At 38.8% G+C, this 72089-nt stretch overlaps 2 protein-coding genes across 2 annotated transcripts in view; both read left to right on the plus strand.

The window, feature by feature from the left end:
• The first annotated feature begins 25938 nt into the window (after nucleotides 1–25938).
• LOC113534605 (probable G-protein coupled receptor 149) lies at nucleotides 25939–50708 on the plus strand. The gene is made up of 4 exons (XM_026927509.3): nucleotides 25939–27192; nucleotides 29181–29364; nucleotides 29470–29951; nucleotides 43210–50708. Exons 1-4 carry the CDS (start codon nucleotides 26287–26289, stop codon nucleotides 43801–43803), a joined length of 2166 nt encoding a protein of 721 aa, XP_026783310.1. The 5' UTR covers nucleotides 25939–26286; the 3' UTR covers nucleotides 43804–50708.
• A 9703-nt stretch (nucleotides 50709–60411) lies between these two features.
• dhx36 (DEAH (Asp-Glu-Ala-His) box polypeptide 36) overlaps nucleotides 60412–72089 on the plus strand; it is a 45066-nt gene continuing 33388 nt past the window's right edge. The window contains exons 1-10 of the mRNA XM_034305131.2: nucleotides 60412–60909; nucleotides 61656–61795; nucleotides 62888–63125; nucleotides 63226–63264; nucleotides 64232–64402; nucleotides 64554–64633; nucleotides 67673–67747; nucleotides 68296–68462; nucleotides 70077–70158; nucleotides 71094–71237. Coding sequence (XP_034161022.2) covers nucleotides 60685–60909; nucleotides 61656–61795; nucleotides 62888–63125; nucleotides 63226–63264; nucleotides 64232–64402; nucleotides 64554–64633; nucleotides 67673–67747; nucleotides 68296–68462; nucleotides 70077–70158; nucleotides 71094–71237 — 1361 coding nt within the window. The 5' untranslated portion in view covers nucleotides 60412–60684. The remainder of the gene's footprint in view (nucleotides 60910–61655; nucleotides 61796–62887; nucleotides 63126–63225; nucleotides 63265–64231; nucleotides 64403–64553; nucleotides 64634–67672; nucleotides 67748–68295; nucleotides 68463–70076; nucleotides 70159–71093; nucleotides 71238–72089) is intronic.

Here is a 72089-nt window from a genome sequence, read left to right on the forward strand (position 1 = left end):
TAAAGCAATACTGTACTGCTACGAGTTTCTGTCTTAGAGTGTAGCCTGGCTGATATTGCACTGGGTGTGTTTCCTTATGCAGGGGAAATTTGATTTAATGTCTATTGTGTTGGAAAATCATAGCAATTTGTACTTTGTCTTTGTTTTTCCATTATATGAGAGACAGACAGACAGACAGAGAGAATGCTTGTTTGCCTAAAAGGTGTTTGCTATCAATATTCCCGTTTAAGGCCTATTTTTTCTGGACACACATTGAGTCTAAAATTGGCTTTCTGATACGAAATTACCATAAACAGTGCAATTTAGTCTAAGACTAGGCTTAAGCTATGCCCTGGAAACCAGGCCCCAGTGTTTAAGCTGTTGTGTGTAGGCTATTAGAGACAATTACTTACTGCTTTGTTCAGTCTTCGCCTGTGCGAATGGCTTGTTTGCCAGTGGATCTGTTGTGAGCTACATGAGAGAGCAGCATGCCTTGTTACAGTCTGTTTCAAGAATTCAGCTTGAGCATGCACAAGTCATAAGTAATATGAATCAATATAAACAGCTCTTTATACAGTTTGTTTTTGTGAGTTGTTTTGATCATAATCCAGATGGCGTAGATGTGGTGAAACCACTAATTAAATGTGATATGAGCTTGTATCTAATAAATCTGAGCTAAATAGCTAAACAAGCTTGGATGCACAGCCCTGTTGAAATGTCTTGGTGGCCAAGAAGAAGGGCTCATGAACTTACAGCATCTGGTTGGAACAAGGGTCATAGATACTGTGTATTCACAGCTACTTTATCAACCACCTGTAGGGTGCAGCGTGTTATGGAAAACATCATGTGGCCAAGGTCTGCTTTTAGACAAAACAGAACATGGAATTAATAGAGACTCATAAATTATATATAAAGTCCTATATGTGCATATGGGTATGTGTGTATGTTTTCGTCTGGCTGCACTGCCTTGAGTGTACAGTCCCATGAGTTACCTATAACCCCCTGGTCACATTCGCTCTCAGTTCGTTTAGCGACATGGGGGGCTGAGAAAGATTTATTGCCAATTTTCTTCAAAGTCACATAAAACACACCTTTATTCACACATATGTCACTCTGCCTAGGCTCCACACTCAAATTATATGGTATAAACACCCCCTTACAGGCACACAACACTTTATAAATCCCATAAATACCACAGGAAGGTGGAGTTTGCTTTTGTCTGGGTGCCTGGGTCTCCCATATATAGTGCCCTGTAAGTAATGCAGTGTGTGATTTTAACCAGTCAAGCACTATGATACTGTCTGATATTTATGAACCATGGGTTCCTGGTTCTGGGGTCAGTGGTTGAAAGAACATACAGTAGAAAGAACACACACGGGACTGTACTGTATAAAACACTTGCACAGACAATAAATAAATGCTTGTGTGTACTCCACCAAACCACATATGACTCAGTCAGAATCAAGAATTAACCAGATTTTCAGAATTCCCCAGATCCCTCACCTTTCTTTTGAAAGGACAACAAGGAAGAAAGAATCAATACAAGCTATCTTTATACCACAACGCTGCTGTATCTCAAATAACCTGTAATATGGGTGTGTTACATAATCTAAGGATAATAATAAGCTGATTTAAAACATGTAATCATTGATACAGTGACCTTTTCACTAAGGAGACATTTATTCAACATATATGGAAGGAGGCTCCAGTCTCAGCGCTTTAGAACAGTCAGAAGTAAAGCTGTAACCAACCAGGAAAGTCTTCAGGATAGAGGACATTGTGCTTTATGGATTCTTAGTAATAATCTGCATTTTTATGTCTGACTAGCTTCAAGAGAGAGAGAAAATAGTGAGCTGGTGAGGGAATGGCCGTTTATAGCTGCTATAACTTGTTTTGCGGGAGTTCAACATCAGTAACTGCAACAATAAATGGATAAAAAAATGTCATGTCTGTGGTAATAGTCAGTAAGTTCTCCATTTCAAAAGAGGTCTGCAAGACAGACTGTCATATAAGAGATAAACACGTCAAGACATGCTGTTATTGGAAAACCATCATTAATTTTTCTATGACAGCACACTGAATGCTAATATACAGTACACAATTATCCAACTATCAACTCCTTCAAACTCACACACTTTACAGTGGAGTGCAAAAGTTTGCATCCCGTTGGACAAAATGAAGAAGATACATTTAATTTGTACCGATGTGTGTTGCTTTTCACACAGTTTAGAACAAGTACTTTCTGGAGGCGATATAACTATTTTCCAACTTTTTTGCTGATTCTTTGCCTTTCTAAGAGGAATATTTGTCTATCCTTCTTGCCATCTCACACACTGCCTTCTTCAGATCAGGTCTGGGGTTTAAGAGATTTGTTTACAATCCATATTATCTGCTGTAATGACATGAATGAGATGTTGCTTGATGTTTTAATGTCAGTGTGTTTTGGCCATTGTGCTCTGTTTGTTCTTGTAGAAGAGAAGTAGTGCTTGTTGTTTTGATAAAAGACTTATTTTGAGACATGTTTATGGTGGGTTTTTTATAGTGTGTACATTTTGCTCATGAAATGAACTGATGTGCTAAGCTGGGTGTTTGTACAGAGAGAGATATGAAACGCTTTGACAAAATGAATTTGGTAATGAGTAATGCTTGTTAGCAATGAGTAATGCTTGTTAGCAACTGCATTAAAAAAAACCTGTAGGTAATAGTAAATAATGGAGGAGGAAAAGTGACTCATTTGTGAATGGATGGTGAATCAGTGTATGTGCTTATGAGGACAGTGAAATGCCATGTTGTCCAATGCTAATGTGAATGATTTCTCACCTGTTTCATTAGGCTCAAGCCTTCTATAGAGATCATCTGAAAATAAAATAAGCCTCCCTGTACTGTATGTTGATTTGGGATCTGTGATGTGATAGTCCTGCACACATGGACCTTCTCTGACTCAGAATCTTCACACTGGCCCTTTTTAAGCTTTACACTTTGGTTCAGTATACAAATTCTTACTTACCTAAGTGCTATAAAATTCATCCAGAATTTTAAGTATTTGACCTTAATGTAATCAATTTTGAAACAAGGTATGTAAACACATGTAAATTGGGCTGCAAATTGTGGGTGGTAGAAAATTAGTGAAAAATTGTATATGGGTGGAGAGCCGTTTTTAGACATGGGGCATCAGCATTTGACTCTGCACCTAGGAAATCACTAAAGTACTGAAATTTACTGTATATTTACAGCTCCTCAAGGCTTAAAACTTAAGGTTACCCTCAAATTTATATTATGGAAATTCTGAGGCATTGAGAAAGCTTTTACAGCTTTTACATTTATAGCTTTGAAGAGTGGCCAAACACACACATAACCGTATTATTCTGTAAAATCAAATACTGGCTGTTTTTATCATACTTTAATATACTTAACCCAACTACTAATTCAGACATTTGGAGCCAATTAAGACCACATGCTGTATGCTTTTTCAATATATTCTCTAAGATCTAGAGTACAAGATCTTTCACTGTTTAAAATCTGAAGTTGTTCCTAAATAACATATTGTACCTTGAGATTTCACTGTGAAATATTTCACAATATTAAGATATATTGGAACATACAGTACACATTTCTGTGCAACTACACAGACATGTCTTGCACATCTGCTAGCTGACCTTCTGTCCAAGTTACATTACAGTTATATCTACAGCTAAAAGTTTCTCCACAAGCTCCTCTAGTTCACCATGAGGCTTCAAGTCTGTTCTGTTCTCTCAGAGTGTACATATAACATGGATGTTGACTGGTCAAGGTGACCTAAGTTACGTTCCTGTGTTCAACCATCCTGGATGATGACTGGCTTGCAGTTTATCAGTGAGTGTAGAGATATTACTTTTTAATTTGTTCAAAAATTACAACAAAAACTTAGTAAATTAAAAAAAATACACCACATGAGAGGTAAGGTATCCTCCAGTGATCATGTTTTCGACCACATGCCAGATAGAACCTTATAATACTGAGGTCACAAAATGTATGCAGTTTTGAAGAGTGTTTATTAAATGATTTTGTGTCAAAGCAATAAAAAGCTACATATTTACAGGTTGATCCATATAGAGAGCTGTTGTGCTAATTGTGTGGCAAAGTCAATTTGGTACAAAATAATGCAGTTGGGGAAGAAACTACAAAAGGCCATGTCTGAGTCAATATGGTTGTGCTTGAACAGGAAAAGAGCTGAAATGTGCAGGACAGGCGTGCTCCAGGACGAGGGTTGGGAACTGCAGCCCCAGTTCACCGTGTCTTACCCAGGAACGGCTTGTCAATGAGCTGCCAGGTTGTGTTTTGTCTGAAAACTAACATCTAACATACCTGATCCGTTCGAATCAGCTAATTAACAGCATTCCTGAGTTGACCTGGGTGTGTTAGATCAGTAAAAATATTAAAACATACTATAAATCCTTCAGGACCATGATTAGGACCCAGATCTGTAATACATCCATCTTAACCTCATGCAGGGCTTGCGAATTGTCGATCAATTGTATCTGGTGTAAAAACAAGACTAGAATTGGGAAACAGTGGTTTAGGATTTTGATGTTGAAATAGCTATTGCAAGAATGTACTACATTAACAATCCCCGAGGTCCAGACTGCGGCGCTGGGCATTTTTTCGGCTCTCATCTCTCATCACACTGATAGTGTTAAATGACCAGAGACTGATGAAAGCTATCCGTGCGCATTCCTGTGGCTGCACCGCTGATCTGGCAACCAGTCACATAGCTGTCTCTCTCCCAGGACAGAGCGATGAGTGAGCTGATCCACTTTAGATAGAGAACTGAATGGGCATGAATACAGACACACAAACGGTGACATCTGGGAGAGAGCTTTGTAGAGCTCTGTTACATCTCAGACTCCATTGTCAGACCTCCGGGGACTAATGAGGGCTTAATTAGATAATGAGTTTAATCAGGTGTGTTACAGCAGAGGAAACGCTAAATTGTTGCAGGTCTCCAGCCCTCCAGGAGTAGGAATAAAAACCACTCGCCAACAACAGCTGTGCGCTACAAGACATTTTACAAAACAGGCAAAACAAAACAGTACTGAAGCGTTATGATCGCATTTTAATTCAACCTCGATTTTGCTAAATGATGATGATATTCATTTCTGATCCATACTTGGACCAGAGCTCAGATACATTTACAATTACACATACTTAAGAGCAGTTTGGAACAATGTGCACCTAGAAGAATTTTCCACTGGCAGAACTTTTCATTCTTTTCAAATATGTTACTGAAGAAAGGAATCTACTGTTCACTTAATTACACATTAGTACAGCACAACGCTGCTGATAGAAGGAATCTGATGATTTCAGACTGGTGTAAAAACTCTAAGAAGAGAAGTCCAGATTTAATACGAGACTAGAATTAGAAAACACTGGTTTAAGGTTTAGGATTCGTTTATGAAAACTCTTTCACATTCACCTAGACAGTGTTTGAGTCATTCAAATGTTATAGTAATGCTTTACAGTATGGTACAGTATGCTTTAGTTCAATTAAATGAAAATTACTATCAGTTAAAGATGTAAGGAATAAAACACGTTACCGCACGGAAGTTGATTATTTTCCAATAACACCACAAGTATACCAAAGCTTATACTATTGCAAATTTAGTTTTTTGACTATTTATAGTTACATTTACTCTTGTGGAAATTGCTGTGATCTCTTACGTTACAGCAGCCACAAACATTTATTCCTTCGCCAGCTTTTTTTTTCTCTCTCTCTTGAAGTTAATAATGCAAAAAAAAAGCAGCTTGCCATGTTACAGACAAACAGGAAAGACTTTGCTGTAGGGCTCTAGGACTGGAGTCTGATCTTGTATTCATGTCTGGTTTACAGACATTTTCTCTATTGACTTGGACTTGTCTCTGAATTACTGGCATTTGTATTTGGACTTGTCTCTGACTTGGGCATTGGTCTCACTAAATATGTCTTGGTCTCAACTGAGAGTTTGTAAAAATAATGTTTGACAATTTGATGTATTTTGGTATCGCTCTTGACTCAGTGTTGCTTTTATTTGGACTCGATCTTGACATGGCCTCTACAGCACCACTATCCCTCTTAAATTTACAGATTACCTCTGACTTTTCAAAGCACTGGCACTGGATGCTCTTTCCGTAAATATTGAATAAACATCTCTTCACAGAAAACTTCACCGGCTTTAATCTGTTTTTGCGTAACATCCACAATACAAGTCCCTGTGTAAACTGTTACTATAGAAACGATAATATAGTCGAATGAGTGCATAAATATAAACCTGTGATTTGAATTACAGCTGGAACTACTCTTGTTATAGAAAATGAATCAGCAGCTTCTGACCAATCAGGATCGAGACTTCAACAGCACTGCAGTTAATTATCTACCACTCACACAATACCAGCTGTTCATTGTTGTGTGTGTCAAACTGGAGACCAAAACTGGTGCCACATGATATTCACTCATTCATCATCAGTAAGCGCTTTATCTTGGTCAGGGTTAGGGTGGATCTGGAGCCTATCCCAGGAGCACTGTGTGTGAGGTGGAAATACACGCTGGGTGGGACTCTAACATGATATGTGTTAATCATTTTAGAATGAGATGTGAGGAGTGTGAACTTTTGCACGTGTGAGTGTTTATTAAAGCCAGTAATTAACGCACAGACTTCAGTGCAGGGTGAGGAACATGATTATCAGGGAGGCAAAACAAGAGCAAATACGGATGACAGCTATGAAGCCTGAAGCCTGAAGCCTGGAGTTGCATTATTACCTCCGCTCAGTGCCAGAGCTGGCACTGTCATTTCAATCAGTGTTTTTCATGCAGACGTTGTCCGTGAAGCAGGAAACCACAGGCCACATAATCCACAGGGAGCGATGTTATGTAGAAGAGAGAAAGAGAATGAGAGTCTGGCTGCCTGACCACAGAATATTACATCCTGCCTGCTTGGGCTTGTACGTGCATATGAGAATGAGAAAGACAAAGACTTGGTTTGAGTGACTGTTAAGAGGGAGCGAGAGAGAAAGAGAGAGAGAGAGAGAGAGAGAGAGAGAGCTTTTGGTGTTTGCAACCCAGCTAAGTTGATGCCTTATTCAGCTAGAAGTAAATGTAGCTCCAAGACTAGGATGTAAGATGAAGCTTTTAATATTGAATCTAAAGAATCAATCTACTGTAGTTTACATCATTTTTAGATACTATTAGAGAGTGCTGCCCTCTAGTGTCCAAGCCTCTCCACACCTACAGGTGGGTGACAAATTACCCAGGAAAACCAACATAAAGTGTATTAGTAAGGTGTTACATGTCTCTAGGAGTGTTATGGAGAGATGCAGCACCATTTACCCAATACACTTCCAGAGACTAGTAGAATTTTTTTTGCAAAGGTGCACTGAAGCTCTTTGGGTGGCTCATTATGGCCCAACACCACACTTTATGTTTATGTTTATGTTGATTTTTCCTTTAATTTGTCACCCATCTGGAGGTGTTAGCCCACCATGAGCTACCCAAAGATTCTACAACTCTATTGGAACTGTACTAGAACAATGAACACTGTTCTACGAAAAGATTTTCCCTTAGTTGGTGTTTTAATGATGGTGCGCTCTAACACGTCGTTCCAAAATCTCCTATAAGTCTTCAACTGGGTTGAGATCTGATGACTGCAAATGCTATAGCATATGCCCTTACGTGGGTGTGGGTGTGGTCATCCTGGAGGAGACCACACCTATCAGGATAGAAATGGTACATCTAGGTATATAACCAAATACGAATACATTATTCAGAATGCATTAATTAATCAGTTAATGCTTCTAAACAGATACAGATAGAGACACAGATACAAATAAGAGCTGTGCTATTCTTTTTAAGGAAGCTTGCCAGAAAGGTTCACAGGGCATCTGGTTGAGACTCGAGCTGTGCATCGAATTCGTACAAATTTCTCAGTAAATCGGGAACAGCAGTGGTAACCGAAGTGGTGGTGCAAACATTAGAAGGCAGAAATATTAGAATCTGGAGAAATACCAGGAATCTGAAGAATGTGGAAGGTTAATTCCAATCTAGTCCCACTGGCGACAGGAGAACTGTCTGTTGAAAGCCCTGTGTTGAAACAGTGGCTCCAACAAATTTTAGAAATAACAGCCCTGATTTCTGAAAGAATAACACCCACAGCACAAAAGAGACAATCTCTTAATAAAGTGTCCACAGCACCGCACAAAAGAAAATATTCAAAATATTCACATATTGCTACTTAAAATACACAAACATGTATATTAAAATGTATATATATTTTTTTTAAAAAAGAGAGATTGATCCCTCCCACATATTTTGGTGTATTTTAATATACACTATCACTATTATACTACTATAACTATTAACATTTAAAATGTAACTTAGCACAAGTGAAAGTTTTTATAAAACATAGTGTTAATTCATTGCATCTCCTGCAACAGCTTTTTAGACATTATCTACTTACACAAACCTACTACATTCAGTGCAGCATTTATTTTTCCGTGTCCCATGTCGAATTTTTCTTTTACTTACTACCAAATACATATCTGTCTTTCATTCTTTAGTGTCAGTAGCATTTAAAGATCATTAGAGTCCCACACTGGGCCTAATTTCGAGTAATGAAGAAAGCATAAAATTCCCCAGGTTGCAGGTGTTGACTAGTTATCCACCGCTCATTAAACAACACACACATACACACACTTACAGAGAGAGAGAGAAAGAGAGAGAGAGAGAGAGAGAGAGAGATTAATATTTTATCACTGCTATTACTGCATTGTCAATTCAATTCTACATTGAAAAGTCAGAATTATATAAAAACAACAATAACAGCAAAATTAGCAATTATATCAATAATATAAAAACTAAATTTTTATAACTCTCAGTAATTACCACACGGCAGGTGTTAAAGGTGATTTCACCTGCCTATAATCAACAGTAACAATAATAATAGCAGCAGTTCAATTAAAAATAATATACAATAATAATAAGTAAATAACAGTAAAAATAGCAAGACTAAATAGCAAAAGTTTACACCTTCATTGTTATAATATCTCCTTAATGATATAAAAGAATTAGGACAAATACAATGGAATAGAGTGATAAAAGATAAATATCCAGACCACAGTTTTCATGAGTTATTATTATTATTTTTTTTACCCAAGGACCGGCCTCATTGCGCTAAGTAGCACTGAAAATGAAAATGTATGAAAAGAGAGCAATACTATGATGTAAAATATTTTATTAGAGGTAAGTTAAGTAATTATTTTGGTGGAAAATTTTGATCATTGTGTGTAAAACAGTGGCAATAATTCTGATATTTACTAGATGTTTTGTTAAGCCATAGTGAGATACAGTGAAACAGTGTAATAGTGAGATGGCATCCAACTGAAAGAGGGAAAAGTTTTTTTTTTTATAAGGAAAGAGGACTTTTATTTAAAAAAAAAAAAAATCATATTTGTACCACAGCATCAAGCGTCTTCATCAATGCGTGTAATAACAGGATTTGACCACCAGATGTCGCCACATGATTCATTTTGGCGAGTTTGTGCTGAGAGGAGGTGGAGACCTCCCCCTGTATAAAAAGGCAATATTTCAGAGCACACAGCAGGTGTTAAAGGTGCTTTTAATTACTGTAATCATTGTGCAGGAGTGCACTGAGCTCATGGAAGTACAACAGAAAATACTGAATAAGTGAATCCATACCTTATTATTATTATTATTATTATTATTAATTACTATTATTATAAAAACTGCTTCAGTGGGCTGCATATTAATGAAAACAGTTATGTATCCACCTCTTTTGCTGTCTTCCACTTAAGGTGGAAAGGGAAAATGAGGAGCTACTTACTTTAAATGACCCAATTCTAAATAAATGTGAAGAAATTGATGAATAAGAGTAAGCTGAATAAACACAGTGTTTGCTTTCATCCACACTTCGATTGCTTCACCAGTAGTAACACAATATGCTACAGTTCCTTCACATGGAGACATTTTCTAGTACTTACAGCTCCAAAATCTTCAGACTTTCCTGAACTGCAGTATGCTTCTCTTTTGCATGTATCTGAGTGACATTTGAGTATGTTTCCCTAAAAAGTGAAAATTTAGGAAGTTGCATTGCACCAAAAAATTCCACTGATACACGTCAACACACTGGTTGTCTCAAAGCTATTTCTATGTATTTCAGTATATATACTTACACATGATATACACACATGCCAGTTGCGGTGCAGTTCATTACTTATCGTTCTCTGTCTAACTGTTATTCCTGCTGCTTTCAGGTCATCCTGCAACTCTGTTCAGTTGACTGCTGACTTCTCACTTACCTTCTTTATCAGTAGTCTGAGAGTGAGGTGTGAAACCTTGTTACAGAATATGTTTTTTTTTTCTTTTATATCCTTTTTTTTTACTTATTTTTGTTCATATTTATAAGTGCAAAGTCAAAAGACATTATGTGCGTACATTGGAAGTATAACCAAAAAAAGTCTCCAAATACCTATTTTCCCTTTCAGTGTTTACTTATATAACCGTACCTCTTTATGTAACTATAGCTAGTTATATAAGACGAACTGGTAGATGAGTTACTTGACCACTGAAATCAGTCTACACTGAATCATAGTCAACATCATAATCACAATCAACACTAAGTTGTGTGAACCTGAACCATAGTTATGAATTTCTTGGTTTCCTAACAGCCTTTATGCATGTAATAGCCTTTGTATAAGCCTGTAACCAAAAAAAAAAAAGCCTATACTGGGCTCTGGACTATTTCTTACAGCAGAGACTGTAGTAATGTCCTTAATAAAAATAGTGGAAGTTGTGGAGCGTTAAAGATTCTGGGCAAGTGGTAAAAATTGATTATGTGATGGTGGAGAGCGAGAAAGAAAGACAGACAGAAAGAAAATGTGTTCTGCTCTGTCCTCCCTGTTAAATCTGATCTGTTTGCATTCAGTGACCTTCAGCAGCTCTATAGAAACCAGTCTTTGTGTTACCAAAGAAAGAGGCATGATTGAAGGTTGCTTGTGATTGCTTTTCACATGTCCTAACCACTTGAAACAACCTTTCAATAGCAGGCACTTAAAACAGCTCCATCTGTTATAAAACTTTATATTCGACACATTCTTCAAACCCTAAATGACCTCCAGTGTGCTTCAGTCAGTGTGTGTGAATGTGAGTGAGCGTGTATGCATGCTAGGGAGGTGAAAATTTGTGTTGTTTCTTACATGGACAACAGTTTACATCGCTTTGCTGTAAGCACCTGGGAACTGGAGGCTTGTAGGAAGATGCCTGCATACTGAGCACACAGTGGGTGTTAAAGCTGATTTTACATGCCTGTAATCATCTTCCTGGAGGTCTTTGGGCATTTGCCTGCTCATGGAAGTACAATACAGAATACAAAATATGTAAATCTATACTTTATCATAAAAAAGCAGCATCAGTGGCTTGTGTAGTTATAAAAACAGTCATGTATCCACTTTTTTTTTTTTTGCTGTCTTCCACTTAAAGTGAGCTTGAAAATGAGGAACTAATTCCAAATAATGTGGAGAAATTGATGAGTGAACATTCTTTCATAATCACTTTATCAATGGCCTTTTTAATAAAAGTCATATAATATAGTATTAATGCACTAATAATTCAGTATAAATGTATTAAATGATGTACTGCATATATCAACACATACTGACTTACCAGTTTATTATTTAGTAGATATATCTATAAAGTTTATTGGTCTATCCATTAACTGTACACAGTACATACAGTATAAGGGTCAAGGATGTAAATTTTTTTGTGTGTGATGGCTGTTTATTTTACATAAAGTTATTACAGAGTTATATATAATATAGGATATTATTCTGATTGTCTCTACTGTCTATAAAATAAGGAAAAGAAACCTGTTATAGGAAAATAATGATGAGAGGTAGAGTTATTCTTACCACCCCAAAGTTGATTATTTTCTAATAATGACACATCACTGGGTGTTTTATCCATAGCAATTTGCCAATGATTACAATTTTTCATGAATTAAAGAACAGTGTCATATAGTGACAAGTCGCTTCCTGTTCTCACTTATGTTACAGCAGCCATAAACAGTCACTCCATCACCAGCATCTCTTTTTTCCCTCTCTTTAAGTTAATAAGACAAGAAAAACATTTTACCCAGAAATTGCAAAGTGTAAACTCCTCTGTCCTGAACACGGAAAACAAAGTGCTGATACAAAGCACTGACACTGGAGACTCCTTCCATAAATGTTAAATAAACTTCTACTTATAAAAAACTTAAGTTTTAAGTCATTTATTATTATTTTTAGTCTTAGATTAACGTATTAGAATGAGAGCATTAATATAAAACTGTGATTTGCAGCTGCACTACTGACAGAGCTGCTATTATAGAAAATTAATCAACATCTTCAGAGCAATCAGATTAGAGAATTCAACAGATATGCAGAATAACAGTCTGCATTACAATACAAATCAGCCAATTAAGACGAAACCATAAGTCATAAAAATACAAATTCATCTCTGTGTCATATAATGTACATAGAAGAACTGAAAGTGTTACACTGCAGAATGAAGGGTGTGTTTTCACCTTTAAGCTATGTATATTGTATCTGACACATGCACTGTCAGTTTATTAGGTACATCAGTCTAGTAACTACTGTTCACTATAAAATCACTAAAAAGTGTGATGTGAAACAATATATCAGTTGCATAAATATGTGTCCAGGGCAAATAACATCATAAAGCATTGTCTTCTCTGTATCCTTCTCTGTATTCCTTTTCTTCTCTGTATCACTTCCATGACTTACAATCCCCACTTTCTGGCAAACACACACACGCGCACACACACACACACACACACACACACACACACACACACACACACACACACACGCTGTGACGTAAACTCAGGTCATACCCAGTGACGCACAGTGCACGCAGTAATCACTCTAGACCGGATGGAGCCTGACACCGTGGGCGTGTGTACCCCTGCAGTGGCCAGTCTGCAGATGGCTCAGTAAAGGTTACGCTCTCAACACGCAGGTCTTTTTTCCCCTGTTCTTCCTTCTGCTTCTCCTGACTTTTCCGCTTCACCTTACATGGGTTTAAACTTTAGCTTGTTTTCTTCATCCTGTATGTTTCAATAATTCATTCAGACATTCTGCATGAGGGAATATTTAAGGAGAAGTATATTACCACTTCATGCTACTCTGTTCTAAGCAGGGATGGCCAGTATAAATAGACTAGCATGGCTAAGCCCCTCCTCGCATTCAGCCTAAGATTTTATCAGATTATATGGTGTTATCAAATTTCATAAAGTGCATTATTTTGGATTTTTGTGGAATCGAGCACAACACCACCACCAGGGGCTGTAAAAAAAAAAGCACATAGAATGGTATAAAGAAGCAGGAAAGGAGCCTGGGGCTGATTTCTTTCCAGCCCAGACTGTACATTCAAGCAGCCTATCAGTGACAGTGTGTGTCAGAGTGGCAAATTTTTGCGTGATAACCTGTACTCATGTACTCCAATGTTAAATGCTAAATGTGTGATACATCTGTTTTACTTGTATGGTGTGTATACGTGTACATGTCATGGCAGGCCAGTGAATATTTCACAGGGAAGACGCACTAGACTCCAGTATGCAGTCTTCCTGTTTGTCTCTCCTTCTCTATGTAGAATGCAATGAATCGGTATGCAGGACACGTCTCCCTCAGGAGCGCTGACTTAAGTCTAAAAGTGCACCCTGCTGTGCAGTGCATGTCTTCCCAGGGCTGACCTAGTATGCCTTGAACCTTTCAGTCCACACTTGTAACAAGTAGGGCTCGGGAAAACAGTGTGGCTCTAAATACAAGAATTTTATTAGAGGTTACTGGAGAATTGTTGCAAACATCCATAGGCAAGGTCAGGAAACAGGCAGGCACTGGCAAATCTATAACCCAAAAATCCAGATAAACAGGCAGAGGCGGGAAGCTTAAGACAGAAACAACAAATAAAAGCATTGGAAATGAGGAACTAGTGCAACTAGCCAATCACTGGCCTATAATGGGACCTTAACCATTACCCTTAACCCTCAAATGGATACTGCAACTGCTCAATTATTAAGAAACTGTAAACCGTAACCTCATCTGTCCTGTACCTCTGACTGTTACAAAGCGCTGACACTGGAGACTCCTTCCATAAATGTTAAATATACATCTCCACACAGAAAACTTCACCATATCTTAATTACATATATTTTAAATGTGTTTATACACAGCATACCCTTACACCATTCCTGTGTAAACAGAAATGATAACATATTAGAACAAGCACATTAATATTAACCTGTGATTTGCAGCTGCCCTATTATCAGAGCTGCTGTTATAGAAAATTAATCAACACCTTCTGCCCAATCAGAGTTCTGTGGTATAAACTACAAATAAGCAACTCTATGATGATATATTCCTTAGTAAATGAAAAGTGGCAAAATTCCATATAGCATAAAATATATGCATAGTATATTGTCAGTATTTCAGTTTATGTATATTTAATGCCATTTTTTTCCTCAGTAAATGTACTTGTGGGTCATTATGGATCTGTTTGTTTTGTGTTATTTCACACTCTGTGTGTTTCCTCTGACCTTCAGCCATGAATGATTAGGGAGTGTCTTCATGAATATTCTACTGCTGTTTACTGTTTCATAATTTCCACATCACACGGTCACCTAAGAGCAGTGTGCTCTTTATGTAGTATGTTTAATCAAGCAAATAGCAGAAGCTGTTTTCTAGTGTACAAAAATGATACAACAAGCAGACAATAGAGGTTTAGTAAGATTATGTGAAAATGAATGAGCCCTATGAAAATAACTGAATTGTGTCAAAATCACAAGTGAAAATAAACGAATCATACGTTAAAAAAATAATGTAAAAAACATACTGAAATAATACTGAAAATAAATGAATCGTGTATTTGAAAATCATGTGAAAAAGAAAAATATGCACTACTAAGAGCGAGGAAGGGAGGGCTTGTCAACATTAGCAATCACGAGAATAAGGCTTTATGCTTATAATAAACAGTGACAGCAGATGTCAAGATGTGTAGTTGGAGAGATCATGTGAAGTGGAAGACTTCTGTCTACCAGAATAACACTGTATGTGATAATAATAACAATAATGAGCCGGATGAGCAAACATTCGGCTCAGAGCCTTATCAATCTGAGCCTCAGGCTGAGGGAACACATACAGATTCTGGTGATTAAGATGGAGATGAAGAGAGGCTCGTAATCAGTGAATGGTACAAACTATGTTTCATCCCCCATTACTTTGCCTATAAATGTTACAGTGATACATACCTAAAGATAACAGCACAGAGAGCAGTCCTTTACCTGCAGTGCTTTGCATAAGTATTCACACCCCTTGAACGTTCTCATATTTTGTAGTGTTACAACCTGGAACTGAAATGGACTTAATTGTGACTATACTTCATATAAAATGTGTGAATTTACTGAATGGAGTTCACCTGTGAGCAATTTAAGTGTGATCTTGATATAACTACACCTGTTCATGAAAGGCTCTAGAGTTTGTTAGAGAACATATCCATCATGAAGAACAAGGAGATTTCTTTGTTAGATCTTTTAACATCCTACAGGGAGCCATTACATCCATTCTTTAAAAAAGGAAAGAATAAAGCAAAATTGTCAGTTACTTGGTAAGGAGGGTATTAGTCAGAGAAGCAAGCAGGAGCCAAGGGTAACTCTCAACATGACACTGCCACCACCATGCTTCACGGTGGGAATAGTGTTTTCAGGATAAGCAGTTTTGGTTTTTTTCCAAATTTGGTCAAAAGTTTAATTTTTATTATTATTTAATTATATTATCATGTATGCTGAGTCTCCAACATGTCTTTGACAAACTCCAAATGGAGCTCCAAACTCTTTTATCTCCAAACTCTTTTATCCAGGCTATGGTAGTCCTGTCAACAACTTCTCCCATCTGAGGTCTGGATCGCTCCAACTCCTTCAGAGTAACCCATGGCCTCTTAGCCGTTTCTCTGACTAATGCTTAATTTACTCAGTCATTGACCTTTCTTGGACAGCTTCCTCTAGACAGTCATAATTTTACCATATTCTTTCCATTTTCTTCTTCCAGAAATAGGTGTATTAATATTCAGATCATGTGACACTTTAATTGCACACAGGTCCCCACCATTCAACTATTTATTGACTTCTAATGGCAACTGTTTGCATCAGAGCTAATTTAGAGGTTTCTCACCAACATGGGTGAATACTTATGCAATCATAATTATTTGTTTATTTCTTTGTTTTGTTTCTTTAAATAATTTTGGGGTATTTTGTGTAAATTCATAACATCCCAATTAAGTACATTTCAGTTCTAGGGTGTTAAGTACATTTCAGTTACAGGTTGTAACACTACAAAATGGGGGAAAATTCTAAGATAGTGAATCCCTATGCAAGGCAAAATATTTGTGTCCCCAACAACTCATTATTCATTAGTATGCATAATGCCTTTCACACTGCTCTCTCCCTATAGGTGTGCTTAACCTGCTGGCTGCAACTGAGTCTGAATGCCGAGAGCCGCTCTCTCCACCAGCCCAGTAACTATCTCATCATCCACCATCGACAATCTGATTAAGAGTCCGTCCATGTAGGCAGCCTGCCAGGGGAGCCTGTGTCTGCTTCTGTCTCTGTGTGTGTGTGTATGAGAAAGAGAGAGAGAGGCATAATATTGAGATGTACAGTATAGAATCTGTGTGTGTGTGTGTGTGTGTTAGGGTTATAATACAATGCCAGTGTCAGTATCAGTATTTGCTGAGTGCTCCAAATATCCATATCTATATCTCTATTCGGAATTAACCTTGAAGTGGGTGTGGCCTGAAACTTTTCTTTTCTGTATCTCTTTTTTTTGTTTGTTTGTTTTGCATGGTGTGTGAATTCTGTATCTGATTGTTCCTCAACCTCAGCTACATCACTTTAGTTCATAGGGATGTGTGCAGGACTGTATATTTTTTGTTGTTTTTTTTTAAATCCCATTTGCGCAGCTATTGTTTTTGTTTGTACCTACTTTCTAATGATTTTAGTTGGTTCTATTTCCCAAAATATAAACTAGTAGGCTGATTTAAACCACCACGACTCTGACCAGGCAGTTACTAAGGATGAATGAACAAACACTGTAAATGCATATTAATGAACATAGTCTCGACTTTTTCATTGCCTCCATTCCAGTCTCAGTGCACACCTGTAGTCTCAACCAGATGCCCTGATCTCAAACAAATCGTGCACTTCCTGTATTTGTATCCATTTAGAACACACCATCTTCATTTTAAATAATGTATTCATATTCGGTTACGTCCCTTGTGTGTGTGTGTGTGTGTGAGAGAGAGAGAGAGAGAGAGAGCATTGCCATATTGATGAGTGAATATGAATGTCTGAGATTTTCAATGGGCTCTATTTCCCAAGCCTCATTTTTCAATGCCTTATCTATGTCATGAATGAGAGTGTGAAGGAAAAGAGGTGTGTGTGTGTGTGTGTGTGAGAGAGAGAGAGAGAGAGAGATGAAATGTTATGTGGAGAGACACCTCCACATAACAGCTGTGAGCACTGCTGCTGAATATATAATTGTACAGAGACAGAGAGAATGTGTGTTACTGAAGTGAGGAGTAAAAGACTGTGTATAATGGAAGTAAAGATTGTGTTTTGCCAGTTTATTAGTTATTGATAAAGAAATAGTACTTCTATAACGATATTATCTTGCTTTTAGCTAGCTGGTGTCACAGCAAGGAGCTGTGTGGTGTATGTGAGCAGGTTAGCAAATATAAATAACTAGCTACTTAATAGCATCCTAAGCCAAGGTAATAAATAAAGCTAGCTGAGTAGTGTTACACCTCTGTTCCTCTACCAATGAATTGTCATTAGAGTTTGTAAACATAAATAGTCAGCTAGCTCAGTAGCTGTCTATCATTTTATAAAATTATGTATTCAGTAAATTAAGCCATTAAATATGCTGCCATGACATGAGGAGTCCATCATTGCTGTAGCTAACACTACCTACACCTGGACAGCTAGCTAGCTAAACATTGTAACTTGGATAGCTAGCTAGCTAAACACTGTAACCTGGATAGTTAGCTAACTAAACACTGTAACCTGGATAGTTAGCTAGCTAAACATTGTAACTTGGATAGCTAGCTAGCTAAACACTGTAACCTGAATAGCTAGCTAGCTAAACACTGTAACCTGGATAGTTAGCTAGCTAAACATTGTAACTTGGATAGCTATCTAGCTAAACACTGTAACCTGGATAGCTAGCTAACTAAACACTGTAACCTGGATAGCCAGCTAAATAAACATTGTAACCTGGATAGCTAGCTAGATAAACATTGTAACCTGGATAGCCAGCTAGATAAACATTGTAACCTGGATAGCTAGCTAACTAAACACTGTAACCTGGATAGCTAGCTAGATAAACACTGTAACCTGGATAGCCAGCTAGATAAACATTGTAACCTGGATAGCTCTAGGGGTTCTACTTAGAACGTTTTTTGTGAAAGGGAAAACACTAATTAATTTTTAGTATGCTACACTGAAAGTTTCCTTCAGGAATACACTGTAGAACCCTTTAGAGCACCAGATTGAACCTTTTTTTTCCCTAAATGTGTAGCACAAATTAAACAGATTGTGCTTTTTTACATTCATTTATTCATCTTCAGTTACTGCTTTTTCCTGGTCAGGGTTGCAGTGGATCTGGAGTCTATTCCGGGAATACTGAGTGCAAGGCGAATGGGACTCCAGGGCACCACATACACACACACACACACACACACACACATATTCACAAACTCACTCACAAGCAGGGGTAATGTAGAGTAGCCAATCAACCTACTGCCATGTTTTGGGAGGTGGAAGGAAACCAGAGAACCCAGAGGGAACCTACATGGTGAAAGGAAGAACATGAAAAACTCCAAACAGATAGTAACGTGAGCCCAGGATCAAACAGGTGAGCTGGAGCTACCTTGTTTTCTGTGTGTGTGTGTGTGTGTGTGTGTGTGTGTTTGTTGACTTTTTTTTTTTTTTACCAATTAATAATGACCAGTGCAGCTAGCCCTGCCCCAAAGTACCATTAGTTCCTATGGGTACCAATTTTGAGCCAGTAGCAAAACATTCGGCTGGAATCTTTGGTACTCAACTGCTGGCTGAAGGAACCGGTACTTTGCGCAGCGGAAAATGGCTTCAGTATAAGAAAAAAATACATATAAACACTGAGCTTATTAGATTTGCTGATTTAGTAAATAATAAACTCATAACTCACGGAAAAAGTGTATGTGTGTGTGTATGGAAAAGGTGTATGAACGTATGATTAAAGTGCTCACAGCAATTTTCAATCCTGTCATCTGATTCTTGCTTGATACACTGACACACCCACACACACACACACACACACACTGTAAATTATCTTGGCACAGGCCTGGCTGTTTCATTTCAAGCCACTTAACACAGATAGCTGCTCAGAAAAAAATAAAATAAATAAAAAAATAACATGACATGATTATAAATCTCACAAGACCTCCTACACACATACACACAAACTACAGCATATTTCTTATTTATACCACTACGCTGTCGAATTCTCAATTCTGATTGGTCAGAAGGTCATTCATTTTCTATTACAGCAGCTCTGAGAGTAGTGCAGCTGCAAATCGCAGGTTTATATTAATCCACCTCTTCAATAATTTACTCATTAATATATTTACTTATTGTTGTAATTTATGTACTATGTCAACATCTTACACTGGGACTTGTAAATGTTTTTGTTTTTTTTAAATATGTGTTGTTATTTAACAAAGAAAAACAAATAATTGTTGATATGGTGATGTTTTCTGAAAGCAGAAGTTTATTAAACATTTATGGAAGGAGTCTCCAGTAGGTTTTTCCACCAGAGGAAAGTCTTCAGGTCAGAGGAGTTTGTGTTTTTCTGGTGAAAACATTCTGGTAACATGACAAGTTTTTTTCTTATTAACTTGAAGAGGAAATGAAAAGGATGGTTAGAGAGTGACTGTTTATTCCTGCTATAACATAAGTGATAGGAACTTGTTTCATGGATGTTCCACAATATTAAATGTAACTATAAATTAATAAAACTCATGATGTGTTGCTCTTGAAAAATGAAATTGTAATCCTTGACAAATTGCTGTGGTATTAGAGGAGGAATAAAACACTTTGTGGTGTGCTATTATTGAAAAGCAATCAACTTCAGGGTGGTAACAGTAACTCTGCTTCATCACGCTACCGAGTTGTTGATTATTTTCAAATCACAGCATGACACTGATTGTCTTATTCCTTGTATAATCAGTAGTGGCTTAATTTGCACAGCTTTAGAGGCCTGTGTTACTCAATATTTGTCCACTTCAGTTTCTCATGCACTTTCTCTTTTCTTTGGTTTTCTCGAACTTTCATATATATCATATCTATTATGAAGATAGACAAGGTCAGTTGATGCATTCACTGTGTGTTTGTGTGTGTGTGTGTGTGTGTCTGTGTCTGAAAATGATTTTATTTTCCCCTGACAGTGCCAAGTCCTTGCTGATGAGATGAAAAAGGTTATGAATGGAGCAGAATCTGAGACACAAATATGTCACTTCTCTCCGTTTTTAATGACAGCACCAAGTATACATGTGATTGCATATATATATATTTATATATATACACACACACACACACATATATACAGTCAGGTCCATAAATATTGGGACAGTGACACAGTTTTGGTAATTTTGCCTCTGTACACCACCACAGTGGATTTGAAATGAAGCAGTCAAGATGTGACTGAAGCGTAGACTTTCAGCTTTAATTCAAGAGGTTTAACAAAAATATTGCATTAACCGTTTAGGAATTACAGCCATTTTTTACAGAGTTCCTCCATTTTCACAGGCTCAAAAGTAATGGGACAAACTAATATAATCATAAATATTAGGATTATTTTTATTACTTGGAGGTAAATCCTTTGCAGTCAATGACTACCTGAAGTCTGGACCCCATGGACATCACCAAATGCTGAGTTTCCTCCCTTGAGATGATTTGCCAGGTCTTTACTGCAGCCATCTTCAGTTGCTGCTTGTTTGTGGGTCTTTCTGACTTCAGATTTGTCTTCAGTAAGTGAAAAGCAGCTCAGTTGGGTTGAGGTCAGGTGACTGACTCGGCCATTTAAGAACATTTAATTTCCAAGCTCTTGGGCTGCTTTCACAGTATGTTTTGGGTTGTTATCCATCTGTACTGTGAAGCGCTGTCCTATCAGTTTTGCAGCATTTGACTGAATCTGAGCAGAAAGTATAGCTCTGTACACTTCAGAATTCATCCTGCTACTTCTATCAACAGTCACATTATCAATAAACCCCAGTGACCCAGTTCCATTGGCAGCCAAACATGCCCATGCCATAACACTGCCTCCACATGTTTGACGGATGATGTGGTATGCTTTGGATCATGAGCCCTTCCTTTCCTTCTCCATACTTTTCTCTTCCCATCATTCTGGTACAAGTTAATCTTGCATCAGAACTGGTCAGCCTTTTTTTAGAGTTTTTTTTTAGCAAAGTCCAATCTGGCCTTTGTGTTCTTGAATGTTACCGGTGGTTTGCATCTTGAGGTAAACCGTCTGTATTTACATTCATGAAGGTGGCTCTTGATTGTAGACTTAGACATTGATAGGCCTACCTCCTCCAGAGTGTTCCTGACTTGTCTAGATGTTGTGAAGGGGTTGTTGTTCAATAAGAAAAGAATTCTGCAATCATCCACTTTAGTTGTTTTCTGTGGTCTCCCAGGCCTGGTGTTGCTGAGCTCGCCAGTGCATTCCTTCTTTTTAAGAATGTACCAAATTGTTGATTTGCCCCTCCTAAAGTTTCTGCTATCTCTCTGATAGGTCTGTTTTGGTTTTTCAGCCTAATGATGGCCTCCTTCACTTGCATCAACACCTCTTTGGACGGCATATTGAGAGTTCCCATGAACAGCTACCAAATGCAAATTCAACACTTCAGAATCAGCTCCAGACCTTTTATCTCCTTAATTTATCATGATATAAGGAGGAAACAGGCCACAGCTGGCCATGAAACTGCTTATCAGTCAATTGTCCCATTATTTTTGAGCCTGTGAAAATGGAGGAACTCTGTAAAAAATGGCTGTAATTCCTAAACGGTTAATGCAATATTTTTGTTAAACCCCTTGAATTAAAGCTGAAAGTCTACGCTTCAGTCACATCTTCACTGCTTCATTTCAAATCCACTGTGGTGGTGTACAGAGGCAAAATTACCAAAACTGTGTCACTGTCCCAATATTTATGGACCTGACTGTATATATACATATATATATATATATATATATATATGTATGTGTGTGTGTGTGTGTGTGTATGTGTATATATATATATATATATATATATATATATATATATATATATATATATATATACATAGATAGATAGATAGATAGATAAAATAACATTGAAGCCACTCAAAAAATGTGTTTGATTTTTACTAGGGGCCTTTGTCGACAATTTCTTTGCAGCATTTTGCTCTTAAATGAGTAACAGGGTTGAGGGTTTTCTTTAGCAGAGAAATACACAAAATGTGGTTAACTAACATATCATCTATGCTAATGGCATGAGTACCATTAAGGACATTCTAATTCTAATTAATAATGTATTTTCGGTCTATTATTTAGGTAACAGGATTGAAATGGTGAAAATAAAGAAAATAGAATGGGAGAACATTACTTTCTTCTTCCCATCATCTTCAGTGAAATATTTTCCAGAAAGCTACCGTAAGGTACCTTGCTGTATACACAATAAAACAATCTGATAGATGCTAGTGTTAGCTTGTTACATAGCTACATATTTTGGATATCTAGCTTGCTGGTGTTGATTTCTTTCTAGCTCAGACTGTAGATCAGTCTGTGAAACGCTTAGGTTTGATCTCCATTTGGGCTGATTCACTGATACAGTCATGATTGGCCTGCTGCTAGATGATAAATACTTAAGAGCTTTAATTACTTTGGCAAAAACAATCAGGTATAGCAACACCCTGTTATCTGTGCTGGTGTTGTAACAATATGTCAGACTGGGCTATTTCCCTTTTTTTACAAGGGAATTTGTCTGTTTGTTTAAGTGCCATTGAATGGTGAACTGCTTCTCCTCCTGATATTGTCTTTGATAGAATACACTGCTAATATGGTGCATTTTTTTTTCTGTTGAGATTCATAAAAATGATCAGATAGCCCATCATTTCTGTATCCACCCTGTCCACTGAAAAGAAATGTATGAATGAGAGACAGGCGTCCACTTTAAATTCTGTTTCAGAAATGGGTGTTAGATAATAGAGCATGTAAGCGCTTTCTCTCCGGTGACCTTGCACCAAAGAGACCCATCAGTCAAAACATAAGCCTTGAGGGTGTCAGAAAGAAGAAAGGACAAGGCCCTTATCGTGCAAACACAAACACCTACATGTACACACACACACACACACACAGATTTGCAGGACAGCTTTCCTGGGAGGCTTGTCAAGTTGTGGCTCAGTGTATGTGTGTGTATATATATATATATATATATATATATATATATATATATATATATATATATATATACATACACTGGTTTTTTGCTATTTTTGCTAATAGATTTGCTTTAGATTTTTAGATATTGAGTCTAATTTTGTTAACCAGCAAGCAGCATTTTCAGTATCAAGATTATAATCATGTGGATGGCATGTCTAAATCACACACTAGCATCAAACTGTGACACACTGTTTATTATCTCAAACAGGCTGGTTTATGTGGTTTCTGACACTTTATACCACAGTTGAATTATGGTGAAGTTTTCTGTACAGAGGCTTTTATGGTAATTAACATTAATGGAAGGAGTCTCCAGTCTCAGCACTTTGTAACAGTCCAAGGCTGGCGAGGGAAAGACTCGTTATATCTGCTATAACGTAAGTGAGAAAAGGAACTTGCTTTGTGGATGTTCTTAAACATTAAATGTAAATGGATAATAAATGGAACAAAAGCATGACATGTTGTTCTTTGATAAACATTGTGCTGGCAAAGTGCAGGGTGTAGTGGTGGCTCAGTGGTTAAGGCACTGGGTTACTGATCAGAATATATAATATATATGTAAAGACTAAAAAAAAGGATAAAATAAAGGCTTTTTTCTCTAAAAAAAAAAAGTGCTGTGGTATGAGAGGAATAAAACACTTCAGGATGTGCTGATATTGGAAATTATGCAAAACAGGAAACACTGTGATCCATAGACACAGAATTGTGATTTATCGGTCAAGTATAAAAGAAACTTGAGCCCTTATTGTGATAAGGACATGGACACTAACACTGTAAATGTAAGACACATCTGAACAGCAATATCGTCTCCTCTCTCTCTGATTAAATTAGTCATTTACTCCATCAAGTGTCTTTGTGCTGGGACTAGACAGGAAGGCCAGCTGATGAGATTGGCTTTATCGGATAAAAGGTTCCTGCTGCAGAGTTTGCTTTACAGACAGACAGACAGACAGACAGACAGCTTTAGAGACTTTACTGAAAATGAAAAACTCATTTAAAATTACACTGATTGTATCAAGGTATGTCTCGGGTCAGATTATGTGATTAGTGTATCTTAATAAGGTTTATATTATTTTTATTTTTTTATAGTATGTTGTGAGTGTTTACAACACTGGAATTCACAAAACAGATTTCAGGAATCATTAGGAAATTAGGAATCAGTATAGTTATGTTTGTCCTAATATATTTTCTGAAATTCCTTAATCATTACTCATTAAAATGTATGAACTGGAGCTGTGCTTTTGCATATTTATAAATTTTCAGATTGATAATGCACAGACTGATAATGCACTCTTACTAAACTTAGCCATTAATAGATGAGATAAATCTCTCTCTCTCTGTGTCTCTCTGACAAATACAGGTACATTAGTGTTTTCAAAGAATATTATTAAATAATAAAATATAAAATGTGAAAACATTAAAGATTGCAAAGTTCCGACTGTAAGAGGAAAATGCATTAAAACATGAATAACAGTCGACGTGCTTCAATGGCTTCGGCTCGGATTTTACATCATTTCCAGTCTTATGCATTTTGTGTATTTTTTGCAGTGGACATGTGACAATGCACAGATCATGCAAATGAATACAAAACACAGCTTAGCCCACCATCATGATGTTTTTTCAGCTCAGCTGAGTTAATGCGTTGGCTGGATTACAGCTAATGGCTGATACTCAAAACTCTGATATCAATATCAATTTTTTTTTTAAAAATAAAAGCAAAAATTGCATTAGTGACTCTCTCTTTAACAGAATCATGTTAGTCTTTTAGTTGCTCATTGTCTGGTGTCCCAGTGAGCTCTTAACTATTTTCTGTTCTATTTGACCTTTTAAAACATAAATTAATTTAAACTTAACCCTTCATTTTGCCATAAAACAGGAATGTGCATTTTAGAAAGATGCTGAGACATGCATATCATCATAAAATAATACCACTGAACCAAAATAATGTAATGTTTTTGCACATTGCGTATGGGCTACACATAAACAAATATAGCCTATGGTTCCTTGTCACTGGTGTGGTACCTTCTTCAAGCGTACACCTTTAGTATGTATCTTTTACCTGGATAGGTGCATGGAGTATAATGTAGTATACCTTTAAAGCTTTACTCTAAAAAGTACAGTCCATTTATGTACCTTTAATCATTAAAAAAAACAATTAATTACACAAAATTGAAACTAATTAGTGAGAAATGAGTGATGCACACTATCTAGTTAACTATTTGTCCAGTAGGGAGACATTTGGGACTCAGCCATGTTTTGTAGAAGCATAAGTAGGGCTGAACACTGAGGCAGCACATTAATTACAGTGACAGGGCGCCCACGTCATGCGTGCACACACACACACACACACACGTTCATTCAGAGGAGGAGGGCTCGCTCCTCCCTTTACGAGCCCGTTGCTCCTCGCTCAGCTCGAGCTCATTCATGTTGTGAGGAGTGTGCTGCGCGAGCGCGGCCTCGGTGCTCACCTGCTGCACAGAAGGCTATGATGAGCATCAGCCGGTCACACTGGTGCCCAGAAAGCCCTACATTACCGTTCATCTGTGCCTCCCTGCAGTGCAGCCAAGCCACGTTCCGACACTTATCGGTAGAATTAAAGCGCACGTGTGTCTTCGCGTGCCGAGGATTCACGGCAGGTTTAATGCGCGCTAGGTCTATACGAACTTTTAGCGCGCTCGTTCTGATGGCTTCCCGCACGAGCGCATGAGATCAGACGGGGCAGAGGATGTCACCCACTGTAAACACGACCAACCTGACGGCGGACAGCCGGGACGCCGCGGACCCGACCGACGCCAACTGGCACGTCCTCTTCGGCGCGTGTCTCGCGCTCGCCGCCGTGATCTGCGCGGGTGGCTTTTTCTCGCTCGTGTCTCTGCTCAGGACGAGGAGCAGGTCCGCCATGTGCCTCATTGTGGCCTCGCTGTCGGTGGATGACCTGATCTGCGTGGTGCCGCTTTGCCTCGCCATGGTCCTGCAGTGGAGGAGAAACGACGAGACGGCGGAGGCACGCGACGGAACCATGTGCACTTTATCCGGTCTCCTGTACGTTTTCCAAGGTCTCTCGAGCAACATAAAGGCGTGCCTCGTCGTGGCGTACGCGCTCTACGCGACCAAGCGCATCGGAGCGCGCGAGGAGAGCAATGGAGAAGAAGGAAACGGAAGACGTGGTCGCGTGCTGTGCGCGCTCGCGCTGGTGTGGGTGCTGAGCCTGGTGGTGAGTGCGCTCCCGCTGTGCGGCTGGGGCCGCTTTGCGCGCGCCTCCCTCGGCTGCCTGCCGCACAGCGATGACCTCTACGCGCCGTTCCTCTTCGCGCTCTACGCGCTGTGCGCCGGCGGACTGGCGGTGTGTGCCGCGCCTCTCGCGCACCGGCTCCTGTGCTCCGCCGAGGCGCTCCAGCCCAGCGCCTTCACCTCTCTGTCTCGGGAGAGTTTGGACAGGAGTTTTAGTGGGTTCGGGTCCCATGTGACAGGCCTGAGGAGTAAAAGCGAGACGTGTTCGTGCTCTTCGCCCGCCAGTGAGCTGCGTTTCGGGAAGGACGTCGCGCGCCGCTGCCCCGCCAGACTCTTCGCGCAGAAACGCTTCTCTCTGATTTTGGCAATGGCTCGAGTGCTGCTGTGGATGCCGATGATGGTGAGATAAATAGGAGACAGCTGGTGGATTTAAGCCATTAAAAATCTCTCAGTATTGAGTTAACTCCTCAGACACCTCCTTCATTCCACACAGTAACCAATAATTCAACAGAGTAAGAGTTAATACAGTGGATATAGTGTAAGATTTAAGCTACATAATTGAACTTCCATTATTTTTAGAGAAAGGATTTAAAGGTAATCTTCATGCACCTTTCTAGGTAAAAGACACATACTAAATGTACAAAAGGTGTATGTATGACCCATAATCCAGGACCACTAACCAAAGTAACCACTAACCAAAACCAACCAATTTATAAACTGTCTCCATCTAACAGCACTTAATAGCTGGAGAAGCTCAGCATGTGTTTCTGGAACTGGTAGCTGATCAGCAAGCTGGATATTTCATCAGAGAAGGAAGCTTCACTTCTTACCTGCTTGCCTGTCAATTCAGAAAGCTTCTGATCATCAGCTCAGAAACATATTTTAATGCTGGATGAAAAAAAACCCACACTTGTTTCTGTACCTCGTTGCATGACTGATGTAAACATATGCATATGCAGCGATATGGTGCATATGATGCTGATAGCATCATGTGTTGCACCTGTGGTGCATAATGTAGCTATCATGTTGCACAACAAACTGGGAAAGCTAAGGACCTTAAATCAATTTATCTTTTATGGTAGGCTTTCATTTGTCAAGGACCATTACCAGTGGTTATCTAACTATCTATTTAGCTAAAGTGCAGGCTATTCCATGATACAGTAAGGGACACTAAGAACCTTCTACTATCCAAAGAACCCTTGAAGAATCCTGTACACTTACAAAAGGCTCCTGCATCGGAAGCACCAGTGTGTCCTTGCTCTGGAAGTTTTCTCTTTCATTGCTTGAGTCTTTTGAGCGAATATAAAGAATTGACGCATCCTTAAAGATGGTTGTCTGAAGGCTGTAGAAAGGACGAGGTAGGAAGAAACTTATTATTGGATATCACCTATTATTCAGGGTAAATAGTGCCCCCACAGTTATGAGAGCCTGGAGTAAAGCTTTAAAGGCTCTACTCTGAAATGATTGTGTTCCCTGTAACTGTTCTACCCAGGGTCTATGATATTGCACCCTATCTAGTAAACTCTTTGTTCAATACAAAGCTATTTATGATTCAGCGCTGACTGATAGAAGCATAAGATTCTTTTTTTTTGTGAGTTAGGGTCTTTATACTCGTATTCTTATCTTCTAAAAGCTTTTACTGAAATCGGACATTTACAAAGATAATGTCCTGCATTAGTGACCAAATGAACATAGAATAAGACATGTTCATCATCATGATATTACAAGTGCTCTCATAATGGCTCTGTTATTAACGTTTGCGTTGCTGTGAACAGGAGGGCTATAATTGTGTCTATAGGGTATAGAACATTAGAGTAGAGCTACAGCGTATAGACATTAAGGAGGTGCGGAAAGTACAATGTGGGAGCAATAACATTTATATGCATAATGTAAGGCCTAAAACACTTGGGCATGCTGTAATAGGAAAATAATAAATGACAGGGTGGCGTGAGAGGCCACTGTTATTGTTCCCACATCGAAGTTGATTTCGTTTTGATAACAACCATGTCCTGAATTGTTGTATTCCTCTTGTACCACAACAATTTGTCAATAATTACAAGTTTTTTGTATTGAAGGATATGTCGTACTTTTTATCCATTTATAGTTGCATTTAGTGTTGTGGAACATCTGCAAAACAAGTTACATTATTACTTATGTTATAGCAACAGTCGTTCCTTCACCTGCCTCTCTCTTTTCTCTCTCTTGAAGTTAGTTAGAAATTAACCACCTTCTGACCAATCAGAATTGAGTATTCAATAGCACTGAATTTGGCTCTGCTGTTCACACAAACCAAATTCTCAAATCCAAATTTCAATACCCGTGGTTTGTTTTTCAACTCAAAGCAGTTGTAAGCTTCCTTTTGTAGTGATATTAATGCTGCCTTTGCAGACGCAGATCCTCGTCAGCCACGTTGTTCGGGTGCACAGTTCGTCTGTGGAGACGCTGTGCTTCTTCCTGACCTTGCTCTCAGCCACTGTCACCCCAGTGTTCTGTCTCTCAGAGCGCTGGATTCATCTTCCCTGCGGCTGTTTCATCAACTGTGGTCAGGATGTCGGCTCTGTCTCCTCTGCTAGTGAGTATTTACTAACATGCATCTGGACACTGTTTATTCATTATCTGGAATGACTATGTGTATAAAGAGTCTTTACGAGATGTGTGCCACTTTGTGTCTTTTCAGTGCATAAAAGGAGGTTTGAATTCAACCTCTCCTTCCAGCAAGGTTACGGCATTTACAAGATACCTCACGCACCCTCGCCCTCTGTGGAGAAGCCCTGCTACAGCAGTCTGTACGATCACGATTTCTCCAAAAGCCGAGTTGCGATTCTAAGCAGTGGGCAGATCACGAGTCTGGCCTCACGTGACTTCAGGAAGACGGTGGTGGAAGAGGAGGAGGACTGCTCCCTCCACGGCAAGCTCCTCTCGGACAGTGTGTCACGCCAGGTGAGAACAGAAGCCCCAGAGCAGCTGCACTCAGTGGAGCAAGACGCTTTCGGAAAGGTGTCTCCTGCTGTGTCAGGCTGTGATGGGGAGGACCTGAACCTCGACACTTCCTCAGTTTTCGACGGTCCAGAGAGGAGGCTCTCACATGAAGAGTGTCGCAAGATTGAGCTGACCGACTGGGAGTGGTGCAGGAGCAAATCGGAGAGGACGCCGAGACAGGTAATGTCACACCTATACACTGCTGGAAGAAAAAAAGTTTCCATCTAGCACTATTAAGCGTTACTGGAATGAACAGGACTCTTCTGAAGAAGTGTGGGGATCCATGTGTGTGAGGTTTAATAACAAATCCAATTCAAAAATCTGTGTCAAAACAGGCAAAGGTCAAACACAGCAATACACAATCAATCTAGACAAAGGGTAAAGTCAAGAGTCAAGAACACAGAAATAACAATCAGAGGCTCGGAATTTACACAACAGAGATGTTGGCAAGGCTTTGTGATGATTACGAGTTTTACTTGCTTTATATGATCTGTAAACAGGAAGTAATGGTGAGGGCGTGGTTAGTATTCAGGAGAGGGGGATCGCTGAGGGTGTGGAGGTACAAATGTCATGGGTGGATGTGACAGTTCTTCAGTTTGTCACTCTTGGGGAACCTCGAAGGTAGGAATTTCAGAGAGAGTTCTGAAACGCTATTCTATCAAGGACAGGTATTTAACTGGCTTGCCTTCACAGTAATGTTTCTTGCATCTACACCTTTAGGCTGGGGATATACGTGACGTGGCGACTATGCAAGTGCAGGTCACAGCCAAAAAATGCCTCTCCGGGACCAAAAAACATTTGACCACTACCTGTGATTTTGCACAGTAAGGTGAACAATGAAGATGACAGGAGCTGAGCTGGCTTTGATGGTGTGTATCTTGAGAAAATGGCAGAAATAGTGGCAGCAGTGCCAATGTTGATGGTATATCAGGCCATTAAACCCACCACAGCAATGGAGAATATATTATTTTTGCCCCCGGCTAAGAGAATTTGATGATGAAAGCACTACTGCATTGCCTTTCATACTGTTCCTACTGTTTATGTTGCTATTGACCTACATACACCTTTTTTGGATGTGCACAATTATTGTGCAAAATGAATGCAAGTTAAGCCATCTTGCATGCACATATGTGTATTTAAGCCAATATCTGGCCTTATAAAAAAGATTCCATCTAAAATATTCTATCTTTGGTTTCTACGTCAGTAGAGCCTTCAGTAAATGGTTTCCCTTTCGTAAAAGCCGAGGTTCTGCCAAGTAAAGCCCCTTCAGAAAGCTACAGCCCTTAACCAGCCAAAGAAACTTTTAGTAACCCTTTTTCTTAGAATGTAAGTGCACTGATTTTCTTTCCAATGTTCCACTGTTTAGCTTAAGTCTATTAAAATCTATTGCTCACTTAGTGTACCTCTTCTGCTTTCATTACAGTTAGTGAGGATGGATGTAGTTCACTATGTAGTTTTAATTTTTTTATTAATATAATGTGCTGGAGCTCCAAGTAGCTATGGTTACTCACTGATATCCAGTAGTTTCTATTCAAAGGACCAGTCATAGCAAGTTCCAGTATGCATACAAACAGACCAGAAGGACTACACATGGTTCCAAACTGGGTTAAAGGCATTAAGAAATAGTGGCATTAAATATTTAAAGGTTTAAAATTCTAATCTTTATACCTAAGCACACTTAAATAGATTTGATTGTTTCTTCCAAAGTGTGTATCATTTGCAAAACCATGTCATTGATAAATTGCAGGCCAGGTAATGATTGATTGAAGCTTAAATTGATATGAATATTTAGAGTATTCCAATATAATTCCAACTCAAGTAGATTTTTATTGATGTCCAATCCATATTCACACATAGAGTATGATGAAATATCAGAAGCATGTTGCAGCAAAGAAGAGCATGAGAAATGTGCAAATTGAGTTTTAGTAGAAGTGGAGCAGAATTCATTAAACAGGACAGCACAGGTAAGTCCCATAGATATGCATTATAAGAGAATAAGACTGAGGGCTATTGTATATAGTAAGCACACAGATCTGAAAAAGATGTCTCTGGCAGAAAGAAAGGGACATCTAAATTTTGGCCAGTGTGAAAGTATTTAACCTGTCTTTTCTAACACATAGTATAACCTAAATATTAGTAGTAATTAAAAACTTATATTAGCTTAGTATAAACCAACAAATATAGTCTAGGTGGATCAGGAATGACCAAAAGTAGGTCAGTGACATCTTCTTATGTCTTCTTCAAGCCATACTGGCCCAGTAATGGATGTCTATCGATGTCTCTCATCAGTCAGGGCTTACTGGGTATTGAATTTTCACTTTCACAAAAAATGTCTTCCTTCTTTTTTAAAACAAGGTATTTAGGTTTTCTCATTTATCTTACTAATGCATTTTTGTTTTAAAATTTAAACGAGAAAAAAATCCATCTGAGTCCATAATATGCTGAGCTGAAGTTTCTTATACTCTCATAAATGTGGTTTGGCTATAATGTAACTTCTGTGTAAGATTATTCTCATAACCTTTAAAGCATGTATATTTTACATGGATACTTACACAAGAAATGCCTTGCCAGACCTGGGTTGCCTGTAAAATTTACAGTAACTTACTGGCAATCTGGGTTGCCACTAAAGTACTATAAAATTTGTAGTAAGCAACTGTAAACTATATTTACAGTTATTAAAAATTAAAATCAAGTACTGTAATATCTTGCATAGTATAAAATAATGCATAATCCAGTACATTTGCTCAGTTGGCTGATGCAGGATACAACAGAGCTGAACGTTAAGGTTCTTGCTCAAGGACCCAACCATGGCAGCTTGGCGGTGGTGGATTTGAACACATGCCCTTCTGATCTATAACTCAAAGCCACTGAGCCATCACAACTAGCTCAAGTAGCTTGCATTGCTTCAGAAGGTCGTGTGTTCAAATCCCAGCACTGCCAACCTGGCAACCCGGGTTACACAGTGTGCTTAACCACACAGTATACTGTACACTCACTGCACATATAACCTAGTTAAAGTAAACAGTATTTTGTGCAACGCTGAGCTCTCGGTCATGTACAGATACAGTGCATATAAATCCGTGCGGAGATATAAATACCCTTCCATCCAGCTGCATGAAACCCCCGTGGCTAATGTCATTAGCAGCAGCATGATGCCTGCTGTTAATCAGTGGCTGCAGAAAATGACATGAGATCATAGCCTCACCCACACATGCACACACACGCACACACACACACCTGTTATTTTGCATATGCTGGGAAATAATCCCATAGATAAACATATACTGTATGTGAAATTTAAACTGCACTTATTTCTGGTAAAGACACCAAAAAAACAAATATATGTTGCAAACTGACTCACATATTTCAGTACCACACCTTCTAACTGTGGTGGTTGTGACATTTGAAAAATGTGGAAACAATAAATCTCCCAGCATGAAGAAGGGACGATGTGATTGTATCTTGAACTTTAATATATAATTTCTCAATCCATTAGTCATGCATTAATAAATAAATGCAAAAAAGGTAAAGCTTAAGGTAAAGCCTGATTAGTCTTGCTGGTCTGAATGTTGCAAACATGTAACGCTAGACCTTGATGGCTATAATTTTTTTTTTAATATATATACATAAAAATCTCACTGCAGATGTCACTACCAGTACAACAATGACTATACTATTAATCTAGTAATTGCTACCATTACTACTATTACAGCTACCACTATTTCCATTACTATTCTTCCTACTAGTATTACAACTAATTATAATAATAATAATATTTTTATTATTAATATTTTTTAGAATGCTACTACTACAAATAATACTATTACTTCTACTATTATGTCTGTTACTACGACTACTAGTAAAAGTACACCAGTAGTACTCCTATTAGTATGACTACTAATACTGATATTCTTACTGCAATTATTATTACTTCCACTATTACTACTACTAATATTACTACTACTGTATGTTGTTACTACAACAACTGCTACTACTACTACTCTTCCTACTAGTACTACTATTAACATAACTACTATTACAGTTACTAGTACTACTAACAATAATAATAATAATAATAATAATAATATTAATGCTACTACTACAAATACTACCATTTCTTCTAATTCTACTAGCATTACTACTTCTACTATTACTACTATTAGTTTGAGTACTACTGCTACTACTATTACTACTCTAATAACTGATAAACCCCGCTCTAGAAACTCAGCATAATTTCTAGAGTATGTGATTATGTCTTGTGTGAGAAGTGGTTTTTTTTTTTTTTTTTTTTTTTTTTTGCATATTTTCATGTGTTGACAGGCTCACAATGTTCAATAACATGTACTGTTTTCTTCTAGTAATAGCACTGAATTAATAAATAATCATAATTTGTCAAGTGATCATTGGAATGATGGTGATGTGCTGTTTATGCTGTTTATGCAGTTATTCAGACAAATGCAGATGTTAATCATGCTGTGATGAAATGTAGTGCAGTTATTGCCAGCCAAAAACTAGGATTATTTGGAAATTATGCACATTATGAAACAAATGCTGTTGTGGCTGCAATGTCGTGGCTACAGTGTTGTTGGAATGACTAATTTGGTTTTATTTAAATAGGATAAGGAAGATAATTTATTTTCTGAGCAATGAATGGTAGCTCTGTATGTTGGAATGCAAAAGAAAAGGTCAGTTTTATTTTGCATAATGTCAGAAAACCCTGCATTGACTCATGTCAGTACTGAGTCAGCAGTACATAACACAGAGTAACGAAATTTTATTACTGTAAGAATAATTGGTGCTTGTGGTTCTTTGCTTTGAATCTGTATAGTGCTCATAGTGCATTAATGTACAGTTTGGTCCCAACATCTAACCTGACAGAAGGTTTACAATCTGTATGTTTGGCTTCAAAGGAACATAAAAGGGAAAATGTCTGGAAAAGTACACAATATATTATCATATTAACCTATAACACCTCTTCACAGCGCTACGTTCACACATTTACCCACCCACACACTCCTACATATGGACACAAATGCAAACACAATTATCCATTAATGACTCGCTTTATGTACACACATGCGCGCACACACACATACACAACCTTTCAACATACATGTATCACTTGTGCTTTGCTGCTTCACTTTCATCTCCTTCACTATCTGCACCACTGAGGCATCATGAGTCAGGGTAGAATCTTGACATTTTGGTGCAAAAATCCTCAGGGAACATCCTGAGAAGAGAAGTAGAACCAGAGAAGTGGAAATAGTGAAGAAGTAAGGTGCTGTCAGGTGTCAAATCCACACCTCACCTTCTCCTGGCAGCTATCTGGGCTTTTACGCACCGCTGAAGTTTTAGTTTTCTCAGTAAAGCCTCCTGTGACCTGGTGTCTGCTCTCACTAAGTGATACTTTAATTAATCCTGCTTCCTTCTCTGCGTGAACATCTCAGACTAGCTAGCTCCTGGATGCTATATGTGGATACACAGATACTCATTTGTAGCCTCACTTAAGCAATGTATGGTGATGAAAGACTTGATGAAAGGGTCTGTCTTAAAGACATTTTCTGAAATTTATCCTCAAATTAGCCTTTCCTCTCAGAAATCATCATATTAGCTAGTTGGAGAGGATTAAGAGTGAATGTCCTAAGTATTTATAAATATCATTTTAAAAAAACTGCTTAGTAATCCTGTCAGAAATCTCATGTTAGAGTTTTAATAAATATGCTTGAATGTCTTTCAGAAATCCTGTCAGGTTAGCTCATGTTAGCTAGCTGGAGAGAATCAGTAGTGATTATTATAAATGCTATAAATGCTCTTTATCCTGTCAGGTCATCTCATATTAGTAGTAGAAAAAAATCTCTCAGAAATTGTCAGATTAGCGCATCTCAGCTAGCAGTATAACATTAAGAATGATTATCAAACCACTTAGGCATAAAATCCTCTTAGTAATCATTTCAGGATAGTTCATATTAGCAATTTAATAAACATACTTAAATTTCTGTCAGAAATCCTGTCAAATTAGCGCATGTTACCCGTCTGACTAGCATAAGCTATGATGATAAAAACATAGTTAACAGTCCTCTCAGAAATCCTGTCAAGTCAGCTCATATTAGGCTAAGCATGAATAAACATTTCTGAACATGATTTAAAAATCCTCTCAGTAATCCTGTTTGGTTATCACATGTTATTGATTTAATTAAAAAAATACTTAATACTTCTCTCAGAAGTCCTGTCAGGTTAGAGTGAAGATTATAAACATTTATGAATATCACTTCAAAATCCTTTCAGCAATCCTGTCAGGTTAGCAACTGCTAACGATTTAATAAAAATACTTAAGATTCCTCTCAGATTAGCTCAGTTTTTAGAACTTTAACTAGCATTAGCAGTGACAGTTCATGCTAGTGAGTTAATAAGCATGTTTAAGAATTCTCTCAGAAAACTTGCCAGCTTGGCTCATGTTAAGTATTTAAACTAGAATTAATAGTGATTATTGTAAACGTACTTAAAATTCTCTCCGAGATCACGTCAGGTTAGCACATTAGCTAGGTGGCTAGGTGGCTATGTTAGCAGTGAACGTATATGAATATTGCAGATCCTAGCTTATATTAGCTAGCTGAGGAATAAAATCTGTGAAAATATCTGGGTATATAAAAGTCAATGGCTTTCTTTTTCCCAAAGTACTTTTTCCAAGTGCTCTATTGCCATGTTTCCTCCGGGGCGTGTTACTCTGTGTAATCACCCGTCACTCATAGACAGCATTAATCTACAGATTGGGCTAGAAAGAAATCAGCCCCAGCCTCACTTCTCGCTTCTTCATAGTATATTGTGTATTTTTCTTATGGCAGTTGGTGGTGCTGTTGCATAATAATCTGATAAGACATTTGTTATCAGCAAATAATCTGAGACCAATTTAATACCAAAAATTAAAACTTATATTGATGTCTTTTTATCTTTGAAACCCTTACGGGCTTAGCCCTGCTAGCACGTTCACACCGGCCGTCTCTGCTGATGTAGTAACTGATAAACTGGCAACTCGGTGTAATTTTATGGCATGTTTTATGTAAGGAGTGATTTTTGTAAACATGTGTTGACAGGCTCACAATGCGGTCCACTATTGTGTGGTGTGGAGATTATTTCACTCCTGGCAAGAGCTTTTAAATCAATAGTCTTCATTTTTTTAGTTTTTATATTCAGGCTTTTCTCTATAAATAGCAGCGACAATGTGCTGTTTGTGTTGGACTTCTGCAAAAGGTCTGTTTTTCATTGCCTACTGTTTTGTCAGGGGTAGAATCCCTCCATCGCTCCTGCCTTCACAGACCCACTTAGCTGCGTTTCAGACAGCAAATGCAGATGTTACTCACTCCGTGGTGAACTGTAACTCAACTGCTGCCAGACAGTGTTTTAATACTGGGTTTATTTGAGAATTCTGTGCTGCAGATGCTGTTTGGAGTGTAGGGTGTAGTCTGAGCTTGCTGTGATAAAATCTGCTCTGCCTCTGACGATGGAAAAAGCAGGCTCATGACCTGCCCGATGGATAAAATCTTACACAGATGAAAAGGTCAGGGGTCCTGGGTTTCAATCCCATGATGTTGTCACATGATCAGCTGTAGATTGTTATGTTCTACTTGGGTATTTCCTTGTATGTGGTGCCTTTTGGAAATCAGAACTTTAAAAAAAATATAGTGTACTCTATTCTGTTTATATTCTTAAAAAAATGCTGATATGATAAGAATTATGTGTATACGGAGACTTTAAGAAGATTAACTCTGGATTCTGCTAAATCGGTCATTGTGGCAGAATAATGGTGGACAATATGTTAAAAAAAATTTTATGTGATTTCAAAATAGCTATATCTCATATTTTAGGAATATAAACTGCAAATGGTTTGCTGTGTAATTCTAACTAACACTGTGGAATGAGTGTATGAGTGGAACATACTGTCGTGATAAAATCTCACAAAGATTTTAAATGAAGAGGAGTTTAAGGACTTAATAAGCTTAGCAGATTAAAATACACTCCAAATGTGACATCTGTTCACGCAATGTCATAGCAGGTTTAATTTCTTAAAGCAACAATTCTACATACTACCAGGATGTAATATTGTTTTTAAAAAAAATCTGAAATATAACTGAATAAAATGAAATATTAATGCAAATGAATTTATCAAAGAGGTTTTAATTGGAGAGATTGGATTATGTATTTGCAAAATATTATACATTTGTAGAGTTTCAGTATAAAAAAGCGTTACATATTACATTACGAAAACATTAGACTATCAGTAAAATAATATAAAATCAAGTAAATATATAGTGGTTACTGACGATTATTGATTATGCGAATATTTTCTTAATACATATATATTTATTTATATCATATTTATGTATTATATTTTAATATTCTTTTTGTCTTTATATACAATAAACAACTAAAATTTGAAGTGAAATATTTAAAAGCAGTCTAAGACTATGCTACAGATAATACACTGTTAGGGCACTACACACAAGGAGTGACCCACTTGACTTGAAAAATCAATTTTAAAATACATCTGAATTATTAGTAATAAGCTATACGCTATGAAAAACTAGCCCTAAATGCCCTTTCCATTCTTGGGGATCGTCTTGATAGCAGATGTGTGTGATATTTTATGCTGGGAAAAAATATTAGTAATGTTTCCACTTACGAATTTGAAACGGATCATTTACTCCAGGTCACGTGACCTCCCTGGCAGTCCGATTAGCAAAGTCACCTTACAGTATGGATTGCTGCTTTAGAAGTGACTGCCTGCCTTTTGAGCTGCGCTGAATGCATAATAAATGCTGTTAGAAAAAGAGAGCTATTTCAGGGCATTTGAATTCATAACAGAAGCCTCTAAAAATCACATAATTGAATTCTTTAACTGCATTCATCTGCCTTGAGAAGGTTGTCTTTTGGAGTCTAAGGCATTCCAACATGGTGACCATGAACAGTTCAGTTTAAACTGTGGTAAATTATATGGATGTTGAATATGATATATATATATTTTTTTAGAGGATATGTGTCTGCTTTTGCTACCACTTTGCATGCATGAGTGGGATGGAGGATTGTGGTTTAGATGAGGTTAAGGAGGCCTGTGTTTTTAAAACTCCATCATGAATTCCTGATGCATGCAAAGCACACCCACACTCGGGACTCAGTGGAAAGGAAAGGCACTCACTTTCAATTATAAAACGAATCAAAGACAAAATGGGACAGGGGATGCAACAGACTGCCTGTGATTCATTTTCTAATGAAATAGTGATTATCTGGGTGGTGTGTTTATTATTCTCCATCACCTCTATCGTTCTTCTGGTGCAGCTTTTGAAATATTCTCTTTTAAATATTGCTAGATACACAGCTGGATTCTTACTGGCACAAAATAAAGTCTGGTTTCCTTGTTTTGGTTCCAAATATTCGACCATATTCACCACCCACCTCCCAACAGAGAGCCACTGAAAAACAAAAGATCTCTGTATCTCCTTCTCCAGAAAGTTCAGTTATTGTTGTAAATGGTGCACTTTATGTTGTACTGTATGTAGTTTATAATACAACATGAAAATTCGCTCCTATACCCCCCCAGAAATGTTGAATTACATAAACACACTGAAAAAAATACACTGTAGTTAGATGTGCTTTTTCTGCCAATATGTAGAATTCTGGTCATTTCCACTGCAAATAAATAATGTAACAATATGAGAGTTATACTGTATATCTAAGATAAAAGAGACTGAGGAAAATGGCTAATAAATTCAAAATGTATACTTAATTGTTAAAGACAACATGACAACATACAGAGGAGTCCAAAATACATTTCTATAGTAACAGTTCATACACAGGGACCATGTTATGGACAGTCCACATCATCTAATACTAATGATAAACACATTTAAAAACATTTTTTTAAAAAGTTGTTATTTAACAACTAGAAATGGAAAAACATTGATGTGATTGTGAAGTTTTTTTTTTATTTAACATTGTTGGAAGGAGTCTCCAGTGTCGACGCTTTGTAACAGTCAGAGGTAAAGTTGTAACTTTAAGTTTTCCGACGCTGGAAACTTTGTGGTTTCTTGGTAACATGAACACCTGTGTGTGTTTTTTTATCTTATTAACTTCAAGGGAGAGAAAAAAGAGAGGCTGGTGAGGGAACAGCTGTTTATAGCTGCTATAACGAAAGTGAGAACAGGAATTAATGTGTTTTTGCAGACATTTGACATTAAATGTAACTATAAATAATAAATACAAAAGTGTTAGCATTGGCAAAATGCCATAGTTTAAGAGGAATAAAACACTCTGAGACGTAATGTTATTGGAAAATAATCAATCCGCATCACACCATGTCATCCTTTATTATTTTCCTATCACACCACGCCCCAAGTGTTTTATTCCCTACATAATTTCCGAGAGGTCACCACACTGTTAACTTGTTCACACTTCCTGTTTATCAAAGTTACAGTACCTACTATCAGGAACAAACCAGGAAAGTTGATGGAACTGTGGCCTACTTTGCTCAAGTTTCCTGTGACCATTTCATTTGTGACTTAAATTGAATTCAATTGGAAGAAAACACATTGTCAGGGCTTATAAAATAAAATAATGACAGGTCTTCTCTTTCTTAGCTGTCTAGATAAAATAGACTCATGCGTCTGTATTGTGTCTCTAAACATTGATCAATATTTAATTTGGTTTACTGGGACGAGAGACGCACCGTGGCATGCGGTAACATAAAAACTGACGCAGATCATTATCTGTGACAGAACCATGACAAGCAGCGAAGCCGAAACATTTGAATTATTTAGATCTCGATGGTGGGTGGCGCGTCGATCTTCTGTCACAAATCTATCTCTACACTACTCCTGTGGCTTTGTAACGTCTAAATTGACTCTCTCTTTAAAAACAATCAATTTCTTTCATTCCAATATAGCACCACTTGTCTAGGACAACAGATGCCTGCAACACAATTAATACTGACGCGGAGTATTGCCGCGCCTCGACATGCCGAGATGAGGACGCTAAATTCTCAGCTGAGGCATGACCAGAGCGTTTTAGGATAACAGGATGGAGACGGATGCTTGGTCCAGTCTGAACTTCTCATTTAGAGCGTGATGAAGGAGACGGACTCATTAGCAAAAGTCTCTCTAGTGTGTGTGTAGATAGGTAGCTGGAGCAATTAGCTCCGAGTCTTGGTTTGATTAGCGTCCTACTGGTGTTGCATGGCGTCCACATGCAGGACTCATTAACCTCCAAGCAAGCAAAACACTCGGCCAGCCTACATTTATTTTGTATTGACTGCATTAGTGTGTCAGTAGGAAATATATATATATATATATATATATATATATATATATATATATATATATATATATATATATATATATATATATATGCTCAATGCTACAGTAGTTAGTTTGATACTTAGAAGCTTTTTTCATTTCTTTATCTTTTTATCTTTTATTTTTTTATTTAATTATTCTAAAATTCTTTGAATTCTTTTATATTTAACATTTATTATTATAAATTATTTATTTTAATATTATTAAAAAATTCCTTTTATTCTTGTCTTTACTCCTTTTTATTCTTTTTCTTATTATACTATATATATTTTATATACTGCATTAGTATTATTACAGTCTTTTATTTATTTATTTGTTTTTTAATAATGTATTTTATATGTGTGTACTTTTTATCTGCTTATGCTTAATTGCTTGCATTTTTACATCATGTTTTATTTTATCCTTGTGCATTGTTATATTACTTTTTACTATTTCTGCTGCTAAATTACTACTTAAATTTATTATTATTATTGTCTTTTTTTTATTATTGACTTTTGCACAGTACTATTCATAAGAAAATTCAGCCTGCTTTGTGAATGTCATTAATGTTTTTGTCATAGTTGAATGTCGATCACCCGTTTCCCCGTGCAATTAAAGTGCTTTTGGTCCGTGCCCTTGTCCAACAAGGAAAAGTCCCTATGATGTGCCTTTTAATTAAAGAAAATGATTTAGAAAGGATGGTAATGAGTGTTCTCCCATAATAGCTTGAGCACTTTGACAAACTGCAGTCTGCCTTTCCACTGATAAAATGTAATTCATGCATCTTTAATTAGAAGTTAATTCATTTTTCATCAAATCTAGAGCCAGGCTGCTTTTAGAGGCAGATTCATTTTCACAGACTTTTATTGGACATAGTTCACTGCGCTGGAGAATAATGAGGAGAGTTTTCCTCTCTTTCCCCTTTTTTCTAATGCAGATCTCTAGAGATTGGACTTTATCTCTACGCTGGGCTCGGTACTGTATCTGTAGATGAAGTTTCTCATCACCACTTCAGTCATTTGCCAAAGTGTGTTAACTGTTAGCAAGAAAAGTCCAAGGTGTCTGACAGGGTGGATCTGAGATGTGAGAAGGGCTGATGAGATTTGCACATTAGTAGCAGGAACCTTTTCAGGGATTTCAGTTTATTTTCAGTTCCTGTTCAGAGTGAGTAATTCTTTTCTCTAGAGCACGGGTCTTCAACTTATCCACAAAAGGCTGTTTTGACTGCAGGTTTTCATTCCAGTCAAATAGGAGGTACACTTGATAGTTGATTGGAGACCAAGATGAACTGATTAAACAGATGGAATCAGGTGGCTCCTGCTTGGTTGGAATGAAAACCTGCAGCCACACCAGTAGGTAAGTGGATAAGATTGAAAACCCCTGCTCTGAGTGTGTGTGTTTCCATAGGAGGAACCTTTTCAGGAACTTCAAACCCTGAGGAATCAGAGGCAATTTTAGTTCCTTAGATTCACCAGGAAACTTTTGTAGTTCAAGTGCTACACTGCTAACTTTTCGGCAGACCAGGAACTATTGGATGGATATTACCGTACCAGACTAGCTTCAGAGAATGACCAACTCTTTTTCCAATATTTTAAAAAGCTAATAATGAGCAGTGTGGCATGACCAGAAAAAAAACAATCTTGGCGAGTCCAAAAGACAAGTCCCAGACACTCATGGAAAGCTCAGAAAGAGAATAAAAGGTACCTGGTGTAAAAGCTACGTTATTGTTAAAATCATATTTATGCACCAAAACTATAAAGACCATTAACTTGAAATGCCATGAAATATTGGATCCATCATGTAGTTTGTATACCTTCTGGTTATGGTCACAGTGCCTGAAGTCAAGTGGGAAAACAAACCAGGAACTCATCCAGGAACTGTGTAGTTCTTGTTGAGGAGAGTTGTGATATTCTTTTGTTCCTTGGAAGATCCCCAAACTTGGTGGAAATGCGAGTAACGTGGTGCAGATCACCACCAGTGATTACTTCAAAAACAGGCACAGGTCAATAAAAAGACATATTTCTGAACTAAAGTAGTAGATCTACTCAATGTGTTTTCTATCCATAAGTCTTTAAAAACAACCCCTGGTGATTATAATTCTTATTTCTGCTCAACAGAGATCTGCAGGTGGATTGGCGATCCCTCTTTGTGCCTTCCAGGGCACCGTGTCCCTCCAAGCACCCACAGGCAAAACGCTCTCCCTCTCCACCTATGAGGTGAGCAGTGATGGCCTCAAGATCTCCCCCAACAGCGCCAAGAAGGTCGAGGTGTACCGCTCCAAATCGGTGGGCCATGAGCCCAGCGCAGAAGAGCCTAACTCCGGCAATGGGGGCGGTGGAGGAGTGGCCGACACCAACGTGAAGATCCATCTGGAGGTTCTGGAGATCTGTGACAACGAGGAGGCAATGGACAGTGTTTCTATTGTATCCAACATCAGCCAGTCGTCGACGCATGCACGCTCCCCATCGCTGCGCTACTCTCGCCGTGAAAACCGCTTTGTGTCATGTGAGCTGGGAGAGACAGCTTCATACTCACTGCTGATCCCTGGCTCCAGCCCAGATGCTGACGGCCTCAACATACACATCCCAGATACGGTGGAGGCACACCGGCAGAACAGCCGGCGCCAGCGGAGTGAGGCAGGCGGCTACCGTGAGGAGATCCAGCTTCTCAATGAGGTCTACAAGAAACAGGAGGCAGAACTGGACAACTAATACTAGCAGATGCTTAAAGACTTTGCTGGTGCTGATCGAAACAGGTTTGAATGCCTTCAAGAAAGAAGTATTACTTGAGAAGGAGGTAAACAGGAGAATAAGGACTGGGATACAGTTCAATTCAGAAGCATGCCAGAGATCTAGTGGTCAACTGATGGAGCAAATGTATGTGGTTTCTCAAAAATAGAAAGTAGGCTTGAGAGATATCAAACATTTCATACAGTTAAATAAAGTTATATACAGCTATATACAAATTACCAGAGTTAAAAAAAAGGTAAAATCTAGAAACATAAAGCGTTCTTTGATTTGTCCTTCTGGGGAACACTTAAAGGGTTTATGTGGAAACCTACAACAAAGGGTTTCACTCCCGGATAGCACTCCAAGTTGAACTAAGTACCCTTAACTCTCCATTTTTTTCCAATAAGTATTAGCATTTATTTGTAAATACTTTCGAAAATAGTGTCCTTTTGAAACTATTTGAAATCTGAAAGTTTACAGTTGGTTTCATATGAAGCTTCATTTGATGTTACATTGAAGTGAAGTGAAGTGAAGTGTGGCCAAGTATGGTGACCCAGGCTCGGAATTTGTGCTCTGCATTTAACCCATCCAAGTGCACACACACAGTAGTGAACACACACACACCGTGAACGCACACCCGGAGCAGTGGGCAGCCTTTTCCGCTGCGGTGCCCGGGGAGCAGTTGGGGGTTCAGTGCCTTGCTCAAGGGTCTCACCTCAGTCGTGGTATTGAGGGTGGAAGAGAGCGCTGGTCATTCACCCCCCCACCTACAATCCCTGCCGGACCTGAGACTCGACCCCATGACCTTCAGGTAACCATTAACCATTGTTAATCATTGTTACTTTGCGTCAAATTAAACATAGCCCCACATATCCTCTTGCTATTTAAATAGGTCAGGGCCTCAGCATACTTCATGCAGAAGGATGTTCAGCTGGCTTCCACAAACAATGTCACGTATTTACGGAGCAAACTGACGTTGTACGGAGTCTTCGTTCACAGTGTTGTGCACAGACGTCAGTATGTCATGAACCCTCACAGACACCGTCTTCGCATCGTGTGCACTGAGCTTTTAAGAATACACTTACGTTAAAAATACTGTTAGAGAGGAGTTAGTACAAAAGTCAAGGTTTTTTTTCAATGGATTTAGTGCTTGGTTATGTTAGTAATGAGGTGGGCCTCAGTCTTTGTTTCTACCACCTGGGTGCCAGAAAAGAGAGAGGTTTTGGTGCATGTGTATGATGTTTACAGTCCATATATATATATATATACAGGACACAGTAAGGGCCGGTTACAGAAAGCCACTTCCGTAAATGTAATGTTGTTAGCCTATTTTAATCAGCCTGAGAGAAGATAAGCCCACTGGGAATTCTCCCAGCCCTCCTGATTACCACTCTCATGTCATTATTGTGAACAGACCTCTGTCGTCAAACAGCTTTGAGACACACTTTTCCCGAATCAATAACGCCATTTGCACGATGCACAAGGGTCATAAACAACAACAAAAGCCTCCGTGTTTATATGGCGGCCTGGAAAAAGCCTTCGCATGCTCAAATTTGGTCATGGTGTAACAGGCTGAAAAATACAGGCTTTTATAAGCTGAATGAATTTAAGCAGTGAATTGCGTGAAAAGGGAGTAAAGAGTTCATTCCAGTTCCACTGAAAGACATCAAAACAGTAATTATCTAAGAGCAACTACTCTTTATTGATTTAATTTGCATTTAATTTCCGTCATTCGTTCATTCGTCTTTAGTAAACACTTTAAATCTTTTAATTAGTAAGATCTTTAAAACCTTTACTATATATATATTATAATAAAGTATTTTAACAGTTTTTAATTACTCTAATGCCATCTCTGTATTACCATAGTTTGAATTATGCTAACCTGATTTAATGTTGTTTGTATAGAAAAACAACATTAGTGATACTTTATCAAAGAATTTACAAGACATAGCTATCCAACAGCTTGGTCAAAGCGTGATATTCACTGTGTTTGGAAATCATATTTAAGACTGTGGCCCAGCGGCCCTTTAAGATTATTATTGTCACACTGTATGAGAATTAAGAAAATAAAAAATAACAGACTGTGTGATAATATAATGAAGATCCTCTAACGATAGATCTGCGAGTAAAGAAAATTACTACATTCTGCTTACATCAACAATCAGCACGATCTGGAAATCAGCTTGTGAAATATTTTTCAAACTGAGCTTAAGATATTTCTTCTGTCCATTAGCATGTTTCATTTTTATGCTTTGCCATCGCCAGTGTCGTGTTAGTGGCCGTCCCGTGAGTTTTGCGTCCTCCTTTCGGTGGCTTAGATGAGCATCGTAGCAGAGCTCACACTCTGTGATTTTACTCAAAAATGTTCACGTTGATGTCGGGTGTCTTTGTATTTCTACACCACTTCTGCTTTAATACAAAAATGCTAAAATAGATTTCACCAAAACTACGTGAAAATGTTTCTATTTACTTTATAACCTTGCGTTTGACTTGGTGTCTACAAAGATAGGCAGATTTCTACTGTATGATTTTCGACTCGATATTAATCACAGACAAAAATCACACATCGTAAAAGGAATTATTTGGTCGTGAGGTGAATTCGGTGGTCTTAGAATACATACCATACCCAGTATAGGTCAAAACTTCCACCATGATGCCTGCTTCCACACCTCCATCCGAGATTCTCATAAGCACGATATCTCCAGAACGAGTGGTTGAATGTTTGTATTATTGATATGGAATTATCACTCTAACCAGACGATGAACTGATTCGATTTTAGAATTGCTTGAAACATGGCCAAGGTCACAGCAAGGTCAAATGTCGGAAATAGGTTTTCTTAAAAAACTTTCCTTCCTGTTTGAAGTACTGTACATTTAAGGGGCTTTGAGGCAGACAGATTAGTAACAAGAAGGACTAGACTTGGTGGTGGAGGCTTCCCCGACCACACCGTTAGTGCTGACTTCTACTTGCTTGCCATTTTGTCTGGCTTCCAGAATTCAGCCATAGATACATCTGACATTTTATTTTTTCCAGGCTGCCACACAAATGTATCCGTCATTGCATAAGCAGGGAAATGAACAAACAAGCTGCACAAGCCTTAATTGCGGAGATGATTTGCTCTGGAGGTGGGCTGTAGCTCATCAGCTGCGCATGATTTGGGTGAAAAGGCAAAAAAAAAAAAACAAGGTCAGTTGCAGAGCATTTGCTGTTCTGCAGCTCTCACTGGCTTTTGTGTGCTGAGAGCTGAGTGAGCGAATGTGTGAGTGAGTAAGTAAGTGAGCGAATGTGAGTGAATGTGTGAGTGAGTGAGTGAATGTGTGAGTGAGTGAGTGAGTGAGTGAATGTGTGAGTAAGTGAGTGAGTGAATGTGTGAGTGAGTGAGTGAATGTGTGAGTGAGTGAGTGAATGTGTGAGTGAGTGAGTGAATGAATGTGTGAGTAAGTGAGTGAGTGAATGTGTGAGTGAGTGAGTGAGCGAATGTGTGAGTGAGTGAGTGAGCGAATGTGTGAGTAAGTGAGTGAGTGAGTGAGTGAGTGAATGTGTGAGTGAGTGAGTGAATGTGTGAGTGAGTAAGTGAGTGAGTGAATGTGTGAGTGAGTGAGTGAGTGTGTGAGTGAGTGAGTGAATGTGTGAGTGAGTGAGTGAATGTGTGAGTGAGTAAGTGAGTGAGCGACTGTGTGAGCGAATGTGTGAGTGAGTGAATGTGTGAGTGTGTGTGTGTGTGTGTGTGTGTGTGTGAGTGAGTGAGTAAGTGAATGTGTGAGTGAGTCAGTGAGCGAATGTGTGAGTGTGTGTGTGAGTGAGTAAGTGAATGTGTGAGTGTGTGTGTGTGAGTGAGTGAGTAAGTGAATGTGTGAGTGTATGAGTAAGTGAATGTGTGAGTGAGTGAGAGTGAGTGAATGTGTGAGTGAATGTGTGTGAGTGTGTGTGAGAGTGAGTGAGTGAGTGAGTGAGTAAGTGAATGTGTGAGTGATTAAGTGAATGTGTGAGTGTGTGAGTGAGTAGTCAGAGAATGTGCGACTGAATGTGTGTGAGTGAGTGAGTGAGTTAGTAAGTGAGTGAGTTAGTAAGTGAGTGAGTTAGTAAGTGAGTGAGTGAGAGAGAGAGTGAGTGAGTGAGTGAGTGAATGTGTGAGTGAGTGAATGTGTGAGTGTGTGAGTGAGTGAGTGAATGTGTGAGTGAGTGAGTGAGAGAGTGAGTGAATGTGTGTGAGTGAATGTGTGTGAGTGAATGTGTGTGAGTGAGTGAGTGAGTGAGTGAGTGAGTGATAGAGTGAGTGAATGTGTGAGTGTGTGAGAGTGAGTGAGTGAGTGAGTGAGTGAGTGAGTGTGTGAGTGAGTGAGTGAATGTGTGAGTGAGTGAGTGAATGTGTGTGAGTGAATGTGTGTGAGTGAGTGAGTGAGTGAGTGATAGAGTGAGTGAATGTGTGAGAGTGTGAGAGTGTGAGAGTGTGTGAGTGAGTGAGTGAGTGAGTGATAGAGTGAGTGAGTGAATGTGTGAGTGTGTGAGTGAGTAGTGAGTGAATGTGTGAGCGTGTGAGTGAGTGAGTGAGTGAGTGAGAGAGTGAGTGAGTGAGTGAATGTGTGAGTGTGTGAGTGAGTGAGTGAGTGAATCTGTGTGTGAGTGTGTGTGAGTGAGTGTGTGTGTGAGTGTGTGTGACTGAGTGAGTGAATCTGTGTGTGAGTGTGTGTGAGTGAGTGTGTGTGAGTGAGTGTGTGTGCGACCAGAGAGAAGATGTTCTGAAGAAACCCTCTCTGATAGGGAACCCCTCTGCTGTAGGGCTCTAAACAGAACGTGAGTGAAAGAGCCCTTAAAGATTCTGTGCAGAACTGATCAGAGATAGGAGAGGTTCTACCTGAAACATTCTCTGATAGGCAAAACATCTTTAAGTGGTTCCTCAGTGCATGAGCCAAAAGAGATTTCGAAAGGTTCTAGATTTACCTTTTTTCATAAAAATATAGAAATGATTGGAGGAGCTCCGAGAGAAGACTCTGTGCTGGGGTCCTACATAAAACCTTCAAGTGTTCTCCTGGTTTTAGCCTTTTTTTATGAGTAGATGTAATTAGAGGGAAGAAAAGCATTTGTGTGTTTAAAAGCATTTTAATCCTGAATAGACTTTGTTGTCTAGCAAAAGAGAAAACACGTGACATTGTAAAAGAAGGTTCTAGATGAGCAGAGGCCGTGCTGGAGAACGTCAAGGTCTCTGTTTTAATATTCTGTCCATCTCTCAGCACCAGCTGTCCTTGAGACTGTCAATGGGCTGCAAGAGCATCAGAAATATTCCAGCTTAATATGTCCTGAAGGGTGTGTGTGTGTGTGTGTGTGCGTGTGTGTGTGTGTGTGTGTGTGCGTGTGCGTGTGTGTGTGTGTGTGTGTGAGTAGATAAGGCGGTAAGTGTAAATATTGTTAGTATTCAAGCTCAGGCACGGGTCATATGGGAACCTGGAATACTAAAAAGAGACTGTGGACCTCAATCAGACGATTAGTTTTTACCCGATGAGTCATCGTGTGTGTGTGTGTTTGTGTGTGTGTGTGTCTATTTGTAGCTTTGTGCGTATCAGTATGCTGATTGCCTATCTCTGTGCTTGCTGCTTTGTGCGTTTCATGGATTTATGTTTCTCTGTCAGAATATCTCTCCCTCGCTGTCTCTCTCTCTATCACACACACACACACACACACAAACACACACACACACACACAGCCTCACTCCTCCAGCCTGTTAGATCTCAGTGTGATGCTCCGTGTACAGATCTTTGCTCTTGTGCCAGACCTGCTGTGTGCGAGAGAAAGATTGTTTTCCGCCACATTAACGTTGCACCAAGGCAATTTACAGAAGAGAGAGTGTTGCATAATTTAACCGTTGATGAAACCGCAAATGAATGTTCATTTTCTGAGCCACAATCCCACCCTCCCAACCCCCCACACTTATTTTAATTTTCACTCCTGTGCTTTTGCCAAGAGAAACGCAGTCGTGGCCACTGGGTTCCATTTCATAGCTCTGTATTGGAATATTAATGTGATTGGATGGAAATGAGAATGGAAGATGATGCTTAGTGCCATCTGCTATACGCTGTAGTATACTCTGTTCATAAAAATGTGAAAAAGGAAATAAAATATTCACCGCTTCAAGCTCTAATGTTTGGACAACAGGATTATTGATCCCTATCAGCTTTATCTACACAGCGTTCAGATAAAAAAGCGATATTTTGTGCTTTTTAATGTATTTTATTTTTAAGTGAGCTGCTTCACTTTTTCAAGCAGGAAAATAGCCAAGATATTTTCTGACAAAGTGTTTTGTTCAAATGAATGTGCTCATTAAAGATTTATTTGCAGATAACGAATCAGACAAGTGTCTATTTATTTATTTATTTATTTATTTAATCATCCTTTATATTAGCTGGTTCCTTGTATAGTAGGTAAAAGACGTCATAATCGTCCTAGATGCAGAACCACACAGTTTGGAAAAATGCCTGATATTACATGTCAGGATGGTGTGATACGACCCGACGCTACATACAGTATACTGCATCGTTTTGACTGTAAAGATTACAATATTTACACGTCGCACATTTTAAAGGTCACTTTATAGTCAAATAGTCACATTTAACGTTGTTGTGGAACGTCTTAGACACAAGCTATTTCCTGTTATCACTTACGTTATAGCAACAATAAACTGTCATCTCTCTCTCTCTCTCTCACTCTCTTTCTGTCTCAAAGAAAAATGCAGCTTGTCATTTTCCCAAGAAACCGAAAAGCAGAAACTTCTCTGTCCTGAACACTTTCCTGTGCTGGGAAACTTTACAAAGCACTATGACTGTTACAAAGCACTGACACTCGAAACTCCTTCCATGAATGTTAAATAAACACCTCTTTACAAAAACTAGACTATGAAATAAGACTATGTGGAGCAAGTCCCTGTGAATTTGCTGTTACTATAGTAACAATAACTTATTAGAACGAGTGCATTGATATAAACCTGTCATCCATGTTACAGCTGGAAGTGCTGTCCGAGCCGTGCGGATATACACTGTATGGCCAAAAGTTTGTGGACACCTGACCCTCACTGCCATATCTGGGTCTTCTCTAAACTGTTGCCACAAAGTTGGAAGCACAATTACATAGAATGTCTCTGTATGCTGTAGCATTACAATTTTCCCTTCACTGGAACTAAGAGGCCCAAACCTGTTCCAGCATGACAATGCGCCTGTGCACAAAGCGAGCTCCATGAAGACATGGTGTGTGAAGGTTGGTGTGGAGGAAATCAAGTGTCCTGCAAGTGTGCTGACTTCACCCCAGGCCTTCTCACCTGACATCAGTGCCTGACCTCATTAATGCTCTAATGGACAAATCCCCACAGCCACGCTCCAAAATCTAGTGGAAAGCCTTCCTAGGAGAGAGGAGCTTATTACAACCGCAAAGGGGAACTAAATCTGAAATGGGATGTTAAAAAAGCAAATATGAATGTGATGGTCAGGTGTCTGCAAACTTTTGGCCATATAGTGTATAAAATTAATGCATGCCTTCATACCAATCAGATTCGACAATTTAACAACACTGTGGTATAAAGATGTGTAAGGTATGATTGATTATCATTATTATTATTATTGTTTCAGAAATGTGGGTTTTTACATTAAATGTACCTTACATTACTCAATGCCAAGACATACTGCAATTAAGGTTTTCCTACTAAACTGTGAGGAAGAACAGAATTTGAAGAACTGTCATGTGTAGGAGTCGTGTATGGAATAATTTATGCCTAAGACTGAAAAGAAATTACATGAGTGGGTCTACAGAAAAAAAAAAGCTTTACTGGAGTGTCAACATGAAGGCCTTTATGTATTTATATCTAAATATGTGTATTAGCATGTTACTCTTCACATATTTGAATTTGAATTTTGAGGTCTTAATAAGTAATGTAGTATGAGCTTTTAAAGCACAAGTGAAGCTCTAAAGCCTAGAAGCTATTTACACCTCATTCTGCATCATTACTGATTATACTCAGCACTTTATTTCAGCTTCTAGGTTGCATTGAGGAGGAGAAATTCCTCCAGGTCAGTCAGAGAGGAGCTGGCATTTTAACAGCTGCCGTGTATGTGTGTGTGTGTGTGTGTGTGTGTGTGTGTGTGTGTGAGACAGATTGAGGCAGAGATACATATGGGAGTTGGCCATCACGTGTATCCAGCATACAGGGTTTATCATGACTGACTCCCAGGTTCAATCTCTCTCTCTCTCTCTCTCTCTCTCTCTTGCTCCATATTCTCCTCCATATTTTATCTTGTTCTTACTTCTCTCTTTTTCTTTTTCCAGAACATTGCTAACACATTTCTATTCTATTCTTTCTATTCATAATTGCAATTGAGTTCAATTTAAAAAGCTCCATACAATTTACTGGAATTTTCACCAATTCATATCAGTGCATCAGTCTCACTGTTTATCATGCAGATGTATAAATTCACAACAGCACGCATCAGATAAAAGGTGGATGCATGGCATGTCATTATACAGGAATACCTGCAAGGACTTTCACCACTAGCAGAATCATTACAGTGCTTCAGTACTATGAAAGTCTGGTTTTATATAGCAATATGGCGTTGGACCTCATCTGCTGACCGTAACAACCCTTTCCCTGCCATCATAAAACTTGAAACAGGAAGTAATTTGACAAGTTGAACCGATCATATTGCTTAGAACTGACACACATGTTGTGGACCACATCACGGTTCAGCGGAAGCGAGCCCCAAACTACCGTTTTCAAGAGGACCAGGTATCAGATCTCTGCCTTCGTCTCAGGCTCAAATCAGCTTTCAAGCTTCACTAAATGGACAGAATTCTCAGGGCAAGAGGCACTGAGTAATGAAAAACGGCAAGTGTGAAGTCAGTATCACACTGAAACAGCTCTAAAATATATCATATTGAAACCCTGGTTTCTTAAAAATCAGAAAGCATGTCATATTCAGTGCCAGAGTGCCAGACTGGATGCGGTGTGTCTAGTCTAGAGATTTATTTTTATCCCTCTCCCGGTCACACTCACTAAACGTTTGACCAACCCCACCCACTCCTGTGTTTTCCACCATGGCACAGTTCTACGGCATTACTGAAGAAAACGCAGAGTTGCACCAAGTCTGGCGTTTGCTTAAAAGAAAATGAAAACAAGGACACTCCACTATTAAAACCACTTTTGAATTGCTGTTGCTTATGGAACCATATAAAGATGTGTTTATGGACTTGTATAAACTCCTCAGCGTATCCCTGACACGTCCTGTGACATCCGTGTCATGCGAGAGATCTTTCTCCTGTCTCCGACACTTCAAGACATATCTGAGAAGCAGCAGCAACTTGGCAACTTTTGGCCATCGGTATCCGGAGAGCGAAGGCTCTGGATGTTCAACGCATCACTGATGCATTTTCCATCAACCACAACAACCGCCACATTGTCCTGGTTTGAAACTTCAGATAGTAAGTGATTGGTGAATATATGAATTATGAAATGTTTGCTCTATGAATGTCTATATGCCAAATCTTTGGGAAGATTTCAGTAAGCTATGTGCTTGTGTAATTTCATAAAATGAAAAATTGTGATTAAATTGTGAGTAATAAAATAATTGTGTAATAAAATATTAAAATCGGGTGGCCAAGACCTGTTTTGCTCATATTCATTAGTAATGGCCCAGCTCCCCCCTGATCTAGCATCCCCTCAGCTCCAGAAATCAAAATTCTCTGGCGCCGCCCCTGTTTTTGTCTCAGGGTGATTAAAAATGCCCTGGTAATGAGCAATAGAGTCTGATTTCACAGTCCAAGAGGCATTTAGGGCAGAGGTGTCCGAAGTGCAGCCCCTGGGCCAAATGAGGCTCAAAGAAACACGGCTTCTCTATGAAGGCCAAAGTCCTTTAGAAATGAATAATAATAATAATAATAATAATAATAATAATAATAATAATAATAATTATTATTATTATTATTATTGAGTAAGAACAGTAAGAACAAAACACAGAGCAAAACACACACAAACATGCAAACACACAAAACAATAACAATATTCTGCATGTTTAATATTACAGTATATAAGTAGTAATAATAATAATAATAATAATAATAATAATCCCCTACGTTTCCAGGATGTACCCACATATCCACCAGCTGGGAAGCGTCTGACTCTCTAGATGTCGGAGTCTGCTCCGGTGGATGACCAGATCTAGATGGTGCATGAGTTTGACACTCATATACTGTATACACAAACATACCCATAAATATGGCTCATATGCTCTACACTCCTGCTCTGCAACTCAGCGATTTAATGCACTTTTTTAACTTCTCCATTACAGTTTGGGAAGTGGTTCCTTCTGTAGACTGAAAACTTCTACAAGCAGTCGGAGCAGTCGTACCTGCTTTCAACTCCTTTTGCTTTTGTTACACAATAATAATGCATAGAAAGAGCCTGGCACTCTTCACATCCACTCTTCCTCCCTACCTCCCTCCCTCCCTCCCACACCTCACTCTCTCTCTCTCTCTCTCTGTCCCACTATATCTCTCTCTCTCTATCTCTCTCTGCAGGTGATTATATGTCACCGCTGGTTGAGAAAATCACCTGGATGATCTTAGAGGGCAAGAACAACTATGAAATCATGAACATGATCGGAGATCCTGAGCTCCTGCATGCCAGGGTGAGCACACACACACACACACCCACCCACACACACACACACACACACACACACACACACACATTATTATTATTATTATTAATATTAAGTGGTTCTAGCAACAAGTGTATATTCAAACAATATACAAAATGTTTCATATCTGATTCTTAAAAGTTTTTGACATTGATGATTTAGCTTTGGCCACGTGAAAAGAAAAACCCCACCCACCAATTCCTCATTTGCATTTACATATACAATTACATATATCTTTCCCTTATTCAATATTTATATGCATTTCACTTTAAGTTACACACGTGTGATCTAGGCGTATGTGTGTGTTTGTTTGTAGGTGGATGAAATGAAAATGAGGGAAGCTGGTCACAAGCCAGTGAGGATCTTTAATGAAAACTGGACATGTGCTGATAATCGGTTATTTGACATACAACAATAATTTGTATTTGATTCATATTTATTGGCACATCACAGTTTACACAGATTACACAGATTACACAGATTACACAGATTACACAGTTTACACAGATTACACAGATTACACAGGGATAAATGTACAAATGTCATGTAAAATTCTTAAGCTGTAGAGTTCCATCAACAAAGCAATCTCTCTCTCTCTCTCTCTCTCTCTCTCTCTCTCACACACACACACACACACACACTATCTAGTTGTGAAACACACACATACCACTCTGCATTTCTCTTTCAGGAAACACTGAAGATGTTCTACAACAACAACAATCAGAAGAAGAAGAAACACTACAACCAACATTGCAAATATTATAAAGTGGTCTCTCTTGTCATTTTATTTAGAATTTGATTTAAGATGAACTTGTTAATTATAAATTTATTAACTCGAGTGTTAAAGTCTTAAGTATTAACTGAGAAGAATATTAATAATTGATTGTATTAATTGTGATTTATATGCATGAAAGAGGGAAATTTAAATGTCTGTGAGGAATATTTTCCTGAAGACCAGCAACAAATTAATGTTACATAGTCGAAACTTCATTCTGTTAAGGAGATTAAGTTGTAGATGGTTGAGTTAGATAAAGAAAGGAGGTCTAGCTGCTGCAGGGTTTTCAGCAGGAACTGCTCTACTCCAGCCAGGAACACGTCTCATTGGCATTGTTTACCACATTTACTGCCCATGATTGCTGAGGCTTCATCAGAAACGGGGGAATATTCTTCAAATAGTGACTTGACAAATCTGAGAATAACTTCTCTAATAGACAATGAGCACCCAAGTTATCTCAGAAATCTGAAATCCAAATGTACAAAAATTCATCATTAACCTAAAATAGCATCAGTTAGCATAAATTTATTAGCATAAATTAAATGGCATATATAAAAAAGTGCTGTAATTCCTACGCTCTTCTCCAGATATACTGTATATGAAACCGGCCCTTGGGTGTTTTGATGAGGTCTAATCTGGAAGTTTGGACTCCCCTCATCTAGGGGACATTATTAACACTCCCATCATCACACCATCGCTCCATCCTGCACCTCCTCTGTACAATCACCTAGCATTTGTTTTGAAAGCCCTTTTAAAACCACTAATGGGAGACAAAGAGGGTGAAAAGGGTGGAAGAGGAGCCAAGAGATTGACATCGGTGCCAATTACTGCACGAGTTCCAGGAAGGAAACGATTCAAACAGGACAGCTTGTCATGTAGTCTGAGCCTAAAGACAGTTTTACAGTGAGGAGAGCGAAAGGAACAAAAACGACGACAAGGACAACTGTCAGGCTTTTAACAGCACCACTGAGTCATTTGGCTACAGTGACTTGCACACACACACACACACACACACACACACACACACACACCAACATGCACAGTTCCTTCACACATTATAGTCTTAATTCTGTACACATACACTGTACTCACAATAGACACGCACGAATGCACAAATGCCAAAAAGTGGTAGTATTTAAACACAGATAACTATTGCAACAAAACTAGAAACAGTACTCTAATGATTATTTGAGGAAATAATATAATTACTCTTGTTGCCTATCAACAATCAAGATCATGAGAATCTATAGTACAGCTGAAATGGATCTGGATTATCTGTTGTTTTACAGATAAAGGACTAAACATTTAGGACTAGGACACCCCCCACCCCCCCCAAACACACACACACACACACACACACACACACACACACACACAACTAAACTAGATCCACTTATTAATAAACATCTACATGGCATAAAAGCCAGTTTAGACAGTGTAAATGAAAACCAGGGCTGAAACCACATGGACACGGGGAGAACATGCGAAACTTGACACAGACAGTAACCCGAGCTCAGGATCGAACCCGGGAGCTGGGAAGTGGGTTGCATTGCCGCCTAACAGCTCCAGGATATTCTACCTGGTTAGTTTAGCTCAAAACCTAGTTTGCCTCTTTTAGGAGGTTAAGAACTTGGTTTTACTGCAGATAAGTGACTTAAACACACATGTAACTCCACATCCACATAAAATAACCATATACACATACTGTGCAAAAGTCTTAGGCACATGCAAAGAAATGCTGTAGAGTAAAGATGCCTTCAAAAATAATAAAATTAAATGTTTGTACATTTAAAAAAATACTATAAAGAGCAGTAAACAGTAATAAATGAAACAAAGTCATTATTTGGTGTGACGATCCTTCGCTTTTTAAAAAAATTAGTAGTCTCAGCTGCAGTGTGTGCAGTTTTATAAGGAAATGAGCTGGAAGTGTTACTGAGCATCTTGCAGAAGCAGCCACAGTTCTTCTGGAGACTTTGACTGTCGACTCGCTTCTTATTTCTGCAGCGAAACCCAGCAGCCTTCATTATGTTTTTATCTGAAAAGTGTCTCTTATGGAATCTGCTGCTTTCTTTACTGACATTCAAACAATTTTCTGTAACATTTAATTTTGCTGGAAAACTAATGTTTGGAGATCTAAAATGTTTTCGTCCTGAATCAATAATGTAGAAGTCATAAAATAAAAATCTATAACACAGTTTGTACTAAAAAAATAGGGTGCCTAAGACAGTCTCCTCTTAATAACCCTATTAATATTAAGCTGTGGCCTGACAGTTAACATGCACTAAACTAAGAAAATAAACGGGTTTCAAATGCTCTGGGAGCGACAGTAGTGGGGTCTGCATTTGAAAGCATTGTCGTGTTAAAGATCTGATGAATATTTCATTATGCCTTCTTGAGCTTTGCTAAATAGAATGCCTCACTACGGCTGCACAGGGCTTTCCAGTGCCGTCTTTACCTCCAGGTCCTGCCGACTCCTAATTAACTCTCCTCTCATCCCAGGAGAAAGCCAGTGTTCACAACCACCCAATTAATGCCTGCCTCAACCTCCAGGATTTAACCAAGGGGCCAGTGGGGTAAATATGGACCAATTAGAGCCTGAACATCAGGACAAATGCCTGAAGCCTTGACACTAAACGCAGAGGGGAACAACAGTGTTGTAGAATTCTGTATGCAGGGCAAATACATATGATCACACATATGCAGTCATGGGACAGACTGCTGCAGGCATTACATATATATATATATATATATATATATATATATATATATATGTATATATATATATATATATATATATATATATATATATATACACACATACATCTTTTAATTGTGGGGGAAAAAACGCAATTAGTGTATGTTGTTTCATGTGAGATGAATTTTAAGAGCATTCTCTGTCATGGCCACTGCTGTTTTATCGATTAAAAACCTAATTTCCTTCTGCAAAAGACGTTTGTTTCCTGAAGTAAAAAATTCCCGAGGTGACACATGACATATTGGTAGCACTTAGCACTTAAAGTGGGCTGTGGTATAATAACAGAAGTATATAATAAACATGCCAGAGTGTTAGCCTATAGCACTACATCCATTGTGTGTAATAAATCATGTGAAGCGAGCTCTGCTTTAAGCCACTGAATGGAAAGTTCACCACATGGTCTTGTTGCTCTTTGCTCTTTCATTATGCTCTCGGCTTGTGAGACATTATTCTGAGAACAGGCACATGCTAACCTTTAAACGACGAACATCATCTTTATTTCTGTAGATAAGAGAAACACAAACCTGTATATTACGTATTAGGTTGCAAATCCATCCAAACACATTTCACACACTCACTCACACCTAGGGGCAATGTAGCGCTGGCAGTCTACCTTCTGGGAGAAGGCGTTACAGATATTCATGTCTAGATCCCTAATGAGCAAGTCAGAGGTGACTGGGGAAAGAAATGGAATAAAGGAAGAAACCGGGAGAGGAACCAGACACAAAAGGGAATCCATCTCCTTTGGGCAACACCAGATAATGGGATTTTTGATAATCACAGTAAACAAGCATATATTAAAAAGACAAAAATTACAAAATGAATAGACAATTGATAGGATCTTAGTTATTGGAGTTTTGAGATAATCACTGCAGCAGTGTTAGTCTCTAGGGTATTCAAATGGTTTACTGAATATAATGACAGCAAGTGTATTGCATATTAAAATCACCTAATTCAGAGCTAGTTAACGTTATTCTGAATTACATGGAGCCACAACCAGAGAAGGCGCCCCGAGCCTAGGCTGTGTTGTGGGTCCTGGAGGGTTTAGTAAGTTAATGAAGGAAATATTTGCTTTAATTATTTACTTTTACTTTTTATTTGCCTCTGACTCGACTACGATCATTTGCTAAAGTTTTATGTTCATTCATGTATTTCATATTCTGACTAAGCCTGTCTTTGACTATGTTGTATTTCTTATTCCTTGTGTTTTGGTATGGTGGGTCTTTGCGAGTGAACAAGCCGAAGGTCAGCAGTGATAACACCCCCAGCATTCCTGTCGTGTGTTTCTGGGATACGCTCCAGGATTGCATTCACTGATATAAACGAATGAGTCAATGAACACATGGTGCGTTATATGTCTTTATACCACACAGTACCATTGAATTCTCGAGTCTGATTGGTCTGAAGGTTAATTTTCTCTAACAGCAGCTCTGACGGTAGATCTGGTTGTAAGGCAAATTAAATTAATGCACTTATTCTAATATATTTCCATTTCCATAGTAACAGCTCATTCAGAGGAACTTGTAAGGTGGATGCTCCACATAATCGAAGGCTAATAACATGTTATGAATTAGCAAAGAAGAGTATATAATTGTCGATGTATGATTTAATGTATTTGATTATTTAAAATGTATGGAAGACGTCTCGCGTGTCAGTGTGGTCAGTAAGTTTTCCATCACAGGAGAGTTTTTCTTGTTTCTCAGTAATGATAAGCTATGTTTTTATTTAATTTTTCATTTTTTTATTATTAATTTCAAGAGAAGTGGGTGAGGGAACGATTGTTTGTGGCTGCTCTAATGTAAGTGATAACAGGAACTAACTTGTCTCCACAGCATTAAATGTAACTATAAACGGTTAAAAGTATGACATATCATGCTTTAGTAATCAAATTAGTAATTATAATCATTGGCAAATCTTTGAGGTATAAGAGGAATAAAATATTTCACAACATGATGTTATTGGAAAATAATCAACTTCAGGTTTGTAGTGGAAATGGGAATCGTGTACTAGTGAGGGAATTCAAAACTAACCCTTGAACACACATCAGAAGAATACACAAATGAGTATTAATAAAGGTGACAGATAGTAAATTCCTGCACTTGGTGTATACAGGCTTTGACTACAGCACAAACCAATGCACACAGGTGCAGTTTACTGTATGTACATGTTTTCTGTGGAAAATATTGGACATGTTTATGTTTTTGACCATAAAGTGTTTACTACCCTGAATTTACAGTTATTATATATTCATTACCCTGCTAATTTTTACGCATTGTCGGTATAAACGCCGCATTTTAACATCAGACTATGCTGCTAATTATTTAACTCGAGGAGAAGCGCGAGCCAATCCAACGTCAATTCGTCATCAAACGGCGCCACAACCCGGAAGGTTGATTACGCTATTTTTGTGCGCCAGGAAGCCGGCTTGTAATTAGCACGAAAATGATGGTAAACTCGCATGCAGATTTTTGGGAATTTTTACATCTTAAATATTTATATTCTGACTGAAGGTTACATGTAATAAGACTTGAGTCAGACGCAAACAAACTGATTTAAACCGTTAAAACTAGCGGCGTGTTTTGTTTTGATGCATGAGACGCAGAAAAGCGTTGTTGTGTTCCGTTATTGTCGTGAGTAAGAGCCGGGGCTGGTTTTCGTTATGAGTTATGGCTACGGGAGAGGAAGGGGCCGGAGAGGCGGCGGCGGAGGAGGAGGAGGCGGAGGAGGAGGAGAGCGGTGGAGCTCCGACTGGGAAGCCCGGGATGAGCAGCCTCGAGGCGGCGGAGGCCGCGGGAGACACCCGCCGCACCTGAAAGGCAGAGAGATCGGACTGTGGTACGCCAAGTGGGGAGGCGTGAAACGAGCAGAAGCCGAGAGGAAGTCGGTGAGCAGCTTTACTACACTAGATTTACAAAAAAACACCATCTGAACATAAAGCTTGACATGTTTACATATTCATAATCCTCACAAATACTCCAAGAACAAAGGTATGATGATGAAGTTTGCAGAAATGTGTGCATGTCTTGGCTTATTATTATTAATCTTAAGGATAGTTTAAAGGCTTTTTGCAGTAGAACTGAACCAAACATGATTTGTTAAGCCATATCATGAGGTTGCCATTGCCATGCCATGCCATGCCTGTGACATTATGCAATCATCCACATGCTCCAGGAAACACACCTTATTTTAGTCCCGATAATACAAACAAAAAAGTTCACATCAAGTGTAAATGAAGTTACGGAATAAACCACTTCGGGTTGTGCTGTTACAGGAAAATAATCAGCGACGGGCTGGTGTTACTGTTCCCCCCTTGAGCTTAGTGTTTTCTAATGACAGCAGTGTTTTATTCCTCTTCTACTACACTTTCTGATCAGAATCCAGAGTGTAGCGTTTTTGTATAAAGCTTTTTAAAGGTGTGTCTCAGTCAGAGCGTGCTGCAGTAGGAATACAGCAGAGCCAGTGCATCTCTTTTAGTGTCTTTTTAACACTGCTGATGAAAATATCGCTTTTGTGAACAAGCTATCAAGTATTCTGTTATTCATCCTTATGTTTATTGTATATGGTTATTGTATGACATATGAATGTGTGATCCAGTCAGAAACGTCTTTTTTTTCCCCTGCTCATTCCTAGAGAGCTGTAGTTCAGATGGATGAGTCGAGAGAGCAGCACATCACACAGCTGCTGAATTCGGTCCAGAGAGATCCGTCGCGTGACTACGAGCCGTCCGTCCCTCCGTACCGGCAGCTGAAGCCAGAACCGAGCGGCCACAGGTGAGCTTCCTCACACACACGACTTATACGCTTAACTGGGGAAACTTCAGAAACATGTATAATGTTTTACTCAGTTCATGCTTATTATTCATTTTATTAATAGCTGAGAAATCCAGTGTATGGAATTGTTATTTCTCTGATTATTATGTTTGCTTTGCTGGCAGTAAAAAGCATACGATTGTTTTGACTTGGTGAATATTGAAGCTGTCTTGTTTGAGAAATTGCTTTAGTTTTTCCGTAACTGATCAAACAGAAACTCTTGTATGCACTAAGCGTTTTATGGGATAGTAACCAAAGGGTTAACCAACCAGGGTTTTTTTTTTTTTTTTTTAATCCTCTGTGAGACTTCACTGTGGTTCACAGCGGCGATATATCTCTGACCTTACAATGACTCAATTCAAGTACAGTTACGATTTTTAAGAAATGACTCATTGTGTTATGATGGATTAAATTTCACCATCATTAAGTGATTCATCAGGGCTATTTTGGTGTGATTCAGACTTATTTTTAGAAGTACACTAAACAGACACACATGACTGGAGGAAGTGCTTATGTAGTAAATAGCCAAAAATTCATAAAATTGATTATGCTTTAGATTTTACAATTTCTTGACATGCTTAACAAGTCCCAATAAGTTTATGAAGGCCTAACATGTTAATTAAGCTCTAAATCTGTACATCTGGAAGGGTGTCCAAACTTTTGCACATGCTGCAGTAAGTATTTTATTTTTTTTCTATTTTTCATTTAATCACTTAGAAAACTGTACAGTGATATTTGCAGTTTTTTTTTTTTTTTTCGCTGCAGAGATGTTTACTTCTTTTCAAAAATCATCAAAATACATGATTTTGGGCAGGGGTGCCTAAACTTTTGCATACAGCTCTATTGTACTCATTGGCAAACTACTGTCAGAACATGCTGGTTTTGTATTATATGAGGTTTTTCCTAATCCACCTCGGGGTGGTAACAGTAACTCTGCTTCATCACACCACTGCGCTGTTGATTATTTTCCAATAACAGCACACTCTCAAGTGTTTTATTCTTTACTCACTTGCTAATTATACTTGACTACATGGCTTTCTCTTCTCCTTTTAGCTACTTTGATGGTGATGATCCTCCTGCAGAGCCGCAGAAAATGGTGAAAGTGGCTAAAATCGAGTCGGTGAAAGTGAAGGAAGAGGAGGTGGAGATAAAGACTACCATAAAGGAGGAGCGCATCGATCGAGATCTGGAATACCTGGTGCAGGAGATTGATCGAAAGCCTTCACTGGATGAAGAGCTGAAATGTGACCTTCAGAGCAAGAGACAGAATTCAAAATATCTGGAAATGCTGGTGAGAGACACAGAGAGATGCCGTTATTCTTTTTTTTTATCTTTCTACCGTCTTCATCAGCTAATGAATAATTAATGACCGGTCGTCCTTATCGTTGCAGACATTTAGAGAGAAGCTGCCTTCCTACAGCATGAGAGAGGTAACATGCACATCCTCTACACTGCCTGTGCCAAGATCACATTTTTCTACCAATATCACACATCTGAGTTAAATATTATTTACGTGCTGCATATTGAATCTGACAGCATCTCATTCATGGTTCAGAGTCGTCGCAGTTTACTGCAGCTCGCTGTTCTGATCAGCGGGCAGGAGTTTATTTTCTTATAAGGATGCCTGAAATCTGTAGAAACAATTAAAACTAACAATTACAATCTTAACTCAGTACTCCAGATGCTATCTAACCATGAGCAACATCAAAATAATAATAATAATCTTAATAATAATTATTATTAATTATTATTATTATATAATTATATTGTAAATTTCATATAATAATAATAATAACTTTATTTATATGGTTAATTTCATACAGTAAAAATACAATCCAAAGTCCTTTACACTGTAAAGTCAAAAAGAAAGAAAGAAAGAAAGAAAAGGTAGTAAAAAAAATAGTAAAATTGGCAAATAATAAAAATACATTAAATAAAAACAGTACTAGAAGGAAGACAATAATAACAATATAAATATATAAAAGTGTATAAAATAGAATAAAAAACAAGACTTACAATAATGTAAAAGTAGGACAAATAATATTAAAAGTTAGAAAGGAATTATTTGTAAAGTACAGTACAATGACAGTTTTTTTAAAAAAAAAAAAGAGAACAGTAATAGAATAATAGTAAAAAGAAGAAAATAATAACCGTGCAAAATCTAAAAGTATATAATAGATACGTAAAAATAGAAAAACATACAATCATTGAAATAATTAAAGATGATAATTATGATATGATAATTAAGATAATTAAAAGACACCAGATTTGCAGTTACAGTGTGTATATGAGGCAGAGGCAGTCCTGTCCATACACCTGTATATTATATGAGGAGTGTGTGTGAGAGTTGTGTTTTGTTGTGTGTGTGTGTGTGTGTGTGTGTGTGTGTGAGTGCAGGAGCTGGTGAAGCTGATCCAGGCCAACAGCGTGGTGGTGGTGAGCGGAGAAACCGGCTGCGGGAAAACCACGCAGGTCACGCAGTTCATCCTGGACGACTACATCCAGCGTGGCATGGGCTCGCTCTGCAGGGTGGTGTGCACACAGCCCCGCCGCATCAGCGCCATATCGGTGTGTGAGATCAGCCGGCGTGGGTCACATGGGCTCCACTGTCCTACATGATGCTTCAGTAACGGCATCGGCGCTGTCACTGTCACTGTCGCATGTTGAAATGGTTTTGAACGCGAGCTGTGATGATGAACGTCGTGTGATGTGTGTGCAGGTGGCTGAGAGGGTGGCGGCGGAGAGGGCGGAGTCTGTCGGAGAGGGGAAGTCCTGCGGATATCAGATCCGTCTGCAGAGGTGAGCGTGTAGGTGATGATCAGAACTGGACAGTGTTTCAAATCACACTCGGCGATTTGCCCTTTAGATGCTTTTCAGTTCTATATCAGCTCCAGTAACGTTTGTTAGATAAGATTTTCTCTCACACCACACAGTTTACACAAGAGTTAATGTAGAGAAGGTGAAATGAAGGTCGTACAACGAAATAAACCCTACGATCGAGCCAATAAGTTATACTGAAGGAGCAGAACTTAACTCACAAGCCACTGTGATCTGATGCATGTTCACTCTGTACATGTGAGATTTGTATACATTATTTATTTTCATCTCCGATAAAAACACAGCCAGACTTTTGTTTATTCGTGTGAGAAGTTAGCAGTTGTGTGTTTTCCTGGTGTCACTGGTGGATGGACTTTAAAAAATATAACAAATGTGATTATAAGGTTTCACTGTTAGCTTCTTACAAACAAAAATACAAGAGCTTCTTTTCTCCAGCAACGTGCATTGTCACATTAAAGAGAAATCCGGCAGAAGTAGCGGAGACGTTGCTGCAGATGTTGGACTCAAAGTCCCAGAATGCAACGCAGAAGTTAAGTTGCAAGACTCGAGACTTGACCCGGCTAGTGACGATCTCATATGGTGTTGGTGCTGGTATTAGCATGGAAGTTGAAGTTTAGGAAGTTTGAGCGGAGTGTACAGATGAGGAGAAGAGAGAGCTGGACAGACGAAAGGACTAAAGCGCCGCTGCATCGCCCTCTTTAGGTAGAGCTGAAGCGAGCACTAAATCTCACTGCACCACTATCAGCAAGCAGTCAAACAGCATTGTGGGTAATGTAGGAAAGAGTTAACCTGAAGTGAAAATAGAGCAGCGTGTCTGTGACAGAAGTTGAGTTTAAACGCGTCAACTCGGTGAGCTCGGTGGAGCAGGCTCGTCCAAGGCGAGACGGATAATTGCTTCTATTTTGGGGAATATGATGTGGAAGAGGAGACGCAGTGCTGACTACGCTGTCAGTTGTGTGTCTTTCTATCCCCTCTCATCACTGTCCTCTCTGTAATATCTGACGTCCCTTATTAAACAGATACTCCTCGTCTTTGAGCACTTTGTTTAGAGCAGGAGGACTGGTGTGTGAAGAGGAACGCTGGAGTCTGGATGCAGATCGAACTCGCGTATCATCATCTTTCTACTCCCTTGTTCTGTTCTTTTATAGACGAGAGCTGAGATTGAGATTTATTTATATTTAATCACAGCTCAGACTAAATGTTTTAGATTTATTCACTGGTGAATTGCAGAAGGATGAAAGTGTCCCACTGGTGGCTTGGGCTGCAGCGAGAACAACAGCTCCACACACTGCATCTGCATGTTATATCCAATCAGGAGATGAAGAACAACGAGAGAGTCATGAAGGATGAGAGGGTAGATGAGAGGATGGGGAATGATGACTTGAAGATCCTCTTAACATTATTGCTCAGGTCATAAAGATCTGTCAAGAGTGGTAGGAAGAGAGAGAGAAAGAGGAGGAGAGGCTAGATGAGTGTAAGAGGTTGAGAGATACAGGGATTGGAAGAGAAAGAATTGGAGACAAGGAGAGTGAGACACAGAGAGCGATGGATTGAGAGAGAGACTGTGAGAGAGAGCGATGGATTGAGAGAGAGCGATGGATTGAGAGAGAGCGATGGATTGAGAGAGAGCGATGGATTGAGAGAGAGACTGTGAGAGAGAGCGATGGATTGAGAGAGAGACTGTGAGAGAGAGCGATGGATTGAGAGAGAGCGATGGATTGAGAGAGAGACTGTGTGAGAGAGCGATGGATTGAGAGAGAGACTGTGAGAGAGAGAGACTGAGAAACTGCAAGAGAGGCACACAAAGAGAAAGACAGATATAGAGATACATTGAAAATGAGAGAGATTAGGAGAGAGACGCACAAAGAGAGACATAGAAAGCGAGAGACTGAGAGAGCGAGAGAGATAGAGATAGAAAGCGAGAGAGTGAGAGAGAGATAGAGATAGAAAACTAGAAACTGAGAGAGAGATAGAGAGCAAGAGAGATAGAGATAGAACGTGAGAGACTGAGAGAGTGAGAGAGAGATAGAGATAGAAAGCGCGAGACTAGGAGAGAGTAAGGGAGATATAGGGAGAGAAAGCGAGACACAGAGATAAATGAGCATCATTTGAATGAATAGAGTTGAAGTGTTTAGGCAGCGTTAGTGCTGCACTAATGCAGGAAATAAAGTAATGAAGTAAAGCTGAATGTAAACAGATATAAACCTTCTGCACAGTTAATGCTGCAGGTGCATTATTAGGCAGTGTGCGGTGCGGTGCAGCGGCGTGTGTGCGGTGCGGTGCAGCGGCGTGTGTGCGGTGCAGCAGTGTGTGTTCGGTGTAGTGCAGCGGCGTGTGTGCAGTGTAGTGCAGCGGCATGTGTGCGGTGCAGCAGCGTGTGTGCGGTGCAGTGCAGCAGCGTGTTTGCGGTGCAGTGCAGCGGCGTGTGTGCAGTGTAGTGCAGCGGCATGTGTGCAGTGTAGTGCAGCGGCATGTGTGCGGTGCAGCAGCGTGTGTTCGGTGCAGTGCAGCGGCGTGTTTGCGGTGCAGTGCAGCGGCGTGTGTGCAGTGTAGTGCAGCGGCGTGTGTGCGGTGCAGCAGTGTGTGTTCGGTGCAGTGCAGCGGTGTGTGTATCTCTCATTTCCCTCCAGCTCCCAGACTTTAGAGAAGTGTGTTGTGTAGAGTACAGTCCGCAGTGTTGTGTTTACTCTTTAATAAATTCTACACTGTTATTCCACTGTGCTGCAGTGGGAAGATTCATCTTGTGCTTTCACTCCTATCCGTTTATAGAAATCTTTATAGAGTGAACTTCTCTAACGTTTTTCTCTTCCTCTGCAGCAGGAGAAATGAAATCTGTTCTGTTTTCCAGAAAAAAAGAGGGCCGTTGCTTTTATAATGAATCACTGAAACGTTGTGTAATGTGAACGTGTTTTGATGAAGACTTCTAATAAAATGTTACCGTTTTACCGCTTTACGTCACAACGTCGGCCCTGCGCTCATCCTTCGGGTGCTGCTATCCAGCCGGTTGCCACGGAAACAAGGCTCGGTGCTGTATTGTACGACGGGAATTATTCTTCAGTGGCTGCGCTCGGATCCGTAAGTGTTCCTCTCTCTCCGAATCTTATTTACATCAGCCTACCACGTGTCTGCTGTGGATTGGATTATAAGCACACACTTGTTTAAACACACACAGTCACATTAGAGTAAATAATGGCAACAATAAAGTGCACACACACACACACACACACACACACACACACACACACACACACTGGAATTAACTTACGTTTATGGAGATACCTCGAGGTTCCTCATTGTTTGTCTCAGCACACCCTCGGCTTTCATTTAATGCCCTAAAGAGAGACAAATGATCTGTAGCTTCTTGTTGCAGCATGAGTGCGTTTCTGTGCCAGTTACATTATGTTGCAAGCACACACACACTCTCACACATACATACACACACACACTTGGCCTGCAGTGATCGGTGCACTAGCTGAATAATTGCAGAGTTCATATCACCATGTATTTTTCTCTGCAGTAGTAGTAGTTGTTTTTTTTTAAAATTGTATTTTTTTTTATACACACGCACACACGCGCACACACACACACACACACACTCCTGTCATGTGCTTCTGTTGCTTCAGGTGTTTGTCCAGCATCAGTCACCTGGTTCTAGATGAGATCCACGAGCGCAGTCTGCACTCAGACGTCCTCCTCACCATCGTGAAGGACCTGCTGAGCCTCAGAGACGACCTCAAGATCGTGCTCATGAGCGCCACGCTGAACGCCGACAAGTTCAGCGAGTACTTCGGTGAGACAGCTTTAGGTAGAAAGGTTCCACACGCAAAACATTTATGTGGTATAAAACCTTTTTATTCTCTACTTATTCTCTAGCCTTGTGATGGTTAAACTAGTTACCATGGTAACAGGCACCAGTGACGTAAAAACTCATTTACGACTGGGTCAAAAAACTGTTTTTATTTACTGATTTCACGCAAATCATTACATTAATACCACTAGTATTTCCAGCTAGAGATTTCACGAGGACACTGAAACTATCGCTACCTATCAGATATTTTTTCCCTTTAAATATCTACAGAGCTTTAAAATGATTTTTTTTTAAAGTGAATCCAGGATTACAATAAAATATACATCTCTAAAAAACATGATGCTTTCACACAAAAAAATCACTTACACTGTAAATAGAATTAATGTAATAAAGTATTTTTATGATAATCAATTCTAAGAAAAAAAATATAATCATGTTTCTTTATATGTGCAAATTTTTCAGTCCATTTTTGAATTTATTTTTTTATTTTTATTTATTTATTTTTTTGCTTGTACTGATTCTGGGTATTGAACTGGTTCCATCTCGATTTCTAACCTTTACAGAAAGCAGCCTGTGCTCTTACGTAGTCTAGGTTATGTGAAAATAAAAAATAAAGACACCTGGGCATGTATTTGTCAGTTCTTAAAGCCCAGGCTATAGCTTTTAAACACACAGTATGTTGAATAGTGAATGTGAGAACTGCAGGCATGAGCGCATAAGGCAGTACTCCCCGAGCTCGGGCATTTACAATGAGCACAAGGTGCTGTGAATTGAGGCACTGCTGAGCACGCAGCACTCTTTTTACTTTAATTATTGTGAATTAAAATAAGAGTCATGGCCTAAACTTAAAACAAGTCATTTGTAATGTATATGTTATTAATGTTCTGACAATTCGTGTTTAAATAAAAGTAAAGCAAGTTAAATTAAAAAGGCATGTTTTTGTGAGGCACAGGTGTAATATATATACAGATGTTCCTGAACTGAAATATACTGCACATCTTCTAGCTTTTTCAGTGCCTTTCAAGTTCATTCAGTGTTATTGCTATAGAGCTGTTAACAGTGTACATTGTCACGAAGCAGCTTTGTGGGACTTTGACTCTGATGTAGATTTCAATCCCTGTTGAGTAAAACTCCCTGAGACGACACGAGGAAGAAACCTCGACTCGAACGGGAGCCATCAGGGCGCCGCCGCACCGCATAGCACGATTAGAAAATCATTTTAAATTCCCTATAATTGAAAAGGCTGGAAATTTAATTGAAATTCGTTTCTAATTTAAACATTCTGCTAAGCGTGTGTAGAAAAATTCAGTCCCATGCTGCTGTAAATAGTTTTCTCCAGCTTCTCCGGCGAACAGCGAAGCTGTCATGCAGAGCAGCGTCGTCTAATGATGAATTATATTATGATAAATTACATTTGATCAGCGTGAACGTCTCCCGCTTTCCCATCAGCACTGGTGGTTTATGAAAGTGTCTCTGCAGGACAGCAAATAAAGCTAACGATCCGATTAATCCTCCCAGCTCTGTGCGATTGAGCTTCCTGAACAGCAGGAAGCTGAGCCTTATATCACAGCGCTCTTTTCTCTGATCCTCATGCAGATAACTGCCCCATGATCCACATCCCGGGTCACACCTTCCCTGTGAAAGAGTACCTGCTGGAGGATGTGGTCGAGATGCTCAGGTGAGTTCAGCTTTAAAGCGCCAGTCCGTTCTTCTGTAAGGAATAGAGCACTTGTGGGTGTGCTGTTACAGGAAAATAATCAGTGATGTGGTGGCGTGATGGAGCAGAGTTACTGTGACCACTCTGAAGTTGATTATTTTCCTATTACAGCGCGTCTGAAGTGTTTTGATCTTCTTATACCACTCCAATTAACCAGCAATTACATTTTTTATTAATTAAAGAACGACACGTCGTATTTTATTTGCTTATACTTTTACTAAACCCTTTGGCTAAATTACGCTGGCTAAATAAGTCACATGACTAATTTGTTACCATCTTCTATTTATGTATAAACAATTTTTTTACTTATGTTTTTGAAAGCCGGTTGCTCTTTTTCTTTTTCTCTTCTGTGGCTGAAATGTTGTCTAGTTGAAATATAGTACATTAAATAAAGTGCCTTCAGGAGAGTCTACACCGTGTTACACCCTACGCAGGGAGCATAAATAGTGAACATGGAGGGATTAAGTGTGTGTTGGAGGAGCTTGGATAAATTCTTGAATATTCCACCATGAACATATAGTGTAGCTCTACTGCTCTAAAGTGCACATTAGCAGCCTCATGAATATTTACAAGCATTCAAGTATTAATATAGCAAATTCCTAAAATGCGATTTGAAATCATATTACCAGCCCTGATTCATACAGTATGATTAAAACGTGATTATTTTGTAATTGTGTACAGCAAATGTGAATTCATTCAGCGGAGCGATTCCTTTGTCACTCGTTTTAGACATTAACTCTAGCTAATATATCGAAAAAATATCCCGTCTCAGGTGTTTCAGTGATGTTGTTCAGGAATGTCCCTCTGTAAAGATACATGCGAGAGGTAATGTCCTGTGGGAATGTGGTTCAGGTGTGTGTTTCATGACCACGTGTACATTTCGATCCGGTTCACAGGTTCCGGCCGCAGCAGCAGCAGGATCGGCGTCCCCGCTTCAGGAGGGGCTTCATGAACGGCCAGAATGTACAGCCCGAGAAGCAGGAGAAAGAAGCCGAATACAAAGAGAGCTGGCCGTGTTTCGCTCGCACACTCAGAGACAGGTTCGACAGCAACACACACACACACTCACACACACACACACACACTCATTCACACTCTCTCTCTCTCTCTCTCTCTCTCTGTCTCACTAATAGTTTTATATGCAAGGTATTATAAAGTGAATTCTGTGGAAATTCAGTGTATTCAGTGTGTTTTTATTTTATTTTATTTTTTTATTTTATTTTTTTTTAATATAATGAAAGTCTGAGTGTAATACAGCACCAGTGTTCAACGTCCTTTTAGCTGTTTATATTTTAGATTAAATATTAAAAACCACATAAGCAAGCACTGTTTACTCTATAATCCGATACAAATGTACACTATTGACACAAAGCTAAACTCTTAGCTATGAATTATTATTATTATTTTTTTTTTACTGGTCAACTACATTATTCATTAGAATCGTAGCTTGAGAGCAATTCATTCACCAGTCAGTTTTTTCACTCACTTTGGTTGTCCTGGTTTTCTTGCTAATGCTAATATGACCACAAATATAACATACCTAAACTATATGGCCAAAAGTATGTGGACACTTAACCATCACACCTATATGTCCATATATTCTTCCTCAAATAGCACATAATTGTATAGAATGTCTCTGTATGCTGTAGCTTTATAACTTCCCTTCACTGGAACTAAGAGACCCAACCCTGTTCCAGGTAGTCTTCTGACCAATCAGAATCGAGCACTGGAAAGTGCTATGGTGTACATTTTTGTATTTTTTTCCCCACTATGAATTTGTTGGCTGTTGAAGCTCAGTTATTAGTGAGGAATCGCAACATCTTCATTCAGGAGCTGCACCACGGCTGTCATGTTTACCCTGCAGCGGTGACACTGGTGCATAGAGCCCAGAG

Source organism: Pangasianodon hypophthalmus, chromosome 6, assembly GCF_027358585.1.
Source record: "Pangasianodon hypophthalmus isolate fPanHyp1 chromosome 6, fPanHyp1.pri, whole genome shotgun sequence".
Taxonomy (NCBI): Eukaryota; Metazoa; Chordata; class Actinopteri; order Siluriformes; family Pangasiidae; genus Pangasianodon; species Pangasianodon hypophthalmus.

What these genes read in the sequence shown, in the direction of transcription:
- LOC113534605 (XM_026927509.3), top strand. Translation starts at nt 26,287, where the DNA reads ATGTCACCCACTGTAAACACGACCAACCTGACGGCGGACAGCCGGGAC. An exon ending in TGCTGTGGATGCCGATGATG is followed by an intron (nt 27,193 to 29,180) that starts GTGAGATAAATA and finishes CTGCCTTTGCAG; the next exon opens with ACGCAGATCCTCGTCAGCCA. An exon ending in CGGCTCTGTCTCCTCTGCTA is followed by an intron (nt 29,365 to 29,469) that starts GTGAGTATTTAC and finishes GTGTCTTTTCAG; the next exon opens with TGCATAAAAGGAGGTTTGAA.